The 71,123-nt window shown below is 47.2% G+C and overlaps 4 protein-coding genes, 1 non-coding gene and 1 pseudogene across 7 annotated transcripts; 3 read left to right on the top strand and 3 right to left on the bottom strand.

Moving 5' to 3' along the window:
- The first annotated feature begins 19,168 nt into the window (after positions 1-19,168).
- On the top strand, positions 19,169-22,412 carry LOC147983200 (zinc finger BED domain-containing protein RICESLEEPER 1-like). The gene is made up of 3 exons (XM_087539458.1): positions 19,169-19,338; positions 20,021-21,751; positions 21,850-22,412. Exons 1-3 carry the CDS (start codon positions 19,329-19,331, stop codon positions 21,882-21,884), a joined length of 1,776 nt encoding a protein of 591 aa, XP_087395584.1. The 5' UTR covers positions 19,169-19,328; the 3' UTR covers positions 21,885-22,412.
- A 1,057-nt stretch (positions 22,413-23,469) lies between these two features.
- On the bottom strand, positions 23,470-24,706 carry LOC125540739 (cytosolic sulfotransferase 5-like). The gene has a single exon (XM_048704313.2). It carries the CDS (start codon positions 24,640-24,642, stop codon positions 23,605-23,607), a length of 1,038 nt encoding a protein of 345 aa, XP_048560270.2. The 5' UTR covers positions 24,643-24,706; the 3' UTR covers positions 23,470-23,604.
- A 5,984-nt stretch (positions 24,707-30,690) lies between these two features.
- TRNAT-AGU (transfer RNA threonine (anticodon AGU)) lies at positions 30,691-30,764 on the top strand. The gene has a single exon. It is a non-coding gene; the product is annotated as a tRNA-Thr (tRNA).
- A 5,056-nt stretch (positions 30,765-35,820) lies between these two features.
- LOC125535256 (acidic leucine-rich nuclear phosphoprotein 32 family B protein) lies at positions 35,821-37,974 on the top strand. The gene has a single exon (XM_048698307.2). The coding sequence runs from the start codon at positions 36,021-36,023 to the stop codon at positions 37,767-37,769; it is 1,749 nt and encodes a 582-aa protein (XP_048554264.2). The 5' UTR covers positions 35,821-36,020; the 3' UTR covers positions 37,770-37,974.
- Positions 37,975-61,839: 23,865 nt separating this feature from the next.
- Positions 61,840-63,765, bottom strand: LOC147983201 (uncharacterized). 3 transcript variants are annotated; one of them, XM_087539459.1, is made up of 2 exons: positions 63,012-63,765; positions 61,840-62,963 (listed from the first exon to the last, which is right to left on the bottom strand). In XM_087539459.1, exon 2 carries the CDS (start codon positions 62,077-62,079, stop codon positions 61,840-61,842), a length of 240 nt encoding a protein of 79 aa, XP_087395585.1. In that variant the 5' UTR covers positions 62,080-62,963; positions 63,012-63,765. The 3 variants fall into 3 exon arrangements, with proteins under 3 accessions (XP_087395585.1, XP_087395587.1, XP_087395586.1); XM_087539461.1 differs by having other exon boundaries at positions 61,840-63,119; positions 63,252-63,699; XM_087539460.1 differs by having other exon boundaries at positions 61,840-62,972; positions 63,012-63,696.
- LOC125534786 (PR5-like receptor kinase) lies at positions 62,131-63,789 on the bottom strand (annotated as a pseudogene).
- Positions 63,790-71,123: the final 7,334 nt, after the last annotated feature.

A 71,123-nucleotide genomic window follows, 5' to 3' on the forward strand; every position in this document is an offset into this window, starting at 1 on the left:
TTACCAATATGTGTGTTGTTTGACCAATGAGGTCTCGAGAAAAGAATTATTGTATGGGTTTCAAATAAGGGAGATACACATGGACAATGGTGAAATCCCTGAATTAAGTAAACTAGATAATACCCCGCGCGTTGCCGCGGGAACTGTTAGTCTGATCCACATGATAATAGGATAAATCAAATAACTTTGTTTGCATTGTAAATAGGTGATCTTAAGATGAAAAACAGTCAATGGGCACAATACTTGCAGTATAATTATAAACATTGCCAAATGTGACTACTTTATAAGTTTGTTACTAAATATTGTGTGATATGGCATATGAAATCTCATATGACTTTTAATGTATAGAAACACGGATTCTGAAATGGAAATATTATGAAAAGTTATGTATTAGTTATTGTGTAGTATGTGTGACTCTTGTTGTAAATCAATATCCATAATCGCATACTAAGGATTTGAAAAAAGAATGAAAACTAAACACAAATATTGGCCAGTGTATTATCTTCCTATACTTGATAGAGTAATGGAGCTCCAGTCTTTATTAATAAGAACAAAATTAATCATGATCAGCGGAGCAAAAGAGTACTGTATCCATTTCTCTCTTTTTCTGGCCAAAGCAAGTACAGATTACTTTGTCGCAAAGTGCATGAATATAAAGAGCATGAATTTATAAAATATATAAGTACTGAGATCCAAATTTATTGCCTTGCTCCCAGAATTTGTTTGCAACAAAAGGAAATTATGCATGGAAATTTATGAACTACACTAAACAAATGAAAAAAATTACAGTTTTTGTGGTTTATGATCTTAAACATGATGAATTCTCGTTTTCAGACCTCGGACAGTAGGATTATTCTAATTGCCTTTCATTTCAGGGAATGAAAACTGAACAGAAATAGCATGGAGTTGGGAAATCAGTAGTCCATCTGTAAAGTAGTAATCTAGAACGTCTTATATTACTTTACAGAAGTAGTACCATACAAAAATTACAGGATTTCAGCTGATTTCAACTCTAGCTTTTAACTTCCCATCTATCATGTATCATTGTCCTTACGATCCGTCAATGGTAGATCAGAAGAAGTTAATCCCTACAATACAGTGGGTAACTGTTCCGCAAATGAGCAATGTCTATCCATTTGTGGCAACAAAAGTATTTACATAAAATAAGATCGTGTGGTTAGAAAGCACATTAAATGTAGCTGGAGATAGTATCTACAATGAAGCAAGTAGTGAACCTCCCAAGTCCCAACATTCAAGTCTGGTGCCACATGTTCTTCATATAAATAATGGAAATAATCTGTCGTCAGTACAGAGGTCCGATTAGATGGAGGCTACCATAGAAGGCGTCACATCCAGCATCAAGAACTACATGAACATATTTTCTACTCTCTTGAATAAACTTCACGGATACTGTCGCAGAAGCATGAAGGCCTATATAGAAAAGATGTACACACATTTATTTATGACCCACAAAAAAGGTGGAGAAGAGCATAGCCAGCTAATTAAGAAGTATACATAATATAGTCTTATCAACTTAAAATCAATGAATGCAAATAGCTTACACCTAGAAGATAACCACTTTGTCAGTTCAACATATGTAAACTGCAGAACACCTGTGCAAAAAAAAATAGTAGGGATTACTTCATTTAGATTTAGTACGAAGATACCGAAGCAGAGGAAGATAGATAGATCTACCATCCAGCTATGCTTAGTGAACGGAGATGAGTGGCAATTGCAAAAAAATAATATAAGAAGGGGTTGAAACTTACACCAAATACATACCAGAAATAACACGTACATGCTACTGATTTTTTTGCTGATTTATGTTAAGATATATCTACCTTCCTCGAAAAGGCGCCAAAAGGATTTATGATATCCTCGTACATTTTTGGGTACTTTGTGCCTTTGCTTCAACATCTGAAAAACCACTCTGAATATCTAGGCACAACATAACAAAGGTCAAATTCTAGATAATATCAAGTAAAGTCCATCGTAAGGATTTATATTAAACCTTCTATCGTCATCTAGAAACAATCTTTCCATACAATTGAACATTATCAGCTATTATTCTTTCCAATTCTACAGAAGCATATCAGCTAGCATATCATACATCTCATTACTTAATCTGATCAGGCCCTGGGATGCACAATAATGACAATACATGGTCAGCTATGATAAATTATCAGATTGCACAAAGCAAAGATACATCACGAGATAAAATAAACATAAGGTGTACAACTTGAAGAAAACCAAGAAAAATGACCATCTGTACCTCCTCGGTTTGACGTGGTCATGTATGAAAACAGTCTCTAACTGCAGATGGCCTTGAGCATGGAACATTGATTTGGTCTGAGGATGCATGTCTTAGATCAGTATCCCGTGGCCTATAGCAGAAACAGAGAAGTGGGGAAACACTCATGGTCACCAGCATCCACGCGGATCTTGGGCGGAGCATCCATCCTGATAAAAACACGAAGCAGCCTCACATACCAAATGAGGAATAATTTGTTGTTGGATGATTATTACCAAATGAATCCAGCATATACACCAATCACCGAGTCAACAGACAGAAATAAGATGCAAGCTTCACTTGCGTAATATTGATCCCACGAAGGAATAAAAACAAAAAACTCTAATCGTGCTTCAGGATCCAGGCTCCTCCCACCGTCCACACGAGAGATGGCGAGTTCTTCGTGCAGAGTTGCGCCCGCGTGCTCAGGATCCGTAGTCCACACGACAGCGCGCTTCAGGATCCACAGTCCGCACGGCAGCCGGCCACACGGCAACTCCGCCGAAGGGGTAGATCGTCCGCAAGCACTAACCCGTCGGCAAGGCGCTTGGGGCGGCAGAAGGATGTGAGGCCGGAGGCGCGGTTCGCTGCGAGGCAGTCGGCGGTGAGAGAGAGAGCAGGACGTGCAGAGATAACGATGGGGGGATTGCTTAAACGTGGTCTCACGCAAGAAACAGAGGGTCTTTTCGGTTCAGGAGTAACCATGGCATATGGAGCGTTTATACTTCATCAGTTTTTGATGGAGCGGAAGAGAAAGCGACCGGCTTCGATGTCCAGGGATGGGTTCTGTAGTACAGAAGAAATATTTAATCACACAACTGAGGTGGCATGTGGGGCATATGTGGTGACGTGGATAGCTTGCATGTTAAGATAAATAGATAGTGGGGATAAACTTCTTATGTGTATATAGGATAGGATGAGTTAGTGGGTTGTTCCTATTTAGTATTGATGATGTGGCATGGTGATGATGTGGATAGTGTGCATGCTGAGAGAATAGGTAGAAGTGGAGAGCAACTTCTTAAGAATGTTAGATTCATTATGAGAGTTAGTGCTCTGTTATGTGCAATCTAAATAATCTTAATTTGTTCTTTCATTTCCTCGTGAGATTACTTATAATGTCTGCATGATGCAGTTCCGTGCCCTTCATCCACCATTGTCCTGGTTTCAGCGGCAAGCAACTTATTGCTATTACATGATTATTTATTTTACTCATCGGTGCAACTGGAGTTTTAGATGGCACAATAAAAAAATCTACAAAAACCTTATTTTGCGGTCAGTCTTACAGTTTTCCTTCTTTTCATTCTAGCTTTCGCATATACTCCATTTACTAACATGGGGAGAGAATTTTTCCGCAAAAAAAAAAAGCATGGAGAGGGAATTGAAAGAAACTGCCCGATGCTTGATCTCCGTAATGATGCATCCATAGGAGTTGTTCGTGTCTCTATTAATGCCTGCTGTCACTTGTTTGGAATATGATGCAACTATGAAGTCCTGGAGTAGCAAGTCCTCTGCCAATGAAAAGGCTCTCGACATTCTATTGCTTCCAATGCTGCGGCGTTTGTGACTCCCGGCACCACCATCGATGAGCTCACTAGGTAGCGACCGCCTGCATATCACGGCATACTGCTGCCGCCGCACCTCCCAACTCTGATCTGGCAACACTAGCATCCACATGTATCTTCGCAAAACCGGGTGGTGGGGCTCCTTCACCCACAGGGTAGCGGAAGAGAGCGTGTGAGGATGAAAATGATACTAGTGTTTTTTTTTTCAAGTGAACTAGTAAATGTGTATGTGCAACGCACGTCTCCATTAGGATAAAAATTATTATTTTTTAATATGTAATAATACTAAAAATAGTGGAGTTTTCATCAAAATAGGATACAATTCAACAAATGTTTTTTTATTGATCATTAAACGCAATTGTAAAGACCTCTATTTCAACCAGTGGTGGGTCCACCAATGAGTATAATTTTTCAAATATGTTTATTTTGATGTTACTATAGCTGTAATTTATTTAATTAGTTGGTTTACACAAAAATAAAAAGGAAAGTATATTGTTATGTCATTGCCAGTGCCATGGGTTGGCTGCATCGCCCTATCCTTATGACATGGATGGTCGAGTTCGCACCATCTGGAGAAGACTGATCGAGTTCGCACAATGTAATTTTACAATGAAATAGAATAATTTGGTCCGTCATATATAAGAATCAAATTACCTATGTAACATGGAAGTTAGCTAGATACCTATCACGTCATGTTAAAGAAATTTGCAGCAGAAAGGTGCAGCTGAATAAGCAGTTGAAGGACATGTACATATTTCCCTTCATATTTTTTACATGGACATTGCCCCTTGGGCCAATTCATGAATTCAACACTCCTTTTCTTTTTTGCCGCCCACACCGCTACCGGCCGCTGCTGCCTCCGATGTTCCTGGCTGCCAGCTCCTCTACTTCTTCCAGACCTGCTGCTCCCGATAGCTCCTCCCGTGCTCATCCCAATTGCCCCTTGCACTACCCTAGGCCACTGCCTGCATTGCTTCTACTGCCGTCTGCAGCCTCCCAGGTCGCCGTTGATGTTTGGTGTTGGTGATGTTGATGACGGTCGGCATCTTGTGGCAGTTGAGACATACCCGACATGCTATAGATACTGGTTTTGTTCACTTTGTCATCGGCGCCTGAGCCTGAAGCTTGAAGCAACAGAACCTGAACTTTGCTGAATCTATAGCATGTAGCAATGTGATGTATATCATCATTGCTTGCTTGATGTTCCAATTAGCTGATGCATTGCTTGTAGTTGCTCCAATTAGTTGTAGCAATAATGATGATATACATGAGTAGATAATCAGGTTTGCACAAGAATAACTCTGTTTGCACCTGCAACATTGGTAACTCTGTTTGCACAAGAATACATGCAAAATGTAAAAGCAACAGTTGACAATAGTTACTTCAATACCAGAGCTTGATGAACAGAGACACCACACTGCAGGATCACCACTATCTTAGCAAGAACTTACGCATACTTTACTGAAACACAAATGCCACTTGAAGACAAAAGGTTAGATATTCCGGTGAAGCCAAACTAAAGAGAACTAAAATGACATCTTCATTATGTAGAAGACACTCTTAGTGTTACTTTAATGCTGAAGTAATTGGATATTGCCCAGTCTAGCAAAGAGACCTACTCCCTCTCTCTCAGTTTACAAGGCGTGCGCGTACCCCTAGGTCGTCAATTTGACCAACCTAATAGAAGTCATATATTACAAAAAACATATCATTATAAACTCCAGATGTTCTAATTTCAAACGGTATAATTTTTGTGTTATATAGTTTATAGTAGGGTGATAAAATTGGCAACCTACGCATACGCGCATGACTTGCAAACTGAAATGAAGGGGGTACCTTTTATCTATTGCTGAAGTAATTATTCACTAATGGCCGGTGTCCATGAGGATACGGGAATGGCATAGGCAAGAATTGGTGATATATAATTACCTGAATTTCGAGTGTTCGTTAGGTTCTGAAATGGTGTCCGTATCCCATTATGCTGAGAGGATGCCATAAGCAGCTGTGAATCAACACTGGACAGGAAACATCAACTTTCAAAGACATTGATAAGCGATGGTAAGATTCTTCCAAATTCATTGGCCTGCATGATTCTCGTCCTATTTGTTAAGAGAACAATCAAAACCCAAAGAACAAGACATCAAAAATGCAGTTTACATCTAGACATGGAATAATAGTGGGTATGTTTGGTTTGAGCCCCATGCAGCATTGCCAAAATTTGGCATGGCCAAACCAAGGGCATGACCCAGATATTGGAAAGTCTCCGTTGTTTGGTTTGTAGCCATGTCACCTACCTTTTTCTGGCAAAAACATAAGTTTCCATTTTGGTTGAAGCCAAAAGACTTCAGAACATTTGGCAACATATATTTGGTATGTGTGTGGTTTGGTACTGAAATTCAGAGTTTAAGTGATCAGTCAACAAAAGATACTCCCTCCATTCCCTTATACAAGGAAACAAATTCAGATTACAGGTACTAAGGTAAAATTTAATGACTGCTTTGAAAGCCAATTTTTCTTTTCATTAACCGGATTCATTAATACATCTGCATACATACAAGGAAGGAATGGAAAGGAAGTAGCACAGTATCATTATGACTACATGCATGCAAGTATTAAACCCAATCTCTGTCTATAAGCTCCATGTGCTAATTCGATATATGTTACTGGAGTATAACATGCAATGGAACTTATAATAGTATCGTTGCAAGCCATACTAACTGAATTTTCAGTCGACATAGTTTTTACATATATTATTCAAGGTAATAACATCAGACTTAATATACAGCATGCATCAGCTTTGTTGCCTCGTCAGTCTAATACATGTACTGTCAACAAGATGGATGGATGCAATTTCAAGCTCTAATCAACAAAAATGACAGATGATCAATTGTGTTCAAAGTTTAGGAACTAAGAGCATCTCCAGCCGCGCCCCCAACAGGCCTCCCCAGGCCACTTTTTCGGCGCCGGCGCGGAAAAAACGCCCCAATCACGCCCCCACGACGCCGAAAATCGCCGGTTCAGCCCTTTTTCCGCCCGGCGGTCACAGGCCGAACCCGGCACACTGGGGAGCAGTTGGGGGCTCCGGCGCAAGGGAAAAGCGTGGCTGGCCCACACCGTCAGGGGAAAAGTCAAGGTTTTCTTCCCCGACTCGCCTCCCACCCCCGCGCCCTCGGCCACCAGTAGCTATATCCCGGCGCCGCCCGCCGCCCTACACCGCTAGATAGCCATTCCCCGCCGGAAAAATAGCAGCGCTTCGCCGCGGCAGCCCCTCCAACAGCAGCTGGGCGTTTCCGGCCGCCGTTTCCGGCCGCGGAGGCGCGGTTTAGCGGCGGGTACACGCCCACCGAGCGCAAGGTGCTCGGTGATTTGCTTGCCTCGGCGATGGACTCGGATGACGAGGAAGCGCTCGCCGCGCTGCTGGACGAGGAAGCCGAGGCCGACGTCCAGGAAGAAGAGCATCTCATGGTGCTCGCCGCCCTCGCCCAGCTGCTGGCGAGCAATGAAAAGCCACGGTGAGGTGGCTCGGCGCCTGGGCGGGTGAAAGCAAAGAACCGGTATCATCTCGAAGGCTACTGCATGCTCTACTCTGACTACTTCGCCGATGCTCCACTTCACGGCGAGAAAACATTTCGGCGCCGTTATCGGATGAGCCGAAAGCTCTTCCTCAGGATTGTGAATTCCATCCGAGAGTTTGACAACTACTTCAAATGCAAGATGGATTGCACCGACGCTCTTGGATTCACCTCCATCCAGAAGTGCACGACAACGATGATGATGCTTGCATATGGAGCTCCCGGTGATTCACTCGACGACTATGGGTGCATGGCCGAGTCCACCAGCATAGAGTGTTTCTACAAGTTCTGTCGGGCAGTGGTGGCAGTGTTTGGACCACAATACTTGAGAACACCCAATGCGGAAGACACTGCTCGGATCCTAGCACAGAATGCAGCAAGAGGATTTCCTGGGATGCTTGGAAGCATCGACTGCATGCATTGGAAATGGAAGAATTGCCCATTTGCTTGGCAGGAGATGTACAAAGGCGCCAAAGGCGGTTGCAGTGTGGTGCTTGAGGCGGTGGCCACACAGGACCTCTGGATTTGGCACTCCTTCTTTGGTATGCCAGGAACTCACAATGACATCAACGTGCTGCAGTGCTCTCCTGTCTTTGCCAAGCTTGTTGAAGGTCATTCTCCTCCGGTGAACTTCGAGATCAATGGGCGGCACTACAACAAGGGGTACTATCTAGATGATGGCATCTATCCGAGATGGTCGACATTTGTGAAGACGATCTCAAACTCTGTGCCAGGAGGCAAGAACGCCTAGTTTGCGAAGGTTCAGGAGGCTTGCGGGAAGGATGTCGAGCGGGCATTTGGTGTGCTCCAATCTCTATTTGCTGTTGTCCGGTACCCCGCTCAGACCTGTTCGAAAGATCAAATGTGGAAGATTATGACTTGCTGTGTCATCTTGCACAACATGATCATCGAGAGCGAGCAAGAAGACCCAGTGTTTGACACTGAACCATACTACAGGCAGGGTCCTCTAGCCGAAGTTGATCACCAGCTACCGGCAACCTGGACTGCCTATCTCAGTATGCGTCAGGAGATCCGAGACCCACAGGTGCATCATCAACTGCAGCAAGATCTGATAGAGCATCTATGGAGGCTGAAGGGCGACGCCGGGCGCGACGTGTGATGAAATATGAGTTTTTATTTGTTGAACTATATAATTTGTATTGAACTATTTGTTGTTGTACTATTTTGTTGAAGTATTTGATATTTTTGTGATGAAATATGTGATAAAAAAATTTATGTGCATAACTGAACGCCGAACAACGGCGAACCATGCCGAATATGGGCCTATTGTCGCCCATATGTGCCCTTTATTCGCCGAAATGGGGCTGAAAAGTGGGCCAATTTCGGCGGCTGGGGGCGACGACTGGGCGCAAAACCGTTCGGCCCCCCAAGGGGCAATTTTTATGCATCCTGGGGGGCCGAACGGCTGGAGATGCTCTAAGGATCCAACAAGTTCAAAATCCTATGCTTCACCGAATCAACATGCATGTGTCCTCAAAACACAAAGAATCAATTATTTGGTAAGTTATAATTCAGATCTAGCTAACAGCGGGATAAATCATGCCAATATTTTGTAAGACCAGGTTTGGTGGCGATCCAAACTTACCCAAAATGCTCAACCTTTGGCCGGCGATCCAAACGTATCCAAACAACCGAGCTCCCGCAGCTAAGTTGCCGCAGCCCCATAGACTGGCGTCGGCGCCGTGCACCGCCTCTCGCAGAATACCATGGCCTCTGGAGGGCCACCATTGAGGCTGCCGGGCCCCTGCCTTCCTCCTCGGCTATTAGCAACAACTGACTGTTAGCATGCGGTCATCAAGTTAGCAAAGACTGTTGGAATAAGCCACGGCGTGTGTGGTCGGGCTCGTCGGGCGCGTCGGATGCGCGCGGGACGGGCGGGACACACTGGTGCCGTCGGGCTCGCCGGGTTCGTCGGGCGCGTCGGTGGCGCGCGGGACGGACGGGACGTGCGGGACGCAGCAACGTGGCGTATGTGTGTAGCGTGTGTACTCAGTCTGGCACGTAGAGCAGGCCGTTGGCGAGTGTGTTGGCCAAGTTTGCTACTCCTACATGCATGGCTGAGTTAGTTAGCTAGGTGAGCTCTTCTAGAAGTGGATGAGTACGTGCGGTTAGTGGCCGGTTGTGAGGCCGGGTCCTGCGTAGGTGCAAAGATTAGTGGCCGGTGTGGCCGATGAGTTGTGCGCGTGCATCTACTACTTAAGTGTTGTGCTTGTGCCTGTAGCCGTGAGGCAGTTGGAGCTCTGAATAGTAACGGGGCCGTGAAGCCGGGTGAAACTCCAGTGTACTGCGTGCTCCTCCTTCTTCAACCTCCATCCATCTGTGTGAGAGAGCGGTTCCAACAATTGGTATACAGAGCCAGATTCGAGGGGCGGCCGTGGCTCGCGGCGGCGTCCGCGGTGCCCGCGGTGCGCGGCGGACATGAAGGTCTTGGCAACGGCGCGCGGCGAGCGCGTGGCGTCGGCATCGCGCGGCGAGTCCACGGCGGTGTGGCGTGATGCCGGGCGTGCGGCGAGCGCGTGGCGTCGGCAACGCGCGGCGAGTCCACGGCGGTGTGGCGTGATGCCGTGCGCGCGACGAGCTGCGGCGGTCGCGGAGACGAGGAGGTCGCGGAGGACCTGCGTGGTGTCGCAGAGGCCGCGGCGGCTCGGCGCGACGACCGTGGAGGCGCTGCGCTACGGTTGACGGCGCAGCGGTGTAGGGCAATAAGCGCGGCGGCGAGCCGGGCGCGACCGGTGCGTGTTATGGGTGCGCACCGGACGCGTCGGGCGCGTCGGGACCGCGGGAGTGGACCGTGTCGAGGCGCTGGATCTGGTTGCGCAGATCGCGTACGTGCGCGGCGGGAGCGCGGGCCGGGAGCGCGGGGACGTGGGGACTGCGCGCGAAGGGCACGGCGGCATGGTGGTAGGCTTGGCAGCGACATCAGGGCGGTGGCGGCTACAACATCGACGACGACGGACTACTCTAGGTCGTGGCTTAGGGGGTGTGTGTTGGAATAAGCCACGGCGTGTGTGGTCGGGCTCGTCGGGCGCGTCGGATGCGCGCGGGACGGGCGGGACACACTGGTGCCGTCGGGCTCGCCGGGTTCGTCGGGCGCGTCGGTGGCGCGCGGGACGGACGGGACGTGCGGGACGCAGCAACGTGGCGTATGTGTGTAGCGTGTGTACTCAGTCTGGCACGTAGAGCAGGCCGTTGGCGAGTGTGTTGGCCAAGTTTGCTACTCCTACATGCATGGCTGAGTTAGTTAGCTAGGTGAGCTCTTCTAGAAGTGGATGAGTACGTTCGGTTAGTGGCCGGTTGTGAGGCCGGGTCCTACGTAGGTGCATAGATTAGTGGCCGGTGTGGCCGATGAGTTGTGCGCGTGCATCTACTACTTAAGTGTTGTGCTTGTGCCTGTAGCCGTGAGGCAGTTGGAGCTCTGAATAGTAACGGGGTCGTGAAGCCGGGTGAAACTCCAGTGTACTGCGTGCTCCTCCTTCTTCAACCTCCATCCATCTGTGTGAGAGAGCGGTTCCAACAATTGGTATACAGAGCCAGATTCGAGGGGCGGCCGTGGCGCGCGGCGGCGTCCGCGATGCCCGCGGTGCGCGGCGGACATGAAGGTCTTGGCAACGGCGCGCAGCGAGCGCGTCGCGTCGGCATCGCGCGGCGAGTCCACGGCGGTGTGGCGTGATGCCGGGCGTGCGGCGAGCGCGTGGCGTCGGCAACGCGCGGCGAGTCCACGGCGGTGTGGCGTGATGCCGGGCGTGCGGCGAGCGCGTGGCGTCGGCAACGCGCGGCGAGTCCACGGCGGTGTGGCGTGATGCCGTGCGCGCGACGAGCTGCGGCGGTCGCGGAGACGAGGAGGTCGCGGAGGACCTGCGTGGTGTCGCAGAGGCCGCGGCGGCTCGGCGCGACGACCGTGGAGGCGCTGCGCTGCGGTTGACGGCGCAGCGGTGTAGGGCAATAAGCGCGGCGGCGAGCCGGGCGCGACCGGTGCGTGTTATGGGTGCGCACCGGACGCGTCGGGCGCGTCGGGACCGCGGGAGTGGACCATGTCGAGGCGCTGGATCTGGTTGCGCAGATCGCGTACGTGCGCGGCAGGAGCGCGGGCCGGGAGCGCGGGGACGTGGGGACTGCGCGCGAAGGGCACGGCGGCACGGTGGCAGGCTTGGCAGCGACATCAGGGCGGTGGCGGCTACAACATCGACGACGACGGACTACTCTAGGTCGTGGCTTAGGGGGTGTGTGTTGGAATAAGCCACGGCGTGTGTGGTCGGGCTCGTCGGGCGCGTCGGATGCGCGCGGGACGGGCGGGACACACTGGTGCCGTCGGGCTCGCCGGGTTCGTCGGGCGCGTCGGTGGCGCGCGGGACGGACGGGACGTGCGGGACGCAGCAACGTGGCGTATGTGTGTAGCGTGTGTACTCAGTCTGGCACGTAGAGCAGGCCGTTGGCGAGTGTGTTGGCCAAGTTTGCTACTCCTACATGCATGGCTGAGTTAGTTAGCTAGGTGAGCTCTTCTAGAAGTGGATGAGTACGTTCGGTTAGTGGCCGGTTGTGAGGCCGGGTCCTGCGTAGGTGCATAGATTAGTGGCCGGTGTGGCCGATGAGTTGTGCGCGTGCATCTACTACTTAAGTGTTGTGCTTGTGCCTGTAACCGTGAGGCAGTTGGAGCTCTGAATAGTAACGGGGCTGTGAAGCCGGGTGAAACTCCAGTGTACTGCGTGCTCCTCCTTCTTCAACCTCCATCCATCCGTGTGAGAGAGCGATTCCAACAATTGGTATACAGAGCCAGATTCGAGGGGCGGCCGTGGCGCGCGGCGGCGTCCGCGGTGCCCGCGGTGCGCGGCGGACATGAAGGTCTTGGCAACGGCGTGCGGCGAGCGCGTGGCGTCGGCATCGCGCGGCGAGTCCACGGCGGTGTGGCGTGATGCCGGGCACGCGGCGAGCGCGTGGCGTCGGCAACGCGCGGTGAGTCCACGGCGGTGTGGCGTGATGCCGTGCGCGCGACGAGCTGCGGCGGTCGCGGAGACGAGGAGGTCGCGGAGGACCTACATGGTGTCGCAGAGGCCGCGCGGCTCGGCGCGACGACCGTGGAGGCGCTGCGCTGCGGTTGACGGGGCAGCGGTGCAGGGCAATAAGCGCGGCGGCGAGCCGGGCGCGACCGGTGCGTGTTATGGGTGCGCACCGGACGCGTCGGGCGCGTCGGGACCGCGGGAGTGGACCGTGTCGAGGCGCTGGATCTGGTTGCGCAGATCGCGTACGTGCGCGGCGGGAGCGCGGGCCGGGAGCGCGGGGACGTGGGGACTGCGCGCGAAGGGCACGGCGGCACGGTGGTAGGCTTGGCAGCGACATCAGGGCGGTGGCGGCTACAACATCGACGACGACGGACTACTCTAGGTCGTGGCTTAGGGGGTGTGTGTTGGAATAAGCCACGGCGTGTGTGGTCGGGCTCGTCGGGCGCGTCGGATGCGCGCGGGACGGGCGGGACACACTGGTGCCGTCGGGCTCGCCGGGTTCGTCGGGCGCGTCGGTGGCGCGCGGGACGGACGGGACGTGCGGGACGCAGCAACGTGGCGTATGTGTGTAGCGTGTGTACTCAGTCTGGCACGTAGAGCAGGCCGTTGGCGAGTGTGTTGGCCAAGTTTGCTACTCCTACATGCATGGCTGAGTTAGTTAGCTAGGTGAGCTCTTCTAGAAGTGGATGAGTACGTTCGGTTAGTGGCCGGTTGTGAGGCCGGGTCCTACGTAGGTGCATAGATTAGTGGCCGGTGTGGCCGATGAGTTGTGCGCGTGCATCTACTACTTAAGTGTTGTGCTTGTGCCTGTAGCCGTGAGGCAGTTGGAGCTCTGAATAGTAACGGGGTCGTGAAGCCGGGTGAAACTCCAGTGTACTGCGTGCTCCTCCTTCTTCAACCTCCATCCATCTGTGTGAGAGAGCGGTTCCAACAATTGGTATACAGAGCCAGATTCGAGGGGCGGCCGTGGCGCGCGGCGGCGTCCGCGATGCCCGCGGTGCGCGGCGGACATGAAGGTCTTGGCAACGGCGCGCGGCGAGCGCGTGGCGTCGGCATCGCACGGCGAGTCCACGGCGGTGTGGCGTGATGCCGGGCGTGCGGCGAGCGCGTGGCGTCGGCAACGCGCGGCGAGTCCACGGCGGTGTGGCGTGATGCCGGGCGTGCGGCGAGCGCGTGGCGTCGGCAACGCGCGGCGAGTCCACGGCGGTGTGGCGTGATGCCGTGCGCGCGACGAGCTGCGGCGGTCGCGGAGACGAGGAGGTCGCGGAGGACCTGCGTGGTGTCGCAGAGGCCGCGGCGGCTCGGCGCGACGACCGTGGAGGCGCTGCGCTGCGGTTGACGGCGCAGCGGTGTAGGGCAATAAGCGCGGCGGCGAGCCGGGCGCGACCGGTGCGTGTTATGGGTGCGCACCGGACGCGTCGGGCGCGTCGGGACCGCGGGAGTGGACCATGTCGAGGCGCTGGATCTGGTTGCGCAGATCGCGTACGTGCGCGGCGGGAGCGCGGGCCGGGAGCGCGGGGACGTGGGGACTGCGCGCGAAGGGCACGGCGGCACGGTGGCAGGCTTGGCAGCGACATCAGGGCGGTGGCGGCTACAACATCGACGACGACGGACTACTCTAGGTCGTGGCTTAGGGGGTGTGTGTTGGAATAAGCCACGGCGTGTGTGGTCGGGCTCGTCGGGCGCGTCGGATGCGCGCGGGACGGGCGGGACACACTGGTGCCGTCGGGCTCGCCGGGTTCGTCGGGCGCGTCGGTGGCGCGCGGGACGGACGGGACGTGCGGGACGCAGCAACGTGGCGTATGTGTGTAGCATGTGTACTCAGTCTAGCACGTAGAGCAGGCCGTTGGCGAGTGTGTTGGCCAAGTTTGCTACTCCTACATGCATGGCTGAGTTAGTTAGCTAGGTGAGCTCTTCTAGAAGTGGATGAGTACGTTCGGTTAGTGGCCGGTTGTGAGGCCGGGTCCTGCGTAGGTGCATAGATTAGTGGCCGGTGTGGCCGATGAGTTGTGCGCGTGCATCTACTACTTAAGTGTTGTGCTTGTGCCTGTAACCGTGAGGCAGTTGGAGCTCTGAATAGTAACGGGGCTGTGAAGCCGGGTGAAACTCCAGTGTACTGCGTGCTCCTCCTTCTTCAACCTCCATCCATCCGTGTGAGAGAGCGATTCCAACAATTGGTATACAGAGCCAGATTCGAGGGGCGGCCGTGGCGCGCGGCGGCGTCCGCGGTGCCCGCGGTGCGCGGCGGACATGAAGGTCTTGGCAACGGCGTGCGGCGAGCGCGTGGCGTCGGCATCGCGCGGCGAGTCCACGGCGGTGTGGCGTGATGCCGGGCACGCGGCGAGCGCGTGGCGTCGGCAACGCGCGGTGAGTCCACGGCGGTGTGGCGTGATGCCGTGCGCGCGACGAGCTGCGGCGGTCGCGGAGACGAGGAGGTCGCGGAGGACCTACATGGTGTCGCAGAGGCCGCGCGGCTCGGCGCGACGACCGTGGAGGCGCTGCGCTGCGGTTGACGGGGCAGCGGTGCAGGGCAATAAGCGCGGCGGCGAGCCGGGCGCGACCGGTGCGTGTTATGGGTGCGCACCGGACGCGTCAGGCACGTCGGGACCGCGGGAGTGGACCGCGTCGAGGCGCTGGACCTGATTGCGCAGATCGCGTACGTGCGCGGCGGGAGCGCGGGGACGTGGGGACTGCGCGCGAAGGGCATGGCGGCACGGTGGCAGGCTTGGCAGCGACATCAGGGCGGTGGCGGCTACAACGTCGACGACGACGGACTACTCTAGGTCGTGGCTTAGGGGGTGTGTGTTGGAATAAGCCATGGCGTGTGTGGTCGGCCTCGTCGGGCGCATCGGATGCGCGCGGGACGGGCAGGACACACTGGTGCCGTCGGGCGCGTCGGTGGCGCGCGGGACGGACGGGACGTGCGGGACGCAGCAACATGGCGTATGTGTGTAGCGTGTGTACTCAGTCTGGCACGTAGAGCAGGCCGTTGACGAGTGTGCTGGCCAAGTTTGCTACTCCTACATGCATGGCTGACTTAGTTAGCTAGGTGAGCTCTTCTAGGAGTTGATGAGTACGTGCGGTTAGTGGCCGGTTGTGAGGCCAAGTCCTGCGTAGCTGCATAGATTAGTGGCCGGTGTGGCCGATGAGCTGTGCGCGTGCATCTACTACTTAAGTGATGTGCTTGTGCCTGTAGCCATGAGGCAGTTGGAGCTCTAAATAGTAACGGGGCTGTGAAGCCGGGTGAAACTCCAGTGTATTGCGTGCTCCTCCTTCTTCTATCTCCATCCATCCGTGTGAGAGAGCGGTTCCAACAAAGATACAATATCTTGGAAGAGGATTAGAGGAATATTTTACCTGAATTTTGTTGTTGCATTTGGATGCTCTGCACACTCACTAGTAGGAAAATGGCTACTAATGGCGCATCAGTTTTACCTATTAATGGCGCATCACTGGTGCGCCATTAGTATCACGCCACTAGTATTTTTTACTAATGGCGCATCACTGGTGCGCCATTAGTATCTGGTATACTAATGGCGCACCACTGGTGCGCCATTAGTATAGGCCATGGTGTGCCATTAGTATAGGCCACTGGTGCGCCATTAGTATAGGCCACGATGCGCCATTAGTATTTTTGAATTTTGAAGGCGGGAAAATAGTAGTGGCGCACCGTCTAACCCTTACTGTGCGCCATTGCTATTTTTGAATTTTGAATTTGGATCTGGATCGTGATTTTTTTGCTCATTTTTTGCTCTTTTTTGCTCGTTTTTTGGCTCTTGTACGTTCTTTTGTCGTGTTCTTTTGCCGGAGAGGAGTTCGCCGGAGAGGAGGAGGAGGAGGTCACCGGAGAGGCGCTCGCCTACATCGCCGGAGAGGAGGAGGAGGTCGCCGGAGAGGAGGAGGAGGTCGCCGGAGAGGAGTTCACCGAAGCATCGGAGAGGAGGAAGGAGAAACCATGAGGGAATGGGAGGAGAGGAGGGAGGAGGAGCTCACCGGAAAGGAGGAAGGAGAAACCGTGAGGGGAGCGGAGGGGAAGGGAGGAGGAGGTCGCCGGAGAGGAGGAGGAGGTCACCGGAGAGGAGGAGGAGGCGGTCGCCGGAGAGAAGGAGGGTAGTATGGTGGAGGAGAGAAGGGAAGATGGAGTGGAGGAGAGGAGGAGATGGAGTGGAGGAGAAGAATGAAGAGGTAAGGAGGAGAGGACCACGCCCAGCCATATATACGGCATAGTAATGACGCACCGTGGGAAGGTGCGCCATTACTAACTTTTTTTTATTTTTTTTATTTATTTTGAATCTTAAAGGCGGGAAGATATTAATGGCGCACCATGGGCAGGTGCGCCATTAGTAACTTTTTATTATTATTATTTTGACTTATTTTGAATTTTGAAGGCGGGAAGATAGTAATGGTGCACCATGGGCAAGTGCGCCATTAGTAACATTTTTTTTATTTTTTTAACTTATTTTGAATTTTGAAAGCGGGAAGATACTAATGGCGCACCATGGACAGGTATGCATTAGTAAGTTTGAATTATTATTTTTTTTGAATTTTTTTGCCTCTCCATATCTTAAAGGCCCCGTATCTTTTTTTTGTTAGGTTTTTGAGGATTTTGAAAATGTTTCCCTTGTTAAGTTAAATTCGGATGTAACTTTTCGAGTAGATGATTTTTCATATAAAAAACTTTTTCATCCGAGTTCGTACGCAAAAGTTATGCCCATTTTTACAAATTCTCGAAAGATTTTACAAAAAAGTCAAAAATTCATGTTTGTAAATTTTGCTAACAACTAGACCACATATCACATGGGAATCTTATTTTCTTTTTTTGACATTTCTATCATTTTCTTTTTTTTGAAACTGAAAAGGCGGTCCAAGGATGCATTCGGGCGAATGTTTGGGTCAAGTTACTAATGGCGCACCACATCTACGGTGCGCCATTAGTAGTTTTGAAAAAATTAAAAAAAAATTACTAATGACGCACCGTGGATATGGTACACTAATGGCGCACTAACACATGGTGCGTCATTAGTATATAGTAATGACGCACCACATGTCTAGTGCGTTATTAGTGTCAATTCTATCTATAGCCTTTTTTCTAGTAGTGACTTCTCAAGCTTTTATATGATTTTGAGAAACAAAACTATGATTTCGAAACAGAAGCATATGCTTTTGCCTCGTCGATTAATAATCAAACAAAAACTGGGATTCAGAAAATAGATACTGAGAAATAGCAAAGGAATTGTAATATATAAAAGTTTTTGTTTCCACGCTGGGAAGCAGTATAGCACAATGCTTTGATCTAGAGAATTAGGCAAGACTAATCACCGTTCTGAATCAAAGTAGCAGTGGTGTTTGGTGTTCAGTACAAGGTATATGGGGAGATGGTGACATGGATGCTGTTGTTTGATTTCCGTTAGTAGCAGATGAATAAGGGCATGTACAATGGTTATATCTTAAGAGTGCCATGTAGGATAAATGATGAGGTGGAGGAGAGAGAAATCATAAGAGAAATCTTGTCTTATCTTATTTAAGAGAAGACAAGAGATGATCTTTTAGCACAATTTGTCTCACCATATTTTTAGGAACAACTAATTATTGAAGATAAGGCTAAGAGATGACCCATTGTAGACATGTTTTTTTGTCATCTCTAATTTACATGCAAAACTTAAGATAAAACTATCTTATCAACCATTATACATGCCCTAAATGGTCAAGATAATTAGGAGAACCTGGTGGTTGCCTTGCCGGATGCCTTCTCCGCTGCTTGACACCGTGTCTCTGACGCCAGTGTGTGCACGCGCGCGTCGCCTCGTCGCCTTACGGTTCCGTTCAATGCGTGATGCATCGTGTTACTGCAACATCGTGTGCCGTGCGGCCGCTGAAACTAATCATACACACACATGCCTACAAACCAGATCAAAGATGAGGTGTTACCGCCAAGCTCCTGCGACCTGCTCGATCTAGATCACCGGCTCAATCCTACTGATGCACATGGAGCTTATAGACAGAGATTGGGTACGGAGGAGAACGACCATGGAGGCCGATGTGGGAGGCGCAAGAAGGTGATGCGCCCTGGTGGTACTGCCGTCGAAATCAAGGGTGCGTACGGTCTTGGAGCGGAGGAGAGGAAGCCGGGGCTATGCAGATGGATGAGGGCATCAACTCCCGCGGTGAAGGGCGCGTCGGCTCCCGCGGCGAAGGGAGGAGCGGCAGGGGACGGCGGCTCCCCGCGACGAGGAGAAACGGCGGGGGGAGCGGCTCTCTCCCGCGGCGAAGGGAGGAATAGCGGGGGGCGGTGGCTCCCTCCAGCGGTGAGAGGAGGAACGGCGCGGCGGGGGGGGGGGGGGAGTTGGGGCGAGAGGTCGTGCGGTCGTGTTGTGGCGTCCGTTGGGGCGAAAGTCGTGTTTGTAACGTTTTTTTTAACGGTGGTGAGGGTTAGCGATCGATGGGTTAGTGGGCTTAATGCGTGGCTTGCAGCGTTAAATATCAGAGGATTAAGAACCATTAGATTTTAATGATGGATGAATATGATTGTTTGGATTTGCTCCTCTTTTTTTTATAGGGGTATATAGATAGATAGATGAAAAATGGTAGTGGTGGCCAATGGACCATAGTGGCCTCAAAGTATTGGGCTGCCGGCCTATGTGCAAACAGAACCCACCCCATGACCCGACGAAAACCTCCAGGCCTTGGCGGGACTAGGAGGGGGGAAAACCGCGGGAAAGCCCGGCTCCTGTTCCCTCCAATTATTTGTTGGGGTCCCGTTTATTCCGCCGCAGAGGCAAGGGCCCCAACTCCGCTCGGCCATCCCGTCCGATCGATCCCTCTCCAGCGCGCGCGTGGCACAACCCCAATCAATCCCGGCTGCGGCGGCACCACCGAAGACGAGAGGATGGTGAATGGTGAGTCCCTTTTGAGACTATTCGAGGCGACGGATCCGTAATCTCGTGTTTCCTCTCTGGATTTTTTTTAACTTTTCCCCTTTCCATTGATTACACATGGAAATTACTTGGTCACCTACTGCGCCCAGGGAAAGGGGAAAAGGAGGAGTCAAGGGCGATTCATTTCGTTACTAGCATTAATCTGACAGTCAAATATTACGACGTTTGTTTGTACGAATATTGATGATTAGTCCACAAATATTGTTGAAATGTTGATTAATCTCCACAAATGTTATTCAATAGCGTTCTTTGCTTGGTTGTACAATGGTGCTTTACATATACGGCACGGCTGACATGTTGATTAGTCCACTACGTCTGTTTGATTATCCTCCTGTATGAAAAAGTTGAGCGGTTAATCTCGTGCATGCAATTTTCTTCAAGCGGACTGGACAATGTTTGGTTCGTGATAGATCCTTGCTCAAGTTGCCTCATGTCCAGCCACTGTGCCTTTTAAGTTTACCTCTCAGCTGAAACCTGAAACTCAGTTAACCCTCTTATTGTACTGTATATGGAAAACAAAAGGCATGTTCATTTAACCTCTCCTGGCAGGGTTATTTTTAGTGTAATACTTACCTCAACTTGTTTCATACTGAGATACTAATATTTCTTATAAAAAGAAATACTAATATTTTGTTATGCCTAGGTGTGGAACATGCAGCTGGCAATGCCAGCAATGAACAAGATGAGAGCACTCACAGTACCCCTATTCCTCTGCTCTTGGGCGCAAAGCCAAAGAAAAGACTCACTTCCAAGTGCAGCCCTGGGATTCAGACTCAGAAGAGGCAAAAGAATCTGGAGGATATTCAGAATGGGTCTCATGAGGAACCTGTTGCACCCGAGCAGAAGAATCTAGCTTTGCCAGTTCTTTCAACTGATCAGCATAAGAAGAATGAAGGGACCGATCAGAACATTTCTCGTGAAGAACTCGTCAGGACATTTGCCATGCACGGACACGCAACAAGGATGGTGGAACAAGGTGACTTTTGGAAGCTTGTTGCTGACCTGAATCCTGCGGTCAACATTCCATCCCGCTTCGACCTGAAGAATGAGACCTTTAACTTGTTTGATCAAGAAAAGGCCAAGCTGAGGGAGAAGTTAACAGCTTTACCATGCCGCGTTTGCCTGAGTGCATATGTGTGGCACCTCAGTCCACTGCAGGCATTCCTGTGCTTGACTGTTCACTATGTCGATGACGAATGGGAGAAGCAGAGAAAGATCATCAAATTTAGCCCCGTGGACCCCTCTTGCAGTGCAGAAGAACTAAGTCATACCATATTGCGAGCTATTGGAGAATGGGGTCTTGATGACAAGGTTTTCAGCATCATACTGGATGACGCATTCACTGATGATTCAGTGGCTTCAAATGTCAAAACCGGTCTTCAGAAAAGGAACAGAGTTGCTGCAAACCGGAGCTTGTTTGTGGCACGTTACGCAACTCATTTACTTGATGAGGTTATTCAGGTGGGGCTGAACGAACTTGACACAATCATGGAGAACACCAGCAAGTGTTCCAGGATGCATCCGACCCCTTCACTAGCACATTATCCCAAGCGCAGATATGCATCAGCAGATGACTGGAAAAAAGCACAGAAAATTTGTAAATACTTGCAAGACTTCAATAGATACAAGGACTTGGTCCACAAATTGCCTAGCCCAGATAAAGTGTTTGATAAGGTGTGGAATGTGAAGGAAAAGGTGCTTCGCAATACTGACATTGATAGGTTCAAGACACTCGCCGAAGTCTTCTTACGTGACAAGGAGGAGGAGGGAATTTCCGTTATGCGGCGGAATATGGAAAAGAAGTTCAAGAAATGCTGGAAACTCTGTTTCTTGCATTTTTGTATGCCTATGGTCATGGATCCTAAATACCGTCTGGAACACATCAAGTCACGCATACAAGCCTTCACTGTGCAAAGTGCCTATACCGTGGACGGCGACATAGATGATTTTATTTGCGAGGTGCATGACACACTGCTTAACCTCTATGGTGAATATTCAAACCAGGCCCAAGAACCTGACTGCACTTCCTGGTCTAAAATTAGGATGGGAAAGTTCATAGGTAGAGATATTCTGCATGAGTTATATCTATGTACTGAATATCCGTATCGTCAGCGACCACTCACTGAACTTGAAGATTACTTGCAAGAGGCACAACTGCTTCCAGAAGGTGACTCCTCTGTGCTCCAATGGTGGAAGGAACATAGCCTGACCTATCCTTCAATCGGTCGGATGGCACACGATATATTGGCACTGCCACGCCGTACTGACTGCAAGGCTGCAGCAACAAGAACTGCGAGGCTAGTAATGTCTGAGTCCGGTAATAAAAACCGGGTTGAGAGTCTTGTCTGTATTCAGGACTGGCTCGCACCTGCTGGTAGTGCCTTGCTCTTTTCTTCTCTCTCTTGATTTTATCTCATTATTATCTGATCAGTCTTTAATATAGCTGAAATCCTCGTGTCTTACTCTTTATAGGAACTACAAGTGTGGGGTCAAATCTTCAAAATTGAAAACTTTACCATTCCTGGCTGAATCCAAGATTCCAGTGAGCCGCTTTCTTAATGTGCCCCTGTAATTGATGCGACCAAACAATGGCTCTACGATGCAGGATTCAAAGATGGAAAACTGCGAGGCACTTCGGATGGTGTTAACACAATTTCTGGATACTAGTTAAGTTACCGGTGGAGCAGTACTGAATCTTATGTGTGTGGTGAGTAGAGGACCTCTAGTTTCAGATACATAGTCCTTACGCGCACCCTCTATGCTAAAGTGCTTATATTCGATAATTAGTCCTATATTCGGATGTCTTAATGTACGCAGTAATGTTCACTTGCTACATGCATGTTGTGTTAGAGTGAGAAGGTGGTAGTCCTATACTCTGCTCAAGTTCTTTCTGGTGCTTGTTTGTCTGACTGACTCGTGCAGCCATGCTGCACCAGTTTGATGTATCGGTAAAGGAAGTTCAGACTATCTGAGTTTTCTTGTGGCGTTGGATTGGCCAATCCCGCGGGTGGAAACGATATGTAACAATGATCCGGAGTTGCTGTTTTCTCTCCTTGTTCCTCCATCAGAGACGGCCCGTATATATGGTCGTTCTCATGACCATGTGGAGAGTTTAGTATGTGCTTAATGATATCACACATGACAAGACACCGCCCCCAACAGAAGCATCACTCCAATTCCTTCATGGATACATCACTTCTTTGCTTTGTATCCAACATCACCCTCATGCGGCTCAAAAAAACGAAAAAAACATCACCCTCATGGCGGAGAAGGGGAAAATGGTGGTGTATGATGGTCTCCTGGTGACACATCTCATCAAAGCGCATACTCCCTCCGTCCGTGAATAAGTGAACATCTAGCTTTGGTCTCAAGTCAAAGTTTTAAAACTTTGACCAACTTTATCAGGAAAAGTAGCAGCATTTATGGCACTAAAGTAGTATCACTAGATTCGTTTTGAAGTGTACTCCCTCCGTCCGTGAATAAGTGAACATCTAGCTTTGGTCTCAAGTCAAAGTTTTAAAACTTTGACCAACTTTATCAGGAAAAGTAGCAGCATTTATGGCACTAAAGTAGTATCACTAGATTCGTTTTGAAGTGTACTCCCTCCGTCCGTGAATAAGTGAATATCTAGCTTTGGTCTCAAGTCAAAGTTTTAAAACTTTGACCAACTTTATCAGGAAAAGTAGCAGCATTTATGGCACTAAAGTAGTATCACTAGATTCGTTTTGAAATGTACTTTCGTAATATACCAATTATATGTCATATATGTTACTACTATTTTCTATAAAGTTGGTCAAAATTTTAAAATTTTGACTTAGAACAAAACGTAGAAGTACACTTATTCGTGGACGGAGGGAGTAAGCAAGAGTTGCACTAGACTCCTCCACCTCCTGATGGCAGTCATGTGCCTCCTCCTCTATGAAGAACCGGACATAATAATAGGATTATATGTGGCACATCACTTCATCTCACTGTAAACTTGATATCCCAGGAGCACATCACTTCATCTCACTGTCAACCTGCTATCACTTCATCAATTCACCCTGGTTTCAGATACCACTAAAAGCACAGCTGAATTCATATCCCAGCCTGTGATGAGGCCATATATGCTGGACTGTTTTATTCTTATTCCCATAATTAAACCACAATATAATCAACATAGGGCTCTCCCCGACAAGAAGAAGCAGAGTGGAAAGTAAAGCACAACAGATAACAAATGACACTTGCTCAAAACACAAGCCCAGACCCCTGGAGCTTGTCCTGGACCATGCGGTCGAGCTTCTCCCCCATCTCGCGGCTCATGTGGTTCGCCCAGTCCCCTACCTCGCCCTTCCTGTAGAACACGGAGTTATCAACGTGAACTTTATTCCCGTGACTCACGCCGCCGACCTGGTTCACCTCTAGGCCGGTGAGCTTCTCGAAGCTGCACATCCTCGCCACCTCCTCTGCGACGCCCGAGCCCTCCTCCTCCTCGGTCAGCGGGATACCGAGGAACGTCGCGAGCCTCCTCACGACCCGCGCCGGGTCTGACTTGATCTCCTCATACTTGAGGAAGAGCACGGTGTCCGGCCGCACCATGCTTTCCTCCCAGTACTCGAGGCAGTGGTCCCAGAAGGGGCCGTAGGGCGAGAACCCCTCGCAGAACATGCCGAAGGCGTCATCCATCAACAGGCCGGCGCCCCCACCCCGCGCCACCTTGTTCTCGAAGTGCAGCCTGGAGACGAGCGTGTCCTTGGGGTCCCGGCACAGGTACACCACCCGGCAGCGGAGCGACCGCGTCTCTGGCCGGAGCAGTGACATGGGCAGGTGTGTGGCGAGGAGCCTCGGGGACGGGAGCGCGCCGATGTCAACGTGGCCGCCAGCAGCGCCAGGGATCTCGATGAACGGCACGAGGTGCTGCGGGTGGCGGGTGAGGAGCGGGTGGTCGGCGGCGCCGAGGCCGTGGCGGGACCGGTTGGAGACGGCGAAGGCGAGGGCCTTGAGCCAGGTGGTGCCACACTTGGGCTGCGTGGCGAGGACGACATCGCCGGCGCGCGGCGCGAAGTCCCGGCTGGCGCGCAGGACCCCCTCCAGGATCCCCGGCTTGAACCAGTAGCCCTTGTAATGGATGAGCGGCTGCGGCCACCCCTCCCTTGACGGGAGCGAGGATATGAAGTCCTTGAGGCTCTCTTCGGATATGGCGTCTTCCGGTGAGCTCTCGGTGGCGGTGGCGCTCTCTGGTGAACTCATCGGTGGAGGTGGAGCTGGTGCTGCCGGTTGGGCCATGGCTGGTGTGGGAGGGGAGGCGAAGCTAGCTAGCTTGGCTATGAATGGATCGTGAAGAAGCCGGTTGGTGCGATGACAACGTCGATCGAGCCGTTATATTTTATGGCAGGAGCAGGATCTCGTGGCGCCCAAAAACTAATTACAATTTTAAACTAATCACTTTAATTCTGACGCATGCATGCACGGGTCCAACGACTCGCACTAGTCAGATCGTGCACTCCAAAGTGACATGTCCCTTGAAATCATTGGATCAAAAATAAAGCTAATGTATCCCAACCAAAATATAGTATATCCAAGTACATCTACTGGTTACATAGCATAATTGGACTGAACACTAGGAGGATGCAACAAACCAGGACAAAGGTTTCAAGAATATATTACAAGGGATGAATTATATCATTCTACGGCCATGCAAATGGAATGACACATCTGATCTTCATCAATCTTATTGCATCTCAAAGAACGGAGGACGAACAAAGTTCTCTCAGAAAAACAATGCGGAGTGATTCGCATGTTGTTGTTATCTGTGCCTCGGTCGCATTCCATAAAGTCCTAGAGGCTTGCCATCAATGTTGTAGTGCAGAACACGCCCATAAAGCTCGATCGGCAACTCGCACTCATTGTTGTGGTGACAAAAGCATCTACAAAATGATATCATCAGAACCGCTAGATGCCGCAAGCATATTGTCCATCTCCACTAGTGATGTCTGAAGATAACATAGGGTTGGACAGCGCAACCATGAGAATGTCTCAGCAACGGTGTTGAATACTATTGTGTTGCTGAAAACATTATAGTGGTGCACCAACCCCCAATGGTGCCTGCCACAGTGGGACACATGTGCATATTAGAAGAGCCGGTGAGTGCATCTAGTGAATGTTCCACTGGCGATTATCCGCCGTGAAAAAGAATGTGATCTAGCTGTACCTTCCATTACAGCTAATTTGTTACGACTTCACTGTAGTCGTAAGCCGAGCCTTAGTGGCATCGGCCTGTTGAGTAAAAATTAACATTGGAAGTATAACCATTATCTTCCATTCTCCATACTGAGTAGAGTACCGGGCATTCTTAAGATGGAGGATGTTGGTAGAAGCTACTATGCTAGTTCTGAACAATCAGCCATGCATGGTTTGATTCAAGAAGCAATGGGAGGGGAGCACACTGTCACGTAGTCAGGTTGTTGATGTCGAAGAGTCCACCACACTCATGGGGACTATACGATGCAGGGTCGTTACACTCGTGGAAGGAGGCAATGAGGAGGCCATCCCACACATCGTGGATCATGGGGTTGTGTTTGTCAGGATCGGGGTCAGGATACCAAAGGACGGGCTGGCGCAAGAGCTTGTGATGGGCACCACAATTGCAAAGGACAAATAGATGGCGGTTATAGACTTGGTCATGATGCTTTATTAGGTCGATGACTGGGAGTATGGGTTGGCAGCGGTGTTGTTCAAGTAGGAACTATATGGGTTGAGGTGGCTGGGCCTAGCTATGCAGTTAGCTGACTATACATCATTCTGGGAAAATGTACATACGTTAGTAGAGTGAGCTGCGAGAGGGAAGCTCAAGGAAGAGTGAGTGTGCTCCTTTTTGACTGGCGGTGCAATATGGTCCAACTGAGCCCGCCACCGACGCGGCGCTAATGGGAATCCATTCGTCGTCGTCAGCCAGCCTGCTAACGTGTCTTGTCAGATGAGGACCCGCCCTGTCATAAACGTGCTTAAAACGGTCTAAGCGGCAAATAACTCAAATTGGTAGTGTTTTGCAAAAAAGTGATAGCATTTGGTTAGGTCGATGTAATGTGGTCATTTTTGGGGAGGGAAGCCTCAATTGTGATAGTTTCACGCTATTTACTCGCATTTGAGAATTGAGATGGTATTGTCCATACATAAACCTTCTAGGCTTTGCTTACATTGGGTGTAATTTTTGTGTGCTCCCTGGTATTCAACTCGTGTGCATGTAATTAGCATGAAGGTGGCCATAAGTTTTTGTCATTAGCAACAGTGCGACATTGGTATGGTTTTCTCTGATCCATGTCGGTTACACTTGCTTTAGTTGTAGTTAATATATTGATGAACTCAGAACAAACATGTTTTTCGGGGAGCACTTGAAATAAACCTAGTATTTACTTTTTGAATGGAGCCTTTTGTAGGGCATAATGGAGCCTATATACATTGTTGTAAGTGGATATGCTAATAATAGTCGGCGGTACATATGGGAGTGGATATGTCTCTCCCGCAATAAAAGGAACATCCGTCTCGCCTCTGCGCGATGCTGTACTGGGTAGGCCCATTAATTAGCTACTTCGTTTGTTTTGTTTCTTTGGTTTTTTTTCTTATTTAATTACTTTTTTTTGTATTCCCAAAAAATATGCATATTTCAAAATATTTTACTTTAATTTTTAAAAGAGTTCATCGCATATTTTAAAAAAAAGTCATATTGTGTAGAAATAATGTCCGTGCAACGTCTAAAAAAGGTTGATAACATTCAAAAAGAAATGCTCATGACATTTTGAAAAATGTTCATGTGTTTCAACAAAATGTTTGTAACATTTTTGAAAAAATTATTTACACAACGTAAAAAATGTTTGCGTAATTTAAAATAAATGTATGATTTAAAAACTGTTCAAACATTTCAAAAAAAAATTCACATAATTTAAGAGAAGTATCGTACGATTCAAAAAGGGTAGTATGTGCCATTTTCAAAAAACAAATACTCATTTCAACAATATGTTGTTGAGTTTTTAAGAAATGTTTGTACAATGTAAAAAATGTTCACGTAGATTTAAAACTATGTTTTGTACCATTCAAAAAATTTACATGATTATTTCAGAATTTTTAACATCCATTTGAAAAAAATATGTATGTTAATAAATGTTCATCATGTATTTGAGTAATGTTTAATTCGTAAGTAAAAAAATTACGCATGTATACAAAAAAATGTACACCATGCATTGTAAAAAGTCGACATGTACTTGAAAATAAGAGCATAAAATAAAAATGGAAATGGAAACCAACGTGAAGAAAACTGATAAAAAGACTCAGAAAAACTGAACCGAAACGAAATACTTGAAAGATTCTAAAACCCGTCTATAGAACCTTTCCAAAACTGGTTAGATGGGTTGGTCCAATAACATGTGCGCCTATGATACGAAATCACTAGTTGAGGAGTACTTGTTGCAAAGATCACTCCAACTCCCCAGGTTGCGACAAGTGGCGCACATGCAGCGTGTCATTTGTCGCAACCTGAGAGTTTTCCATTTTTTTCGTAGATCTGTTTATTTAAAACGTTTTATCTCTCAAACCGTACGTCCAAATCTCGAACCGCTTTCACTGTTGGGTTCCTCGCGTCGAGATCTTCAAAACTAGATCCCATGTTGATAGGTTTTGATGAACTTTTTTTTCACAAAAAAAAATAGACAAAAAAACCAAACCGGGAGCACAGGTTTTTCCCCTTTCTGAAAGAGACACACCCGTGCCTCTCATGAAATCACAATCGTGCCTCTCGCGGAAGCAAAACCGTGACTCTCACGGAAGGAAAAAAAAAGAAGAGAAAACACATTTTTTCGTTTCCGAGGAGGCACGGCCGTGACTCTCGCGAAAGCAAAATCGTTATTCTCGCGAAAGGAAAAAAAAAGAAAACACATTTTTTTTCGTTTCCGAGAGACATGACCGTGACTCTCGCTAAAGCACAACTGCGCCTCTCGTGGAAGCAAAACCATGACTCTCGTGAAAAAAAAAACAGAAAACACCGGGAGGCACGGCCGTGACTCTCGTTAAAGCACAACCGTGCCTCTCGCGGAAGCAAAACTGTGACTCTCGTGAAAGAAAAAAAAACAGAAAATGCATTTTTTTCGTTCCGAGAGGCACGCCCGTGACTCTCGTGAAAGCACACTCGCGCCTCTCGCGGAAACAAAATCGTGACTCTCGCGAAAGAAAAAACATAAAATACGTCTTTTTCGTTTTCGAGAGGCACGGCCGTGACTTGCGAAAACCTCAGTTTTTTTGTGCAAAAACAGTTTTATTTTGAAAAAAAATTGATCGTAAAGTTAAGGAAGGCCGGTGGAAAGACAAATCGTCGAAAAAAATAAAAAAAACCATTTAAAAAGCTGAAAACGCGTGCGAAAAAAAACAAAATCCGGAGGGAGCGCCCAAAGCATGACACATGATGAATTGTTGAGAGCGCGCCAAATGGCACTGCGAGGCTCCCGAAAGAGCGATCCTTAACTAGTTGCTCTCACTATGATAGGTCTCGCAAAAGACCAGAAATAGCCCTGACAAATATGTTTCGATGGAATCGCTCACACGAGCCATTAACCGTTACCAAATGTGGGAGCAATTTTTTTAAGGTTCCTGGAGCTTCTCGACAGGTTTTGGGAAGCTTTCGCATCTTTCTTTTATATAATTTCATAAGCTTCTCGACAGGTTTTGGGAACCTTTCGCATCTTTTTATATATAATTTCATAATCTTAGTGGATTTTTTTCGATTATTATTTTGAATCCATGAACTTTTATGGAATTCTGCAAACATTTTTGAAAAAACGTTATTTATGTTTTTCTAATTCTGAATATTTCTAAATTTTTTAATCCCAATAAAAAATTAAAAAGCTCGACCATGTCCTGAATGTTGGGTACTTTTTAGAATTTGTGCTTATTTTTTCATTTTTTAAAATAGGTCACGAACTATTTCCTTGATTTGTTTTTAAAAAAGTTAATTATTGAAGAATGTACTAATTTTCTTATTTTTTTTTATGATATATTTTTGTTGCTGATTTTTTTTCAAATTCACAGTAATATTTATTGAAAATTTATAAAAGCTAAGACCATATTTTAAATTCTAAAAGTTTGTTAATTCACATTTTAAAAAAAATTGTGAATAATGTTTAGGTTAAATTAAAACCGGTCATAATAAACAAAATCAAGACAAAAAAATATTAGAAAACACTTAAAGAGAGATAAAAAATGGAAAAGAAATACATGTGGGCACTTCCGCTAGTCGCTCGCATTGTTTTTTAGTGATGTCGGTTGCCCGTGCATGCCTCCTTTCACTTTGGTGGACTAGGGCCATCGTTGGGCAGTGTAATGAAACTAGTCACGCTATCGCTTACAGCGATATATATAGCACATCCCATAATGATAAAACACAAAAGGAGGGTAAGTTTATTTTCACAAAAAAAGGAAGGCAAGTGTTATCTTAAAACGATAGCGTGGGTCTAGCAGCCCAAAGTCGTTTTGAATAGCTACGGTCACTGGGCCATTTGATTCGTGCACACAAGAATCACTGGGCCCATCTATATCAAACCGGGCTTGCTTTTCCACTTGGGCGTGCTTGTATGCTCTCGGGCCCTCATGTTGGAGGGGCACGTCTAGATCTCGCTTACTGCGAGACCAAAGAACACCTCGCCTCAAGCGTCTACAAAATGGGCCAAGCCCAGCGCGACGTTGCCTTAATCATCTGCATGTGTACGCACGTAAGCAGGTACGTACTACTCTCTTTTTCTGTTATCTTGCACACCATGATCATTGAAAAACAAGAGAGATGACCTGGAGAACATGTTTCCTCTACAATGCTGCCATGGTGGAGTCGTAACGTCACTCAAACAAGATCCAAGCATTCCTTCAAGCACACCGAAGGATCGAGAACCGAGAAGCTCACAACCAACTCCAAGAAGATCTTGTTGACCACCATTGGCTACTTCATAACGACACTTGATTCTTCTGCTTTTATAATGTTTTTATTTGGATTCACATTTCAGTTGGATAGTATTTCTGTATGCATATGAATGGTTAAGTTTGAGAACATTAAATTTGATATGCATAAAGGTGTGGATAAATTGGCAAACCATTGAGAAAGGGCTGATAGAAAAGGTTTAATTCCCCTAAAAATAATAGGGAATTAAAGGATGGGGAATCAAATTATGGGAGAGTATTTGAGACAAAAAGAAATGGGCTTGAACAATGAACTGTTCTATAAATCGGTTGAAGAATGAACTGTTCTATAAATCAAATGCAAGCTCAAGTAGGACGCCAAGATTTTCTCTAACCAAACATGCTTTCATAGCTCAGTTGGTTAGAGCACCCGTTTAGTAAGCGGGAGGTCTTGAGTTCAACTCTCAATGAAAGCATTTTATTTTTTTATATATATATATTTTGGCTTAAGCTCGGCAGTGTATGTCTCTGTTGTATTCTTTTGTTTCTCTCTGTTCTTTGACTTTGGAATTAACCAATGTGAATTCATCAAAGTTCCACAGTGTATGTCTTGTCATGCCGCGCACTTGGGTCTGGCACTGTATTGAAGGAGGACACTTTTTCTGCAAAATAAAGTAGTAGCAGTAGGTTTGATGCCGGGAGAATTTACCGCATTTGCACTTGAAATGCAGCCTACTAGTTGTGCATTTTCATTGGTCTTTATTATGTGATCACGGTCTGCAAATGCGCTTTGGGCGCTGTTTCTCGGATGCAACCTCGGTACTATTTTCTGATGACAGGAAATCAAGCGGAAGAGCAGAGGCCCAAGACCGACGAGAAAAACCCGCGACGATCGAATGAATGTTTGATTGAACTTGCCAATTCGTTTGCTTTGCCTAGCTTGAAACGAACGCTTCCGGAATGCTCAATTATTATCGCGCCATAGCTTCCGCTGCTAGTCTTATATACTCTTATAATTGATTTGGTTGATCATGCACACCGACAATATCACAGCGCGGTTGGATTGGAGACTTGAACTACTACCTACTCCCTCCGTTTCTAAATACTTGTCTTTCTAGGCATTTCAACAAGTGACTACATACGGAGCAAAATGACCGACAATATCACAGCGCGGTTGGATTGGAGACTTGAACTACTACCTACTCCCTCCGTTCCTAAATACTTGTCTTTCTAGGCATTTCAACAAGTGACTGCATACGGAGCAAAATGACCGACAATATCACAGCGCGGTTGGATTGGAGACTTGAACTACTACCTATGAATGAATGAATGAATCCCTATGCATGATTCAGTGAGAGACGCAGATATGCATGATTGAGGCAACTTTTTCTGACACCGTCCTGTTCATCTCACGTACAGTGAGGGGTGCCACCATGCACGTTCCTAGTATCTATAGCCTCCAACTTTATGGCTTCTCAAACTTTATAGCATCTAGAGGAGGGACGCAAGAAATCAAAACGTGACGTGAGTCTCATTTGCATGGCATGGCACATGGCACCCAAACTTTTTGATTCGCTGCGTTCATGGCGCCACATCGTTTTCACCTTACTACACAGCAGAGTCGCCACTGTTCGCTGCGAAAATGAAACTGTGCGAGCGCGGGATCCCATCCATGTCTGGCTGTTCTTCAAAGCCATGGCTCCCACTGTTCGTTGGGTTGGGCGTTGCCGGTTGCTTGGGCTCAAGCTGGGGCATGGTAGATTGGTAGGTGCTGTTTCTCTTCCAAGCCAAGCTCAACAGCTCTGCGCGAGTGACCGGCGGCCGAAACGCTGAAATTTACCGACCTAACTATTTCTTGATCACTCGGATCTGATCTGAGGAGACGAGAAATGACCGTGTTTTATTCTCCGTATCAATTCACCCCGAGGAGTTAAATTAGGGATCCCAACTTGGGCGAGTTCGTTGTGGATGAGCCCATCAAGTCCAGCGCTGGTAGGTTGGTGGGTGAGGGTGATAGTACTAAGATTGTTCGTCGTTCAAGAAAGCTGATAATGTGAATGATTAGATTTGAGAGATAATCTCTATACCACTGTAAGGGGAACGGCTTTGGAACCAAGCTCATGCTCAAGTACCGCATACTACTTGCGGCGAGTGCATATGATGGCTGAGCTCTAGGGAGCTCGTAATTGTCATTTTTTCCGACATAAATACGTTTTCTTGACCTCAAAATTCTGAAAAAGAAATTATGTAGTATATAAGCATATACAGTTCCCTCCGGTTTATGATATAAGATGTTCTAGCTTTTTTACGAATCGGATGCATATAGACACGTTTTACTATGCTTGTTCACTGATTTCAGTTCGTATAGAGTTCAAATTAAAATATTCAAAACATCTTGTAACAAAGAAATATTTGGCCTTGGTCTAGTAGATAAATTATCTTAAAATGCCAAAAAGGAGAGGTCCAAACTTCATACCAGTGACGGCAGCTGCACCGCGCCGACAGGGAAGTGCTTGATTGTTTCCTTCCTCGTGGCCAGCCCGAGCTTCGTCGGGGGCGTCCTCGGACGGCGGCAAGACGAGAAGGAGCAGGAGGGGAGTCGTGGCGGTGGCAGCGGCTAGGGATCGCGACGCGAGCAGCTCAGGGCATCTCCAACGCTAACCTGCAAACCGGACAATACATCCATCCGCAGATTGGGGATTAGTCCACGGACAATGATGAAAGAGCCGAGCATCTAATCATGCCCGCATATATTTCCACAAACCTCAAATTAGTTTTAGAGAAACAGCTTTTTGCCCAACGCTATAGTTTTCGGCCAAATGCAAATAAATATAAGGCTAATTAGGACACGGTAATAGTACTACTAAGCACTAGCTTCCGCCAAACGTGAGCTAGCTTCCGCCATCATGCAATCAAAATTACTACCTGTCCACCAAATGTTGTGACTAGCTTTAGAAGTTTCCCCCAAAGTAGCTTGCTAGATTTACTAGTTTTCGACAAACGCTAATCACCTTTTTTCATTAGCACCGGCCTTCCGCCATCCGGACAGAGAGAAGACGTATGCGGCTTTTGATTCGTCATGTAGTTGTCTGATGTCCCGTAAAAATTCCTTTGCTTAGTTCCGACTTGGATGGCAAACAGCGTCCAGACAGCTTGGCCCGAACCATTGCGGGAGGTTTGAGGTTTTGCTTTGCGGATGCCTTAGCATCTCCAGCCGCGCTCCAACAAAGCGTTCAGGCGACTTTTCAATCGCCGACGTTGAATAATTGATCCAGTTACGCCCCTAAGGACCCATTTTTTGTCGGCTCGGGCCAAAATTGGCGCCGGTGGATCCAACCCGAACCCGGCGCTGGGGGACGCTCTAGGGCGCCGGGCGAATCGTTTTTGGCGCGAAACAGCTGCGGGCCCTCCTTGTCAGCGACTCGTCTCTCTTCTCGCCGCTTCGTTGTCCTCACCGCCTCGTTTCCCGCGGCGAATTAATGCCAAAGCTGCCGCACGCTGCCGCGTCGGTCAGCCTCCTTCATTGATGCCTCACAGGCGGCGCAGTGAAGACCGGACGACGCGCTTCCCCTCGCCCGCCATGCGTACACGCGGCAGCCACTCGTACGCGCGGCGCCACCGCCTGTATAAGCCGACCCCCAGCGCGCCGGTGACACGCATAGAGTCTCCACCGCCGACGCACCATTTCTCCCCCTTTCCTCCCTCTCCTCTCGCCGTCTCTAGCTCAAAGCATGGTTGAGCGCTTCCCAGACGACGGCGCGGCGGTGAACGGCTTCGGCCGCCGCCACCTTCACGAGGATGAAGCTCGGCTCCTCTTCAAGACCGAGTACCCGGTCCCGCCGGACATGCGGGTGCCCGGATCATGGAGGATCAGCGCCGGCGGAGTCCCGATGCCACCACCGCCCATCGAGGCGGCGCGGCGTGCGAAGATCGCGAGTATCCGCGCCTCTCTGCCGCGATTTGCGCTGGTGCGTCTTCAAAAGACGATTTTTAGCGTTTTTTTGAGGGACCAATGGCCGGAGATGCTCTAAATGCACGTCCATCATTATTGAAGGAGAGGTGCATGCATGCATGCATGCATGGCAGCGAACAGAGGCCGCGGCAGCGTCGAGTACGTACCACTCCTTCAATCATGAGATTTAGGTCGGTCACATCGTTTTCACTGCCGGTACGTACTCACTGCGGTGATAATAATTGATCAAAAGCAAGTTTGACAAGACGCCGCCGTGCTGCCCTAGCACGGCTGTCTAACCGCTTTTGGATAGCGCTGCTCTTAGGGCAGGGCGGCTTTGACAACGGCGACGAGGACAAAGGGGAGCATAATCATTCATCATGGCCGCCCTAGCTAATTCCTGCTTACTAGCTTCTTGTAACGCTCCTTGTGCTTGTACTGGAAGGTGGTTGCAGAGTGGAAAAAAGGGAATAATTGTTCCGCAAAGTCCTGGCGGAACTAGGACACAATTTAGGACAATTTGTATTGTTTCCTTTTTCTTAGAAAAAAAAAGGAGGTTAAACCCTTGTCTTTGCATCATTGTGATGCACAAAGTCGAGGATAATTTGTATATGAAAACGGAGAAAAATGTTAGAGTTTTGGTCGTCCTTCGAAGGGCGGCACCTGCGAAGCCCTAGGCATCGTCGCCGCCACCGCCCTCATCTTCCCTCTCTCACCTCGCCGCCAAAGGAGGGTACTTGGTCAATGGTTGTGGCTGGGCTTCTTTGTGTCCCATAGCGTGGTGGTGGCCTTGATCGGTGCGGCTCTCGACCTCGTAGAGGCGGCCCTGGAGTGGCGGCGCCCCTCACAGCCTTAGTAGTCACCGGCATCCTCCTCCCCTTCCCCTTCCCCTTCCCCTCCCTCTTTTGGGACTAGCAACAGAGGCAGTTGGGCTCTTGGCCCGTTGGTCGACGTATGCATTTGGGCATGGATGATGTGGTTGCAACGGCGGATCCTTCGTCCACCCTCCCTCCCTCCCTCTGCCGATGATGAGAATCCCAAAATGGCCGGGTGCAAAGAGGGCGAGGTCCTAAACTCACTTCCGGCGTTTCTCCAGTGCGATTGGCAGGCCTTGGGCTCACCCAACACCAGGATCCGGATAACAAGAAGGCGCGAGGTGGTAGGGAGGTTGCCGACAATGGTGGCTTCAACAACAAGTATGCACATTCTCCTTATGAAGCCCCTTGATCTCGCCTTCGATTTGAATGACCTCTTTTTTTCCTCATATAAATCAATTGGTTGGGCATTGACAATTTATTATCAGATAATTAATAATATATGCATGCAGAAATAGGGTTATCCTCCTTGAAAAACACAATTAATCCTTTTAAAAGACAATTAATATGTTTTTGTCCATGGGTTTGCATTGAACTGTTTGCGCCGTGTTTCAAGTGGTGTACTTCGGCAATATGATCACACCAGAGGGATGGGTTTACCGACCTCGTAAGGACGCCCTTGACGAAATGCGCTCGTACTGCAGCGCGTAGGTGGACGTACTTCCGCATGCAGAGCTCGCTGACCAACCATGTCAGCGTCAGCGAGCCTCCGCTCCGGTCCGAGCCTCCGCTTTATTAGCTGCAAACCACGGAGCATCCGAGGCGCAATGGCGTCGCGTCGGTAGCCAGCGAGCCAGCCAGCGAGCCAGCTAGGAGACGACAAAGCCCACCGCACTGCGGCGTCCACCCACCCACGCGCGCGAGCGAGGCGAGGGCGGTGGAGATCGAGGAGGAAGAAGACGACAATGGCGCGGATCGACGGCGGCAGCGCGCTGGCGTTCTGCGTGCTCCACGACCTGCTGGGCGCGGCGGCGTTCCTCGCGGCCCACCCGCTGCACGCCGCCTACGCGCTCTTCTTCCACCGCGGCCTGCTCGCGCTCGCCGCCTTCTTCTGCCCGCTGCTGCTCTCCACGGCGCTCCTCCTCGTCGTGCTCCTCACCGCCGCCCCGTACGCCGCGCCGGGGTGGGCCGGGGCGCGGTGCCTCGGGAGCACCTGCGGCGTCGCCGTCGCCGCGCTCTGCGCCGGGCTAAGGCCCGACGGCGGGCTCGGGCTGCTCGGCCAGCTCTGCTCCTTCGTGCTCGGCCCGGCCGGCGTCGGCGAGGTCGTGTTCGTGGGCGAGGTGCGTGACGCTGGTGGTGCTTCTTGCTTTCTTCTGGAACAGGGGAGGGAGAGCTTCTTGCCTGCCGCCCGGGAGGAGTTCGCCGTTGAGCTGCCGTTGCAGAGTCTTCGTGGAGAAGAGATCTGCTTCCTGAGCAATGGGGAATTCTATGAACAAGATACCTTCAGCTTCATGGATGAAATTCAGGAGAAAAATGTAGTGTCTGAGGATCTGAAGAAGGCTCCCGAATCTTTGTCTTCTTCTTCGGAGCATTGCTTTCCAGTTCCAGGTGAGATATTCATGCCAGAGATGGAAGAGCAGGAGAAATCCATCAGCAAAGGACAGAGTGTAAACTTGCCAGAGAGAAAGGGATTCAGTAGTGACACGGTTGAGGAGAAGAGGTTGGAGTGTGACCCTGTTCCTCTGTCAGCAATGGAGACGAAGACACCTGAGCGGGTCGGCAAGCCACATTCTTCGATTTCTCAGCGAATAAGGCAATGGGAATCTGGGAATGTGAAGGGAGTTCTTGGTGAAATCGAGGATAATCCGGTGGAAATCTGTTTCGAGAAGGAATCGTTCAAGGTCGTGGAGGAAGCCGTGCCATTGGAGACTGAATCTTGCGACCAAAAACAGAGTGAAGAAGACCAGCTTGCTCAAGAAGAATCTGACCGGAAGCAATTACCAGAGGAGGAGCTTGTAGATGTCAAGGAAGAATTGGTGCCGTCGAAGGTGGAAGAAGAATGCATCAAAGACCAGCAAGAACAGAGGAGCAAGGGCGTGGAGGTCGAAGAAGATGCGCAGCCTGACGGACAAGACCACCAAGAAGATGTGCAGCAGCCCGCGTCAGAGCCGCAGGAAGAGCAGGAGCAGGAGGACGCGGACGGCGGGGAGGGTCCCCTGAGGTCGACGTCCATTGCGCGGCGGGTGCACACCCGGACTTCGTCGGAGAACCTCGCCGGCGGCGCCTGCGAGGGGTCGCCGTCCAAGGGGAAGGAGTGGAAGCGGACGCTGGCGTGCAAGCTGTACGAGGAGCGGATCCAGCTCAAGGTCTGCCGCGACGGCGCCGTGGCCGGGGCGTGCGCGGACGACATGGACATGCTCTGGGAGGCGTACGAGACCGGGGGCGGCAGCAGCAGCGCCGTCGCCGTCGCCGTCGCCGGCGACACCAAGCTCCGAGGCGGCGGCAGCAGCAAGGCGAAAGAAGAATCCGTCGACGAGGAGGAGGAGACGGAAGACGAGGACGAAGGGCCGGTGCGGCAGCTGTGCTGCCTGCAGGCGCTCAAGTTCTCGACGAGGAAGATGAACCTCGGGGGCGGCAAGCCGAGCCTGTCCAAGATCTCCAGGGTGCTCAAGCGGATGACCGCGCTGTCCAGGGTCGGGTCGCGGCGTAAGTGATGATGATCGGCAGTGGCCGTCGGTGCATGGACGGTGTTCATGGATCTAGAGCCATGGTGACAAGTGTATCAGTGTGTTCAGTTTGTGTATACGTATATGATGGTGAAAATATATATGGGCCTGTTTCGTTTGTGCACTCAGCTCAGCCTGCCAAAATGTCGGCCATGCCAAATAATTTGCGTGTTACTGTATTTGGTTCGCTTCATATTACTTGTCGCTGATTTAGTATAAAGTCTTATTTCCCCTTTCATGCTCCTCCGCATGTAATCCTCGGAGCATCTCAAGTTGCAATGATTCAACGGCAGCAAAAGAGGGCATGGCAGAGAAAAAGAGGGCATCAGGGACTAAAGATCTGTTCCTCCTCCCTAGCTTTAGTTAGGCCGGAAATCCAAGGCTTTCTTTCAAGGATCAACAGGGAGGCCATCTCCCGACAGCCTCCAAGAGAGTGGTAAGGGCATCTCTAACAGTATGGTTAATAGTATAGCCAACTGCTAGCTATATGATGTTGCAGTGTCATTTACATCCATCACTTATATAATATAATGTTAGCTATAATGTTGATACCTTTTTCTATGTCTTTCTCTTGCACATATGCAAAAATACCATGTAGGCGGACTATAAGCCTACTATTATATTTTCTCTAACCCGTCTTCAAAACATAACTCTCCGACTTGTGAGATCAACACTACACCTGTGTAATCCTTGCTGGACACCTACGTAACCTTGCAACAAATCCTCTTGCCTCGCCCGGAATTTCATCATGATGGGGCCATCCTCTCCCCTATCCCCAATCACAGCATTACACGTCATCATTTATGTAAACTCCTCTAATCTTTCATAGGTGTAGCATTGCTCCCCTTAGCGTCATTTTCTGCGGTGGAAGTACCGTTTTGGATATGTGGCCTCTAGACTGGAGCACCTGGGTTGTCGTGATATGGCTGGTCAGGAGAGTTGCCGGTGGCGGGATGGGGGTGTTGTTCGGTGATGCATCTAAGGCTGGTCGTTGGGCGGTGGTCAATTCAAGCACACTTGACATGCATGCAGTATCAAACTTGTCAAGTTAGCCATACTCTCGGGACCGTTCCTCTCTTATATATGTCTCCGCTCTCTGGTGTCGATGAAATCATCGAACATGCTTATAGTGGTCTTGACCGATATGGCAGAATGGTGATCGTTCATGATGTTGCGACCAAGTTGAAGTCATCGGTCCGTGAGGGCACATGCTAGTTGGTGATAGCTAGGGGCGATTTTACCGTACATGCACCCTCGATACCTCCGCGGACGTGCACTACAGCGAGCTCTCGAAGTGAGCAAAATCGTTGAAACAGTCGGAAACGAAGAACTGTGCTGAAAAATAATGAAAGACTCCTTAATCCCGGAGTGTGTTTTCTTACTCGCATCAACCAACGACTATAGGCCCATTTCTCAATTTCTTTCTCGGGTCAAATCATAAGCCAGAATGATCAATCATATTCACTATAGGTGCACCTCTTCATTTGTACGGGTGTATTTGGTAGGGTGCATGAGGGCAAAAAATTTCTACTCAACCCATTTTTGGATGTTTGGTACCCTGCACGGGGCCTCCTCAGCATGCATGAGCTCAACCAAATACCCTTGTAGCATACACGAAGAGAGAATATACCAACATCCGTTCGCTTGTCAGTATACATGACCGAAGTGTTTTAAAAAAATATTCACAAATTCAAGAATTGTTTGAATTTTCAAAAAATACTTTAAATAAAAAAACAATTTCTCAAAAAAGTTCAGAATTTTTAAAAAATTTCATTTTTTTTCCTGAATTTCAAAAATATTAATATTTTAAAATTTTATATAAATTTGAAAAAAATGTTCAGAATATCAAATTTTGTATACATTTACAAAATTGCTTAGAAATTTGTTTAAAAAATTCAAAAATTTCAAAAAATGATTAGATTTTCAAATTTTATTTAAAATATTCAAAAACTGTTCAGATTATTCGAAATTTGTTTATATTTTAAAAAAAATGTTAAAAATTCCAAAATTGGTTCAAAATTTTCATAAAATGTTAAAAAAATTATTCACCATTCAAATAATTTATTCGGATTTCAAATTGTTCAGCATGTCTAAACAGATTTAGGCTGCCAAATAAAGTCTCAGCACATACACTGCTATCAAAGATAGCAAGTGCATGTACTCTAGATGTCTACACTCAAAATGTATCAAAGAAGAACAACCATGCTAGATTGAGAATGTTACCAAACACACCCTACAAGACCGCGTGCCGAGCACCCACTGGCAACAAGGAAGAATATTCATGGAGGGGCGGATCCAGTTAGGCTACGACAAGGGCCACCAGCGCCACCGGACAACTGGATGAGTTGTTCTTCGTTTCTCTTTCTCTGTAATTTACCAGGTATTTTTAGAATTGAACGCTAATTATGTTAGTTATATATTTTTGAAATTGTCAAGGGAAAGGCTCTCCCCTAAATAAGCCCTGTTATAATTAGAATTGTCCTGCAACGCCAAGCTATACCACCTCTACTGCCACGTCAAGTCACACCAGAGCAGGACCCAATAGATGCTTTCTTCTCATGCACCGGCCGAGCTCTCTCCCTGCCGCCGCGTACAGATTGCATGCAGCTCGAGTTTGAGAACGCCATGCTGAAGGTGCTCTCAACTCTGCTGATTTTCGACGACAATGTCGCCCTGGGACAGCGCAAGCATGCCTGCAAGTCGCCGGACGAAGATGGCCACTGAAGGAAATATGCCCTAGAGGCAATGATAAAGTTATTATTTATTTCCTTATATCATGATAAATGTTTATTATTCATGCTAGAATTGTATTAACCGGAAACATTATACATGTGTGAATACATAGACAAACAGAGTGTCACTAGTATGCCTCTACTTGACTAGCTCGTTGATCAAAAATGGTTATGTTTCCTAACCATAGACATGAGTTGTCATTTGATTAACGGGATCACATCATTAGGAGAATGATGTGATTGACTTGACCCATTCCGTTAGCATAGCACTTGATCGTTTAGTTTGTTGCTATTGTTTTCTTCATAATTTATACATGTTCCTATGACTATGCGATTATACAACTCCCGTTTACCGGAGGAACACTTTGTGTGCTACCAAATGTCACAACGTAACTGAGTGATTATAAAGGTGCTCTACAGGTGTCTCCGAAGGTACTTGTTGGTTTGGCGTATTTCGATATTAGGATTTGTCACTCCGATTGTCGGAGAGGTATCTCTGGGCCTCTTGGTAATGCACATCACTTAAGCCTTGCAAGCATTGCAACTAATGAGTTAGTTGCGGGATGATGTATTACGGAACGAGTAAAGAGACTTGCCGGTAAGGAGATTGAACTAGGTATTGAGATACCAACGATCAAATCTCGGGCAAGTAACATACCGATGACAAAGGGAACAACGTATGTTGTTATGCGGTCTGACCGATAAAGATCTTCGTAGAATATGTGGGAGCCAATATGAGCATCCAGGTTCCGCTATTGGTTATTGACCGGAGACGTGTCTCGGTCATGTCTACATTGTTCTCAAACCCGTAGGGTCCGCACGCTTAAGGTTTCGATGACAGTTATATTATGAGTTTATGAGTTTTGATGTGCCGAAAGAGTTCGGAGTCCCGGATGAGATCGGGGACATGACGAGGAGTCTCGAAATGGCCGAGACGTAAAGGTCGATATATTGGACGACTATATTCGGACATCGGAAAGGTTTCGAGTGATTCGGGTATTTTTCGGAGTAACGGAGAGTTACGAGAATTCGCCGGGGAGTATATGGGCCTTATTGGGCCATACGGGAATAGAGGAGAGAGGCCAAAAGGAAGGAGGCGCGCGCCCCCCCTCTGGTCCGAATTGGACAAGGGGTGCAGCCCACTTTTCCTTATTCCTCTCCCCCTCTTTCCTTCTCTCCTACTCCAACAAGGAAAGGAGGAGTCCTACTCCTGGTAGGAGTAGGACTCCCCCCTTGGCGCGCCCTCCTCCTAGGCCGGCCACCTCTCCCCTTGCTCCTTTATATACAGGGGCAGGGGGGCACCTCTAGACACACAAGTTGATCAAGTTGATCGTCACTTAGCCGTGTGCGGTGCCCCCCTCCACCATAGTCCAACTCGATAATATTTTAGCGGTGCTTAGGCGAAGCCCTATGTTGGTAGAACATCAACATCGTCACCACGCCGTCGTGCTGACGAAACTCTCCCTCAACACTCGGCTGGATCGGAGTTCGAGGGACGTCATCGGGCTGAATGTGTGCTGAACTCGGAGGTGTCGTACGTTCGATACTTGATCGGTAGGATCGTGAAGACGTACGACTACATCAACCGCGTTGTGCTAACGCTTCCTCTTACGGTCTACGAGGGTACGTGTACAACACTCTCCCCTCTCGTTGCTATGCATCACCGTGATCTTGCGTGTGCGTAGAATTTTTTTTGAAATTTCTACGTTCCCCAACAGTGGCATCTGAGCCTGGTTTTATGCGTTGATGTTATATGCACGAGTAGAACACAAGTGAGTTGTGGGCGATATAAGTCATACTGCTTACCAGCATGTCATACTTTGGTTCGGCGGTATTGTTGGATGAAGCGGCCCGGACCGACATTACGCGTACGCTTACGCGAGACTGGTTCTACCGACGTGCTTTGCACACAGGTGGCTGGCGGGTGTCCGTTTCTCCAACTTTAGTTGAACCGATTGTGGCTATGCCCGGTCCTTGCGAAGGTTAAAACAGCACCAACTTGACAAACTATCATTGTGGTTTTGATGCGTAGGTAAGAACGGTTCTTGCTAAGCCCATAGCAGCCACGTAAAACTTGCAACAACAAAGTAGAGGACGTCTAACTTGTTTTTGCAGGGCATGTTGTGATGTGATATGGTCAAGACATGATGGTAAATTTTATTGTATGAGATGATCATGTTTTTTAACTGAGTTATCGGCAACTGGCAGGAGCCATATGGTTGTCGCTTTATTGTATGCAATGCAATCGCACTGTAATGCTTTACTTTATCACTAAGCGGTAGCGATAGTTGTAGAAGCATAAGATTGGCAAAACGACAACGATGTTGATGGAGATCAAGGTGTCGCGCCGGTGACGATGGTGATCATGGAGGTGCTTCGGAGATGGAGATCACAAGCACAAGATGATGATGGCCATATCATATCACTTATATTGATTGCATGTGATGTTTATCTTTTATGCATCCTATATTGCTTTGATTGACGGTAGCATTATAAGATGATCCCTCACTGAATTGTCAAAGTATAAGTGTTCTCCCTGAGTATGCACCGTTGCGAAAGTTCTTCGTGCTGAGACACCACGTGATGATCAGGTGTGATAGGCTCTACGTTCAAATACAACGGGTGCAAAACAGTTGCACACGCGGAATACTCAGGTTAAACTTGACGAGCCTAGCATATAACAGATATGGCCTTGGAACACAGAGACCGAAAGGTCGAGCGTGAATCATATAGTAGATATGATCAACATAGTGATGTTCACCATTAAAACTACTCCATCTCACGTGATGATCGGACATGGTTTAGTTGATTTGGATCACATGATCACTTAGAGGAATAGAGGGATGTCTATCTAAGTGGGAGTTCTTAAGTAATATGATTAACTGAACTTTAATTTATCATGAACTTAGTCCTGGTAGTATTAGCATATCTATGTTGTAGATCAATTGCTCGCGATATTGCTCCCTGTTTAATTTTTTATATATTCCTAGAGAAAACTATGTTGAAAAATGTTAGTAGCAATGATGCGGATTGGATCCATGATCTGAGAATTAACCTCATTGCTGCACAGAAGAATTATGTCCTTGATGCACCGCTAGGTGACAGACCTATTGCAGGAGCAGATGCAGACGTTATGAACGTTTGGCTAGATCAATATGATGACTACTTGATAGTTTAGTGCACCATGCTTAACGGCTTAGGATCGGGACTTCAAAGACGTTTTGAACGTCATGGACCATATGAGATGTTCTAGGAGTTGAAGTTAGATATTTCAAGCAAATACCCGGGTTGAGAGATATGAAGTCTCCAACAAGTTCTATAGCTAAAAGATGGAGGAGAATAGCTCAAGCAGTGAGCATATGCTCAGATTGTCTGGGTACTACAATCGCTTGAATCAAGTGAGAGTTAATCTGTAACACCCCGGATGTAACTTTCCCTATTTGTACTCCAACTCTTGCCGTTTCCGGCGTTAAGTTATTTTATTTTCTCGGGTTCGGGTCTTTGTCTTCGTGTGTTGTTATCGTTGTCATGCATCTCATATCATGTCATCATGTGCATTGCATTTGCATACGTGTTCATCTCATGCATTCGGCCATTTTCCCCATTGTCCGTTTTGCATTCTGGCGCTTCGTTCTCCTCCGGTGGTCATTTCTAGCTTTCTTTCGTGTGTGGGGACTAAACATTTCCGGATTGGACCGAGACTTGCCAAGCGGCCTTGGTTTACTACCGGTAGACCGCCTGTCAAGTTTCCTACCATTTGGACTTCGTTTGATACTCCAACGGTTAACCGAGGGACCGAAAAGGCCTCGTGTGTGTTGCAGCCCAACACCCCTCCAATTTGGCCCAAAACCCACCAAACTCAGCTCCATCATCTAGAGCGTTCGATCACGATCGCGTGGCCGAAAACCGCACCTCATTTGGACTCTCCTAGCTCCTCCTATGCCTATAAATAGGTCCCCCTCGAAATATCCCGGATCCCCTCTCCCCGAAACCCTAATTCTCAGATCCGCGCCGGCCGGACACGTCCGCCCCGGCCGGACGCATCCGCCGCCGCCCCCTCGCCCAATCGCCACCTGCCACGTGGGCGTGCGCCCACATCGCCGCGCGGGCCCACCGCAGCCCATCGCCGGCCCTTCCGAGGCCCGAGCCGGGCCGAGCCGTAGCGCCCCGCTCCTCAGTTCCCCGCCGCCCTCGTCCTCGGCGCCGGCGCGCACCGCCGCCGCCGCGCCATTGCCGGCCATCGCCGCCCGGCCGCCGTCGCCTCGACCGCCGCCGCCGCCAAGACGCCGCCCCATCTCGCCGGCCGCCGCCCTCGCCGCGGAGCGCCGCCCCACGCCCGCCCCGGTCTCCGGCGAGCCTCCCCGCGGTCCCGAGCTCCTCCTCCGGCAAGCACGTCGGCCGGATCCACCGTCTCCGGCGAGCTACAGTGTTCCCTGGCGATCCTCGAAGAACGTGCCCGGCCAGATCCAGATCTGGGATATTTGCGTCTCGGTTGACTTTTTGCCCTAACCCTAATCCATGTGCTCATGTTCGTAGCCCCGTAATTTTGCATCCGTAACTCCGATTCATGCATATAGCATATCAAAATGTTCATCTCAGAGAGTACATCATTTCATTCCATTGCATCATTTTCCTTAAGAGTTCATCTTGATGCCCGAAATGCTGTTAGAAGAGGGCTACTTGAGTTAATTGTCAGATCTGCTACTTCATCTTAGACTTTTGTCATGTTTGCCATGATTATTGTGTGCATGATATGCCCGTGAATTCTACATATGTTTTGTTAAGGGTTTTGTCATCTTTCCAGAGGTGCAACCCATGTATTTTTAGGATGTGTGTGGTGACTTGTGCAAGCTTGCAAAGTGAGGCACCCGGTAAATCTGTTTTCAGGGACTTAGTAGTTTCACTAAGTCCTGGGATTGTTTAGTTCATGATGCCATATGTTCATGTTGTTTCCCAGTGATCCGTGCCTCTTTTGAGGATGATCAGTAAAGGAGTTTTGTTAATATTGTAGTTATCTATCCATATATGTCTTTGTTTGCATATATGGAGCACCCTAGTTTGAGTCAATCGAGCTCTACTTTTGCTTCGTTGCGAATCTGGGCAGATCGTCAACTTGTTTGCGATTTTGCCGATGTTATTGTAGTTGATCCGTGCATGCTATGCCATTGTTCTTGCCATGTCTAGCTTGAATTTTGTGCCTTATTAAGGGATGTATGCTTGTATTGCCATGACTTGCACCGTGGTGAGTGCATCGAGCTCGTAAACATGCCTTCGTGAGTTATGTTTCAGCATGTCCCAGTTTTCACTAAGTCTGAAAACTGATTATGTTTTTGCTATGTTCGTGTGCTTGTTAGTATATTTTGTGATCACTTTTGGCTCAAGGTCACTAAGGGACTTTTGTTAATCTTGTTGAGTAGCTCCATGCCATGTCTTTCTTTGTCATGTTCAGGTCCTGTAGTATGTTGTTTTGTTGCTCCGAAGAGGGCTATATGATCTGAAATTCCAGACAAGTGTTAATTTCACTAAGTCTGAGATCTGTTTTACCATTTGCGTTTTTGCCATGCTTGTTTGAACCTCCTAATGGATGAATTGGCCGTAGCTCAGTGCTAGACTTTTGTTAAGCATCTTGAATGCTTCCCTACCATGTATTTTGATGCCATGTTTGAATGCTGTAGCATGTTCATCTCATTGCATTTAGATGCCTACTTGCTGTAAATCGCAGACCGGTGTCATATTTGAATCGCTTGCCATTTCCAAACCGTAACTCCGTTTTCGGTGATCTTTATATCGTTTTCAAGCGATTTCATCTCATATTTCGAGTGGCACACTTGGTTTTCCAAGTTGAGGCCAGGTTCATGCATTCCCTGTCATATCTTGCATTTTGCATCCCGCATCGCATCCCGCATAGTATATCATCATTGCATCATATTGCTTGATCCTTGCACGTGGTTGATTGTATCCTTGTTGCTTGTTTGTCTTGTTTGGGTAGAGCCGGGAGACGAGTTCGCTAACGAGGAGCTCGTTGAGTTTGCTTTCGAGGATCCAGTCAACTCTGACAACTGTGCAGGCAAGATGATCATACCCTCGAAATCACTACTATCTTTCCTATGCTAGTTTGCTCGCTCTTTTGCTATGCCATTGCTACGATGCCTACAACTTGCTTGCAAGCCTCCCAAATTGCCATGTCAAACCTCTAACCCACCATGTCCTAGCAAACCGTTGATTGGCTATGTTACCGCTTTGCTCAGCCCCTCTTATAGCGTTGCTAGTTGCAGGTGAAGATTGGAGGCCGTTCCTTGTTGGAACATTTATTTACTTGTTGGGATATCATTATATTATCTTGTTATCTTAGTGCATCTATATACTTGATAAAGGATGGAAGGCTTGGCCTCTCGCCTAGTGTTTTATTCCACTCTTCCCGCCCTAGTTTCCCTCATATCGGTGTTATGTTCCCGGATTTTGCGTTCCTTACGCGATTGGGTTATAATGGGAACCCCTTGATAGTTCGCCTTGATTAAAGCTTTTCCAGCAATGCCCAACCTTGGTCTTACCATTTTCCACCTAGCCTCTTTTTCCCTCGGGTTTCCGGAGCCCGCGGGTCATCTTATTTTAAACCCCCCCGGGCCAGTGCTCCTCTGAGTGTTGGTCCAAACTAGAGTCCTGTGCAGCGCCCCCTCGGGGAAACTCGAGGTTTGGTTTTAGTTGTATGGAGCGCTCATCTGAGTGTGCCCTGAGAAAGAGATATGTGCAGCTCCTATCGGGATTTGTCGGCACATTCAGGCGGTGTTGCTGGTCTTGTTTTAACCTGTCGAAGTGTCTTGAATTACCGAGATACCGAGTCTGATCGGAACGTCTTGGAAGGAGGTCTATTCCTTCGTTGACCGTGAGAGCTTGTCATGGGCTAAGTTGGGACTCCCCTGCAGGGATTGAACTTTCGGAAGCCGTGCCCGCGGTTATGGGCAGATGGGAATTTGTTAATGTCCGGTTGTAGATAACTTGAACCTTAACTTAATTAAAATGAATCAACTGAGTGTGTTACCGTGATGGCCTTTTCTCAGCGGAGTCCGGGAAGTGGACACGGTGTTGGAGTAATGTTTGCGCAGGTTGCTCTCTAGTTTCTCGCGCGTGCTTTGCCTCCTCTTCTCGCTCTCTTTTGCGAATAAGTTAGCCACCATACTTGCTAGTCGCTTGCTCCAACTCCATATATTTACCTTGCCATACCTATAAGCTTAAATAGTCTTGATCGCGAGGGTGCGAGATTGCTGAGTCCCTGTGGCTCACAGATTACTATTACACCAGATGCAGGGCCTGATGATTCCGCTCCAGGAGACGCGTATGAGCTCAAGTGGGAGTTCGACGAAGACTCTCAACGTTACTATGTTTCCTTTCCCGATGATCAGTAGTGGTGCCCAGTTGGGGGTGATTGGGACCGTGTCGCATGTTGGGTTCTCTTTTATTTTGGCACCGTAGTCAGGCCATGAGTGTTGGGTTGATGTAATGTTATTTATGTACTTGATTGACGTGGCGAGTGTAAGCCAACTATGTTATCTCCCCTTTATGATTTATATTACATGGGATGTTGTGAAGACTGCCTAACTTGCGACATATGCCTTCAATGCGATTATGTCTCTAAGTCATGCCTCGACACGTGGGAGCTATAGTCGCATCGAGGGTGTTACATAATCTTACAGATAAGATAGTGATTGACAGAGTTCTCTAGTCACCATCACCAAGTTACTAGAACTTTGTGATGAACTATAGTGTGCAAGGGATGACGAAAACGATTCCCGAGCTCTTCGTGATGTTGAAATCGACGAAGGTAGAAATCAAGAAAGAGTATCAAGTGTTGATGATTGACAAGAACACTAGTTTCAAGAAAAGGGCAAAGGGAAAGAAAGGGAACTTCAAGTAGAATGACAAGCAAGTTGTCACTCCCGTGAAGAAGCCCAAAGCTGGACCAAAGCCTGAAACTGAGTGCTTCTACTGCAAAGGAAATAATCACTGGAAGCGGAAATTCCCTGAATATTTGGTGGATAAGAAAGATGGCAAAGTGAACAAAGGGTATATTTGATATATAGGTTATTGATCTGTGCCTTACTAGTGCTTATAGTAGCCCCTGAGTATTTGATACTTGTTCGGTTGCTAAAATTAGCAACTCGAAATAGGAGTTACAGAATGAACAGAGACTAGTTAAGGGTGAAGTGACGATGTGTGTTGGAATTGGTCCCAAGATTGATATGATCATCATCGCACACTCCCTATACTTTCAGGATTAGTGTTATTTGGTGTTTACGTTGAGCATAAATATGATTTGATCATGTTTATTGCAATATGGTTATTCATTTAAGTTAGAGAAATTGTTGTTCTGTTTACATGAATAGAACCTTCAATGTTCATACACACCAACAAAAATGGTTTGTTGGATCTCGATCGTAGTGATACACATATTCATAATATTGAAGCCAAAAAGATGCAAAGTTAATGATGATAGTGCAAATTATTTGTGGCACTACCGTTTAGGTCATATTGGTGTAAAGCGCATGAAGAAAATCCATGCTGATGGGCTTTTGGAATCACTTGATTATGAATCAGTTGATGGTTGCGAACCATCCCTCATGGGCAAGATGACTAAGACTCCGTTCTCCGGAACAATGGAGCGAGCAACTGACTTATTGGAAATAATACATACTGATGTATGCGGTCCGATGAGTGTTAAGGCTCACGACAAGTATCGTTATTTTCTGACCTTCATAGATGATTTGAGCAGATATGAGTATATCTAATTAATGAAACACAAGTCTGAAACATTTGAAAAGTTTAAAGAATTTCAGAGTGAAGTGGAGAATCATCGTAACAAAAATAAAAGTTTCTACGATATGATCGCAGAAGAAAAATATTTGAGTTGCGAGTTTGGCCTTCAGTTAAAACAACGTGAAATAGTTTCACTACTCACGCCACCTGGAACACCACAGTGTAATGGTGTGTCCGAACGTTATAACCGTACTTTATTAGATATCGTGCGATCTATGATGTCTCTTACTAATTTACCACTATCGTTTTGGGGTTATGCATTAGAGACAGCTGCATTCACATTAAATAGGGTACCATCTAAATCCGTTGAGACGACACAGTATGAACTATGGTTTGGCAAGAAACAAAAGTTTTCATTTCTTAAAGTTTGGAGTTGCGATGCTTATGTGAAAAAGTTTTCATCTTGATAAGCTCAAACCCAAGTCGGAGAAGTGCGTCTTCATAGGATACCCAAAGGAGACAGCTGGTTACACCTTCTATCACAGATCCGAAGGCAAGACTTTTGTTGCTAAATTCGGAGTCTTTCTAGAGAAGGAGTTTCTCTCGAAAGAAGTGAGTGGAAGGAAAGTAGAACTTGATGAGGTAACTGTACCTGCTCCCTTATTGGAAAGTAGTTCATCACAGAAATCTGTTCCTGTGACTACTACACCAATTAGTGAGGAAGCTAATGATGATGATCATGTAACTTCAGATCAAGTTACTACCGAACCTCGTAGGTAAACCAGAGTGAGATCCGCACTAGAGTGGTACGGTAATACTGTTTTGGAGGTCATGTTACTTGACCATGACGAACCTACGAACTATGAGGAAGCGATGATGAGCCCAGATTCCGCGAAATGGCTTGAGGCCATGAAATCTGAGATGAGATCCATGTATAAGAACAAAGTATGGATTTTGATTGATTTGCCCAAAGATCGGCGAGCCATTGACATTAAATGGATCTTCAAGAGGAAGACGGACGCTGATAGTAGTGTTACTATCTACAAAGCTAGAATTGTCGCAAAAAGGTTTTCGACAAGTTCAAGGTGTTGACCACGATGAGAATTTCTCACTCGTATCTATGCTTAAGTCTGTCCGAATCATGTTAGCTATTGCCGCATTTTATGAAATCTGGCAAATGGATAAACAAAACTGCATTCCTTAATCGGATTTATTAAAGAAGAGTTGTATATGATGCAAACATAAGGTTTTGTCGATCCTAAAGGTACTAACAAAATATGCAAGCTCCAGCGATCAATCTATGGACTGGTGCAAGCATCTCGGAGTTGGAATATACGCTTTGATAAGTTGATCAAAGCATATAGTTTTATACAGACTTGCAGTGAAGCCTGTATTTACAAGAAAGTGAGTGGGAGAACTACAGCATTTCTGATAAGTATATGTATGACATATTGTTGATCGGAGATGATGTAGAATTATTCTGCAAAGCATAAAGGAATGTTTGAAAGGAGTTTTTTCAAAGAAAGACCTTGGTGAAGCTGCTTACATATTGAGCATCAAGATCTATAGAGATAGATCAAGACGCTTGATAAGTTTTTCAATGAGTACATACCTTGACAAGATTTTGAAGCAGTTCAAAATGGAACAGTCAAAGAAGGAGTTCTTCCTGTGTTACAAGGTGTGAAGTTGAGTAAGACTCAAAACCCGACCACGGCAGAAGATAGAGAGAGAATGAAAGTCATTCCCTATGCCTCAGCCATAGGTTCTAGAAAGTATGTCATGCTATGTACCAGACCTATTGTATACCCTGCCCTGAGTTTGGCAAAGGAGTACAATAGTGATCTAGGAGTAGATCACTGGACATTGGTCAAAATTATCCTTAGTGGAATAAGGATATGTTTCTCGATTATGGAAGTGACAAAAGGTTCGTCGTAAAGGGTTACGTTGATGCAAATTTTGACACTGATCCAGATGACTCTAAATCTCAATCTGGATACATATTGAAAGTGGGAGCAATTAGCTAGAGTAGCTCCGTGCAGAGCATTGTTGACATAGAAATTTGCAAAATACGTACGGATCTGAATATGGCAGACCCATTGACTAAACTTTTCTCACAAGCAAAACATGATCACACCTTAGTACTCTTTGGGTGTTAATCACATAGCGATGTGAACTAGATTATTGACTCTAGTAAACCCTTTGGGTGTTGGTCACATGTCGATGTGAACTATGGGTGTTAATCACATGGTGATGTGAACTATTGGTATTAAATCACATGGTGATGTGAACTAGATTATTGACTCTAGTGCAAGTGGGAGACTGAAGGAAATATGCCCTAGAGGCAATGATAAAGTTATTATTTATTTCCTTATATCATGATAAATGTTTATTATTCATGCTAGAATTGTATTAACCGGAAACATAATACATGTGTGAATACATAGACAAACAGAGTGTCACTAGTATGCCTCTACTTGACTAGCTCGTTGATCAAAAATGGTTATGTTTCCTAACCATAGACATGAGTGGTCATTTGATTAACGGGATCACATCATTAGGAGAATGATGTGATTGACTTGACCCATTCCGTTAGCATAGCACTTGATCGTTTAGTTTGTTGCTATTGCTTTCTTCATAACTTATACATGTTCCTATGACTATGAGATTATGCAACTCCCGTTTACCGGAGGAACACTTTGTGTGCTACCAAACTTCACAACGTAACTGGGTGATTATAAAGGTGCTCTACAGGTGTCTCCGAAGGTACTTGTTGGGTTGGCGTATTTCGAGATTAGGATTTGTCACTCCGACTGTCGGAGAGGTATCTCTGGGCCCTCTCGATAATGCACATCACTTAAGCCTTGCAAGTATCGCAACTAATGAGTTAGTTGCGGGATGATGTATTACGAAACGAGTAAAGAGACTTGCCGGTAACGAGATTGAAGTAGGTATTGAGATACTGACGATCAAATCTCGGGCAAGTAACATACCGATGACAAAGGGAACAACGTATGTTGTTATGTGGTCTGACCGATAAAGATCTTCGTAGAATATGTGGGAGCCAATATGAGCATCCAGGTTCCGCTATTGGTTATTGACCGGAGACGTGTCTCGGTCATGTCTACATTGTTCTCGAACCCGTAGGGTCCGCACGCTTAAGATTTCTATGACAGTTATATTATGAGTTTATGAGTTTTGATGTACCGAAGAAGTTCGGAGTCCCGGATGAGATCGGGGACATGACGAGGAGTCTCAAAATGGTCGAGACGTAAAGATTGATATATTGGACGACTATATTCGGACATCGGAAAGGTTCCGAGTGATTCAGGTATTTTTCGGAGTACCATAGAGTTACGGGAATTCGTCGAGGAGTATATGGGCCTTATTGGGCCATACGGGAATAGAGGAGAGAGGCCAAAAGGAAGGAGGCGCGCGCCCCCTCTGGTCTGAATTGGACAAGGGGTGCAGCCCACTTTTCCTTGTTCCTCTCCCCTCTTTTCTTCTCTCCTACTCCAACAAGGGAAGGAGGAGTCCTACTGAGTAGGACTCCCCCCATGGCGCGCCCTCCTCCTAGGTCGGCCACCTCTCCCCTTGCTCCTTTATATACAGGGGCAGGGGGGCACCTCTAGACACACAAGTTGATCAAGTTGATCGTCTCTTAACCGTGTGCGGTGCCCCCCTCCACCATAGTCCAACTCGATAATACTGTAGCGGTGCTTAGGCGAAGCCCTGCGTCGGTAGAACATCAACATCGTCACCATGCCGTCGTGCTGACGAAACTCTCCCTCAACACTCGGCTGGATCGAAGTTCGAGGGACGTCACCGGGCTGAACGTGTGCTGAACTCGGAGGTGCCGTACGTTCGGTACTTGATCGGTCGGATCGTGAAGATGTACGACTACATCATCCGCGTTGTGCTAACGCTTCCGCTTACGGTCTACGAGGGTACGTGGACAACACTCTCCCCTCTCGTTGCTATGCATCACCATGATCTTGCGTGTGCGTAGGAATTTTTTTAAAATTTCTACGTTCCCCAACAGCCACGTGTCTCCAACATTGTTGCCCTGCCTCCCTCCACCACATGCATCAACCATGGAATACTAGATAACCGGGGTCACGCAGCGTGTCGGCCATCTTTAGATCTAGGGAGCTCCGGGCGCCTTCGCACCATGCTAACTCATCACCGACGCCTCCTCGCCACTCATTGTGACACTGCTGCCGCATCCGCGCACATCGCCACCGTAAAAGACCAGAGCTCGGTGTGCTGCACGATGGTGCTTTTGCATGGACGATGTGATCGTTAGTGTCATACACAAATTGGATGCACACCGTAATCTTGATAGAGATGCTCTAAAACATTTTTCACAAAGCCTTGTGTCACTTAAGAATCATCAGAAAGCTAGTCCAAACATCTTTCCCCTAGGGACCCTAAGATTTTGGCCCAGCCCATATAGCCGTGAAGAAAAAAAAATAAGTAAGAAAAAAGGGGTGCTCCTATTTGGCGACCTGCGTGCCAGGGAACAGGTGCATGCGCACCACCCCTCCCCTCCCCAGTGCGCCTTCTGGGCCGGCCCATGTGGGGCGCGAGGTGCCCCCTTTTTTTCTTGAGATTTAAAAAAATAAATAAAAATGCGATCATAGACTAAAAACAATGTTCACCAAATTCAAGAACAATTCTTGAATTCAATTTTTTTTTCACGATTTCAAAAGAATGAAATTTTTTATATTTTGATAAACAACTTTTTATGGGCTATTTTTAAATAATGATGAATTTTTTTCGTATTTGATGAAATGTTTTTGAATTCAATGAACATGTCTTGAACTTGATGAACAAAATATGCATTCGGGATTTTTTTTTTTGAAAAATAGATGAATAAATTTTGAATTCAGAGACTAAATTAGAATTTTACAATTTTTTTTTGAAATCGATGAGCAAATATCGAATTTTATGAAAATTATTTTAATTCAGTGAACAAATTTCTAAATTTGATGAACATTTTTGAAAGCCAATAAAGGAAAAAACGAAATCAATGAACATATTTTAAATTCAATGAACAAGAAAAATATTCTTGATTGGAAAGTTTCACAAAAGAAAGTGAAAAAGTAAATAAGAAAAATAGAAAATAAAAAGGGAAAATAAAAAACGAAAATAAAATAAAAATAAAGATAAAACAAAAGGAAAAAATGAAAATGGGCCGGCCCATACGAACGCCTAGGGGGCGAGGGGTTGGCGCACCAGCTCTCTCGTGGGAGACCGGCGCGTTGTATTGGATGGAAAACCCTATTTGACGCATTTTGTGTCAAATTTTCTGGGTGCCGGTTATTCAATCGAACCGATCAACCAACACAGTCCGGCCCATCTGCAGCAATAGGCGCGTTCAATAGATCCTGGTTTTGGGATGGAAGGTTACAGCAGGTGTTTTCGGTTTTGGGAACAATCAAGAAATGTTCACCGGACCGTTTTTCTGTTGAACGCGCCCATGGTTCAATAGATCCCGTTTTCCGTTTTGGGGTGGAAGGTTTTTCAGTTCCTGAACCATATTTCTAATTTTTCATCTTTCTTTTTATATTTTTTTTGTTTTTATCTTTCGCCCTCTTTTTAGTTTTATCTTTACTTCTTTTTTTTCCTTTTTCTTTTTCAACCATTGTTCACAATTTTTAAAATGTTCCCATGTTCTGCATTTTATTCATTTGAAAAATGTTCCTGTTTGAAATTTTGTTCAGAAATTCAAAAAAGTTCAGAATTTCAAGTGTTGTTCGCTTCTTTTCCAAAAAATAGATAATTCATTTTAATTTATAATTTAATATTCAAAAATGTCCTACTTTGAATTTTGTGCACAAATTCAAGTATTGTTCGTATTTTATTTTTTGTTCACAAATTCAGAAAATTTCTGGCACTTATAAGAAATGTTCTACTTTCAAATTTTTATTCTCTAATTCAAAAACAGTTCATAATTTGAGATAATGTTTTGTTCGCAATTTCAGATAATGTGCGCGTTTTTATATTTTGTTCGCAATTTCAGATAATGTTTCTGTTTCCCAAATTCCTTCGCATGTTTATATTTATTTGGAATTTAAAAAAAATTCCAGCTTCCAATTTATTTCTTCATGTTTTCAGATTTGGTTCATAAATTCAAAAAATGTTTGAGGAATTTGAAAAAATGTTTATATATTTTATTTTTTCTTCACAAATTCATAAAGAATTCGTGAATTTCAAATAATGTGTCCGCTTTCCAAATTTGTTTGCATCATCAAACATTTCATGCTTTCAAAATTTGACCCCGAATTCAAAAAAATGTTTTGGGGAATTCAGAAAGTGTTCCCATCTTGAATTTTATTTTTGTAATTTCAAAAAATGTTCAAGCTTTCAAGTTTTAGTTCCTGTTTTTGGAAAACTATTTCCATTTTCATGAAATTCTTTGTAATTCCGAAAAATGTATTCATTTTCATTTTGTTCATTTTTTGAAAAATGTTTACGATTACCAAAAATGGCTTGAGTTTTATATTTTTGCTATGAAATATGAAAATTTTTGCGTTTAAAAAAATATTATTTTTTTTCAAAAGAAAACACGTTTAAAATTTCAAAAATGTTTTAATTCTGTTTCAGCTTATGTTCATTTAAAGCGGACAGCCATGTTATGTACGAAATCCAAGGAATTTTGGTGGCTATTCACATTGCTCACTTGCAAGAGGTCCTCGGTTTGACCCCTCACACTGATTTTTTTGTCAACTGTCCTTTAAGTTTTGCCGATACTATATATTTATTAAAGCATGGTGCTGAAATTTTAACACAAGAAGTTGTTAGTCGCAGCGGTTAGCACACCGCGGCTACCACTATGAAGTTGCAGATGGGCCGGCCCAGGTTAACCGCCCGCCCCTGTGCGAAACGCCGGCACTTTGCCGCAACGAGCGACATATAGAAGGTCCTGTATAGGATCCCTCGAGAAAAGTCCTGCCCAATTTACTATGGGCCCACCCTAACGAATTTGGCTGGGTCCGCAAAGTTGCACCTTCTCTAATTGTCGTAGAGAGATCCGAGCCGCATAGACCATGGCAGAGGCCCCCTTAAGCGTCGGGACCCAGGCACCCATGCGGCATCACAGGATCAGAAATGTACAAGCGTTTCATTAGCTTGCTTTCTCCGCCGCCGTTGCAGGCGCAAGGGAATTTTTGGTCCCCTCGTCTCTGGCTGCCATCTTGGTGCTGAGAGGTGGGGACCTTGCATCTTTAAAAGTTCTACGTTTTTCTATATCATCGAGTGATCATCGTATTTTTGTGAGAATAATACCCTTTTTTTGGTGGTGTCATGAGATCAGAGAGTTTCAGCAGGTGTTTTCGGTTCTGGGAACAATCAAGAAATGTTCACTGAACCGTTTTTCTGTTGAATGCACCCATCGTTCAATAGATCCCGGTTTTCGGTTTTGGTGTGGAAGGTCTTTCAGTTCCTGAACCATTTTTCTAACTTTTCGTCTTTATTTTTATATTTTTTCTGTTTTTTTTCTTTCACCCTCTTTTTAGCTTTCTCTTTACTTCTTTTTTCTTTTTCTTTTTCAATTATTGTTCACAATTTTTAAAATGTTCCCATTTTCTGTATTTTATTCATTTAGAGAAATGTTCCTATTTGAAATTTTGTTCAGAAATTCAAAAAAGTTCAGAATTTCAAGTGCTGTTCGCTTCTTTTATAAAAAAAATAGATAATTCATTTAAATATAGAATTTAATATTATAAAATGCTCCTACTTTGAATTTTGTGCATAAATTCAAGTATTGTTCGTATTTTATGTTTTGTTCACAAATTCAGAAAATGTTCTGGTACTTATAAGAAATGTTCTACTTTCAAATTTTTATTCTCAAATTCAAAAACAGTTCATAATTTGAAATTTTGTTTGTAATTTCAAAAGAGTGCGCATTTTTATGTTTTATTCGCAAATTCAGATAATGTTTCCGCTTCCCAAATTCCTTTGCACATTTATATTTATTTGGTATTTCAAAACAAAATCGAGCTTCCAATTGATTTCTTCATGTATACAGATTTGGTTCGCGAATTCAAAAAATGTTTATATATTTTAATTTTTTTTTCACAAATTGGTAAAGAATTCTGAATTTCAAATAATGTGTCCGCTTTCCAAATTTGTTTGCATCATCAAAATGTTCATGCTTTTCAAAATTTGACCCCGAATTCAAAAAAATGTTCTGGGGAATTCAGAAACTGTTTCCATCTTGAATTTTATTTTTGTAATTTCAAAAAATGTTCACGGTTTCAATTTCTTGTTCCTGTTTTGGAAAACTATTTCCATTTTCATGAAATTCTTTGTAATTCCGAAAAATTTTGTCATTTTCATTTTGTTCATTTTTTGAAACATGTTTGTGATTACCAAAAATGGTTTGAGTTTTATATTTTTGCTATGAAATATGAAAATTTTTGCTTTTCAAAAAATATTAATTTTTTCAAAAAGAAAAACACGTTTAAAATTTCAAAAATGTTTTAATTCTGTTTCAGCTTATGTTCATTTAAAGCAGACAGCCATCTTATGTACGAAATCCAAGGAATTTTGGTGGCTATTGACATCGCTCACTTGCAAGAGGTCCTCGGTTTGACCCCTCACACTGATGTTTTTGTCAACTGTCGTTTAAGTTTTGCCGATACTGTATATTTATTAAAGCATGGCGCTGAAATTTTAACACGAGAAGTTGTTAGTCGCAGTGGCTAGCACACCGCGGCTACCACTATGAAGTCGCAGATGGGCCAGCCCAGGTTAACCGCCCCTGTGCGAAATGCCGGCACTTTGCCGCAACGAGCGACATATAGAAGGTCCTGTATATGATCCCCCAAGAAAAGTTGTGCCCAATTTAGTATGGGCCCACCCTAACAATTTTGGCTGGGTCCGCAAAGCTGCTCCTTCTCTAATTGTCGTAGCGAGATCCGAGCTGCATAGACCATGGCAGAGGCCGCCCTAAGTGTCGGGACCCAGGCACCCAGGCGGCATCACAGGATCAGAAACGTACAAGCGTTTCATTAGCTTGCTGCCGCCGCTGCTGTTGCAGGCGCAAGGGAATTTTTGGTCCCCTCACCTCCGGCTGCCATCTTGGCGCTGAGAGGTGGGGGACCTTGCATCTTTAAAAGTTCTACATTTTTCTACATCGTCGAGTGATCATCGTATTTTATGAGAATAAATTTACTCGTTTTTTTGGCAGTGTCATGAGATCGGAGGGTTTTCTGTCCTCGCAGATCCAAATCGGATCCGATGAGTTTATGGTGTGGTGTCAAACTTTCTTTATTGGTTTGATTCTTTGTGAAGTTGAAATACGATGGTGGAGTTTGTTGGATTATGGATGGGCTTAGGTCCATATAAGACAATAATTCCTGGTTAATCTTTAAGGCCCATTATTGTGTACGACAAGTGGTGGGAAGTGTGAGAAGTTTAGTACTATACTGGTACAGGAAGAAGAGTGATACCTTTTTATAAGGGCTGCTCCACCACTTGCTATTGTGAGCTTGGGAATAGGACATGTATATACGCGCTCCTCCTCCTCCTCCGCCGCCCGCCTCATCACGACGCGCGCGCCGCGGGTTGCGGGAATGAGCCGAGACGAAGCTTATTTTTGCCGGCCAAAAATGGTTAATTAATCTCAAATTAATTAATGAGTCACCTATGGAAGTGCCACTATCCGAGACATTGGACCGTGGGCTATCCGCGAACTCGATCGTGGGCCTGAGCCCAGGTCCATTTACCCGACGACCTATATAAGAAGGTGATGGCCAGTGGAGTGAAACCTAACTCAGTTCACTCACTCCCTGTCACACAACCCTAGCCGTCATCTACTGTTCCTCTCACCGTGCTGCTTCCGATGATCCCATCCCGACGACCACATGCACGGTTGGTCGGGAGAGCAGGTGCCTCCGGAACCCTGTCGTTCGAGATCCTGCCCGGGAGAACGGCAATAAGGATTTTGGAGAGCGTCTACTGCCCCCGATCCGCCCCCGTTTCCGTTTGCCTCTGCTTCCATTACTTCCCCTGCATTGACTCCATGGCTGACGATGAAGCTGCCAAGAAGAAGGCCTCGGTCAATGCCGAGGCTGCCGCTGCTGCCGCCATGTTGGCCTGGCCAACCGGAGGGTATGACTCGTTCATCCCCTATTTGCTCGTACATGTGCTGGCCGTATATATGTTTTTCATAGATGTTTCGGTTCTTTGTACTGTATGAGCTCACATGCTTAGGTTTCGGTATGAAATGCATACCGTATTTGCCATGCTTATCATTTACTCGTGTATTAGATTAGTTGAAAAAGTGCTAGTATTTCCAACAAAGATATTATGATCCGACGTCCTACACTTGTAGGGGATCATCCCCAGACCAAGTACGTTCATCAATCAAGGGTTTCCATTTTTTTGGATGGACGACTCAACGCGCTTTCAAAAACTATTATTGGTAATGTTTGTGCGGGTGAAAGAGTGACAACATCGTTGCTTCAGTCCAATTGTAGTCTCTTTACCGAGGTTTGTGGAGTATTTCTTCTAGCAGAGATTGATACAACGAAGATGATGTTTGCAACAGATTTTATTGTAATTCTTAGTCATAGGAGTTAATTTGTATTTTCTTGAATCTTAGATCCAAGTACCTGTAATTGTTACGAACACGAATAAATTACAAGTATTTTTCAAGAAAAAATTACAGGTATTTCTAAAAAACAAAAGCTGCCCGAGGAGATCGTCATAGTTTACGCCTACGGCGCGTTCCATATCAGCAACCCGACCACCCGCCCCATCGAGGTCGTACCGGGTGCTGTGCTGGGAGTGGAAGGGATTACCCAGCGACGCCGTGGAGGCCATGTACTACGTGCACACCGTGGGATCTGGCGAGCTCAGGTGCGTCGGTGAGCTCCCTGAGCAATGGGCGTTAGAGGATCTCCAGCCGTTGGCCTCCCCAGGAGGCATATTTTTCGCCTCCTGGGGGGCTGCCGGCGAAAATTTTGGCCTGGGAGGCCAAAATTACCCACTCGTTGTGCCCCCCACTAGCTCGACGGCGAGGCGAGGAAGACGAAACGATGATCCTGCCGCAGTCCTCGCCATCTCACGCGACTCGCCGTGCCCCGTCGCTCGCCCGCCTTGATGAGCACCGGCAGCAGCAGAGCAGCGCGCGCGGCAGCACCAACTCGGGCCAGCAGCTTGCGCTTGGGGATGGACTTGCACGCGAACTCGCCGCCGTCCTCCTTGGCCACGCACAGGCAAGCGCGGGAGCGCACACACCATGGTCCTGCAGGAGGCGGGCATGGCGCTGTCCGGCCGGACGAGCTCGATCGTGCGGCCCAAGTGGAGCAGGGCGGCCACCCAGGCGAGATGGCCAGCCATCGATCGACGCACTCCTGGTGGAAGGCGCGGTTGTAGCTGGGGAGGACACGCACGGCGCGGCCCAGCTCCATGGCGTCGAGGCAGATGGGGCAGAGCGCCTCCTCCTCCTCGTCGACTGCGGCCTCCGCCAGCCCGTTATTGTCGTCGCCGTCGCCACTGATCTGGCCGCAACACCGGCCGACCGGGAGGGCGAAGGGGAGGATAAGTGGGGCCTTGAAGGGCGTCGGGAATGGGGCTGGAGCGGCTTCGCGAGCTCTCCGTTTGGCGGGGCGGCGCGGTGACGGCACTAAGCCCGCGCCGTTGAGCAGCAGCGCCCCCGGCAGAGACATGTCGTCGTCAAAGCACACGGTGAAAGGGGCCGCGTCGACGGCCGCCTTGGCCGGCTGGAGCGGGGGCGCCGAGGCGAGCCGGCCCGAGGCCGGCGCGGAGGCGGGATGGCCGGCCGGCCACCCGGAGCAGGCGCGGGAGAGCTCGGCGAGGAGAAATGAGGAGAAGGTGGGGCGCTGCGAGGATCGAGAGGGGAGCAGGGAGGCGTGGGGTAGGTGGAAGGAGAGGAGAGAGAGGGAAACGGTGGCTGACTGCGGGCCAGTGCATGCCAAAAAGTAGTGCCGGCGCCCCCAGCTCGCCCCCTGCGCGTTGGGTTTCTCATGCCAGCGCCGGCCGTAACTTTCCTCAAATCCGGCGAAAAATGTGGTCTTGGGCGCATGGCTGGAGCGATTTTTACCACCGGCGCAAAAAAGTGGTCCTGGGAGAGCTGTTGGGGAGCCTAGTGGAGATGCCCTTACGTGACCTCACCCATCCGCATGTCCTGCTGCACGGCCATTTTCACTGGCGGCAACTGCAACAACATGCTAGTTTTTGACACGGTGTAGGAGTCCTTCCGGCGTGTCGCGACCCCTGTCGAAGGCTAGGAGCCTTGGAGCATTTTGGAACATGCTATTAGTTTCAGCTAGAATAAATAGAAACAGATCTGCATTATATAGAGAAACTAAACAAACAAAGGAAGAAGACGAGTCCGTCTGCACTGTAGAACAAGTAGGTTTACAATGCTGAAATATTATGCAGGTAAATCAACTAAAGATAAAGGGCTTCAGATTGTACTAATTATAGAAGATACAGCAGGCATGTCTTTTTCTTTCGATCATTTTCTACACATATTCTTACTGCTGTCTCATAATCTTATCACTGTCTCGTAATCTTACTGCCGTCTTGTTGAGTTTCTAATTTCACCTTGGACCTGATACACCTGAGGCTACTGGTGGAGCTGAGCAGCTCACATTTCCAGCTATACAGAAATTTCTTGCATTTGTTGCAACAAAGTAGTGATCTATGTTGCTCTCTGCATCCATGGTACCTTCCAAGACTTTGATTACCTCAGACATTTTAGGCCTTTTTTTGCAGTTCATCTGCAAGCACCACATCGCGAGCTTCATCATCTGAATCACATCTTGCTCATGTGCTTGCATGTCGTTGCTGTTCTTGTCAATCAAATCTACCAAGTGATCGTTCTTCACCTTTTATTTCAATAGGGTAATAAGATGGATGCTCTCTTCAGACCGGGAAGTGTCGAGATTCTTTCTTACACCAACGATTTCCATGACCACAATGCCGAAGCTATAAACATCAGCCTTCTCTGTGATTTGTGATGTTAGCCATTCGGGGGCTAAATATCCAGGTGTGCCTCTCATTCTAGTAACCACTTGGCTCATATCCCTGTTAATGAGTTTACATAGCCCAAAATCAGAAAGTTTAGCATTGAAGTTGCCATCTAAGAGGATATTTTGTGGTTTGACATCCAAATGAGCAATTTTCTTCATGCACTCCTCATGAAGATAAGAGAGACCCTTTGCTATGTTAGTGATAATTTTGCATCGTACCCTCCATTCCAAGGAAGGAGCAATATTGTCATCTTGATAATAGATCCACCTGTCCAAGGATCCTTTGGGCATATACTCATAAACCAAGAGCCTATGGGATTTCTCTGCACAGAAACCAAACATCCTCACTAGATTGATATGATGAATGCTGCCGATTTTCTGAACCTCTGCCAGGAATTCTCTCTTTCCCTGACCAGCTCGATCCAAACGTTTTACTGCAATCCTTTCCTCACCGAGTTGTCCCTTGAAAACAGACCCAAATCCTCCTTCCCCGAGCTTGTCTTTGAATTTCCTAGTTGCTACTTCTAACTGTTGAAACGTGAACCTCATTGGTGTTCCTTGTAGCTTACTGAACTCTGCCTCCTCTTCCTCCATCTCATGGCGTCGTCGTGTTCTTCTTCGGTGTACGGTGAAAAGGATGAGTGAGACATTAGACAGTTAAAATGAAACAACTGCAGTGTGTACTTTTCTGGCTAGGGGTCCTGTGCTTGATGGCACAACATCGGCTGAGTCGGCAGGACTTGGTGGTTTTGTTGAAAGAGGAGGACTTGGAGGTGAAGACGGTAGATTAATCGGCGGGCAGAAGACTACCTGGTAGTTGACTCCTGTGGGACACCTGAATGCAGTTTCTGAGGGAGCAATACTGGAGTGGCTTAATGCCTCCGGGCACATCCGTACAAAGAAGGCCGAGTATTTGTTGGGGACACAGGTGTTCCTGGTGCAGCAGTATGAAGCATTCTGCTCGTCTTGGAACACTGCGCATGCGCTGTTGCAGCCTCCTGGCGCCTTGAGCTCGTCCGGACACTCTGACGTGATGTTGGCCGCGCAGCGCGGTCCCTTGCTGCACGCAGGTCTTCCCTTGACTGGTACGGGAAGGAACTCCATGGGCACGTTGAAGCCGTAGATGAGGGAGATGTCAAAGAAACTGTTGCCAGGAAACTGGTCGAGCGTGAAATCGGCATAGGTGATCGGCGGCTTACCACCGCTCTTGCAGGCGAGCAAGCCACCACAGTCTCCTGTCTCGCACGACCCATTGCATGTACCGTCGAATGAGCAGCCTGTTCGCGCCCAGACGCGCCCTCCGGTGGTGAAAGCGGGCACATTGAGGGTCCATGTCTTCCCTGTGTCCAGCCGCATGCCGCCGCCCACCGGCAAAGCAGCTGGCCACACGGTGTAGGAGCATCGGTTGGTGATGCTCAATATCACGGAGTCGGTGGGGACGACTGGTAGGAGGAGCAGGATGCTGAGGAGGAGAGGCAGGTGGTGGAGGAGAGTCACAAAGGTGCCTGTACTTGCCATTTGTTTTGTGCGCACTAGTAGAAAACAGGGCTTTGGTCTAGGCCGGGCCAGCACATTAGTCCCGGTTCAGTCCAGAACCGGGACCCATGGGGCCATTGGCCCCGGTTAATGAGGCCAGGGAGGTGGCCGGGCCTCGTGGGGCATTGGTCCCGGTTCGTCATGCCCCTTTGGTTCCGGTTGGTGGGACGAACCGGGACCAACGGGCCTCGCTCCTGGCCCACCACCATTGGTCCCGGTTGGTGGCTTGAACCGGGACCACATGCTTCCCTTTAGTCCCGGTTCATGCCATGAACCAGGACCAATGAGGTGCCTATATATACCCCTCGCCCGCGAGCAGAGCACCCCAGTGCTCTGTTTTTCTCTGGCCGGCGAGGTGAGGGCTTTGTGGTGCTCTAGCTCACCTCCTATGCACATGAGGTGTTCGATGAAATGCCCGAGCCACACTAGTTAAGCTTTCTCCTCTCGAAGCTCGACCTCAAAGCTCCATTTTCCTCGAGATTTGTCTAGGTTTAGCGGCCCGTCACGTCCCACTCCCGTCTTCACCGCCGTCGATCGCCCGCACCGATCTCGCCGCCGGCACCACCGTGGTGAGCCTCTTGTTCTTATCTTCTTTCTGAAAGAAAAAATTCTTACTTTAGCTAGATAGATACTTGTCTAATTTTCTTACTTTTATTATTGCTTGTTATTATATAGTGCGATGGTTTTGGTATCCGCCCCCGTCGGCCCTCGTCCTGGCTATGATCCGGATGTGGTATATATTATCTTTTTATAACTATTTGGTTCATTTATTGTTTATGACAATTATGCCGACCAACGTGACATAGATTTTATTTATCTAGGAGGTAGTTGAACCGGAAATTCCAACCGACCCTATTGTCGAGAGGTTAAATTTAGTTGAAGAAGAAAACAATTACTTGAAGGAAAAAATAAAAAAAATTGAGGAGGAGAAGATGATATTGGAGTTGCATGTTGCATATGTCGTCGATGATCACAAGATCAAGATGGATGCAATGCGGTTGAAGATGAGAAAGATTAGAAAATATGCCATTCATACCGAGGCTTGGTATCATTATGCCGTTGGATCAATTGTTACCTTGGTTACGATTATGATCGCATTTGTTTTCGCATTGAAATGTTTTACATAGTTTCAATGTATGATTTAATTAATTAGATGCTCTGGAGAGCTATATGTTGTTAGATGAGAACTATGTATGTACTTTGGTTTTAATGTGATGATGAACTTCTATTAATTTGGTCACTTAATTATCTACTCATGATGTTATACAATGGTTTTTGACACACTTAATTATATATAATGCACGTAGATGAACCGGCAATGGATGTACGGTGACAGACACACCTTCGAGTACATTAAGGGCGTGCATGATTTTCTCGAAGTGGCTGAGGCAAACAAGCAGAATGGTTTTATGTGTTGTCCATGCCCTAAATGTGGGAATACGAAGTCTTACTCTGACCGGAAAATCCTTCACACCCACCTGCTTTACAATGGTTTCATGCCACACTATAATGTTTGAACGAGGCACAGAGAAATAGGGGTTATGATGGAAGACGGTGAAGAAGAAGAGGACGATGACAACTATGTGCCCCCTGAATACGGTGATGCTGCAATGGGGGAAGCTGCTGAAGATCAAGAGGAATCAGACGATGTGCCCAATGATGCTGCAACGGGGGAAGCTGCTGAAGATCATGAGGATCCAGACGATGTGCCCGATGATGATAATCTCCGCCGGGTCATTGTCGATGCAAGGACGCAATGCGAAAGTCAAAAGGAAAAGCTGAAGTTCGATCGCATGTTAGAGGATCACAAAAAAGGGCTGTACCCCAATTGCGAAGATGGCAACACAAAGCTCGGTACCGTACTGGAATTGCTGCAGTGGAAGGCAGAGAATGCTGTGCCTGGCAAAGGATTTGAGAAGCTACTGAAAATATTGAAGAAGAAGCTTCCAAAGGATAACGAATTGCCCGACAGTACATACGCAACAAAGAAGGTCGTATGCCCTCTAGGATTGGAGGTGCAGAAGATACATGCATGCCCTAATGACTGCATCCTCTACCGCGGTGCGTACAAGGATCTGAACGCATACCCGGTATGCGGTGCATTGCGGTATAAGATCAGACGAGATGACCCTGGTGATGTTGACGGCGAGCCCCCCAGGAAGAGGGTTTCTGCGAAGGTGATGTGGTATGCTCCTATAATACCACGGTTGAAACATCCGTTCAGAAACGAAGAGCATGCCTAGTTGATGCGATGGCACAGTGAGGACCGTAAGAAAAACGGGAAGTTGAGAGCACCTGTTGATGGGTCGCATTGGAGAAAAATCGAGAGAAAGTACTGGCCTGAGTTTGCAAGTGACCCAAGGAACGTATGGTTTAGTTTAAGCGCAGATGGCATTAATCCTTTCGGGGAGCAGAGCAGCAATCACAACACCTGGCCTGTTACTCTATGTATGTATAACCTTCCTCCTTGGATGTGCATGAAGCGGAAGTTCATTATGATGCCAATTCTCATCCAAGGCCCTAAGCAACCCGACAACGACATTGATGTGTTCCTAAGGCCATTAGTTGAAGAACTTTTACAGCTGTGGAATGGAAACGGTGTACGTACATGGGATGAGCACAAACAGGAGGGATTTAACCTGCACGCGTTGCTGTTTGTAACCATCAACGATTGGCCCGCTCTCAGTAACCTTTCAGGACAGACAAACAAGGGATACCACGCATGCACGCACTGTTTAGAAGAAACTAAAAGTATATACCTCGACAAATGCAGGAAGAATGTGTACCTGGGCCATCGTCGATTTCTTCCGACCAACCATCAATGTCGAAAGAAAGGCAAGCATTTCAAAGGCGAGGCAGGTCACCGGAAGAAGCCCGACATGCGTACCGGTGATCACGTACTTGCTATGGTCAATGATTTACACGTAATCTTTGGAAAGGGTCCCGGCAGACTAGCTGTTCCGAATGACGCTGAGGGACACACACCCATGTGGAAGAAGAAATCTATATTTTGGGACCTACCCTACTGGAAAGACCTAGAGGTCCGCTCTTCAATCGACATGATGCATGTGACGAAGAACCTTTGCGTGAACCTGCTAGGCTTCTTGGGCATGTGTGGGAAGACAAAAGATACACCTGAGGCACGGGAGGACCTACAACATTTGCACGAAAAAGACGACATGCCTCCGAAGCAGTATAAAGGTCCTGCCAGCTACGCTCTTACGAAAGAAGAGAAATAAATCTTCTTTGAATGCCTGCTCAGTATGAAGGTCACGACTGGCTTCTCGTCGAATATAAAGGGAATAATAAATATGCCAGAAAAAAAGTTCCAGAACATAAAGTCTCATGACTGCCACGTGATTATGATGCAATTGCTTTCGGTTGCATTGAGGGGGCTTCTACCGGAAAACGTCCGATTAGCCATTGTGAAGCTATGTGCATTCCTCAATGCAATCTCTCAGAAGGTGATCGATCTAGAAATCGTACCAAGGCTAAGGAGTGATGTGGTGCAATGTCTTGTCAGTTTCGAGCTGGTGTTCCCACCATCCTTCTTCAATATCATGACGCATGTCCTAGTTCAAAGTCAATGAAATTGTCATTCTGAGGCCCGTATTTCTACACAATATGTCCCCCTTTGAGAGGTTCATGGGAGTCCTAAAAAATTATGTCCGTAACCGCGCTAGGCCAGAAGGAAGCATCTCCATGGGCAAAAAATAAAAGAAAATAAATAATGCAAAAAACAAAACAAAAAAACTGGAAAAAAACTATTTTTATACTAAAGTTAATCGCAAACTTGTGATTCACACAAATATCAAGAAATTCAAATTTTAAATATTCAAATTTGAAAACTAATGGCACTAAAAGAAAGTTTATAATTTTTCTAAATCTAATGGCACTAACAGAAAGTTTATAATTTTGCTAACCTAAAAGCAAAAAAGAATTAAAAATTAAAGCAAAAAAAAATAATGCAAAAAACAAAACAAAAAAACTGAAAAAAATAAAAAAACTGCCGCCTATTGGGCCACCACGGCCTGAATACGACTAGAAACCCAACCTGGGCCAAGATTCAGGCCCGCAGAAGGCCCAATAGGCCCACAAGCAAAGCAGTGTCAGATTAGGCCCATAGGCCTGCAGTTCAGAGGAGTTCGAGAGGGAGGAGGCAGCGGAGCTTATAAACAGGTATTGGGCGCTCTCAACTAGCGAGGTGGGACTAAACTCCCACCACCACGCTGTTGTGCAAGGTCACTGGCCCCGGTTGGTGGCACGAACCGGGACCAATGCCCACCTTTGGTCCCGGTTCGTGGCACCAACCAGTACCAATGCCCACCTTTAGTCCCGGTTGGTGCAACTAACCGGGACCAAAGGCCTTTGCTTCCTGCCCTTTGGGCTGCTGAAAAGCGGCCTTTGGTCCCGGTTGGTGGCACCAACCGGGACTAAAGGAGGCATTGGTCCCGGTTGGTGCCACGAACCGGGACCAATGCTCTTGGTATATAATCAGGACTTGTGAAAATTTCAGTTTCTAATCGACCATTTGCCCCCGACGATGCCGAGCTCATCGACGCCGTTAGGCTGCCCCGACGCCGTTAGGCTGCCCCGACGCCGTCCGCCGCGCCTGCCGTTGCCCCCGACCGCGCTGTCGCCGTCGCCCGTGCCTCGCCGTCGCCGATGTCGTCCCCGATCCCGCGTTCCCATGCCCTCTCCCCCGAGTGCGCCTTCACCGTCGCCGTCCCCAAGCCTTCCTCGTCGCTGACGCCACCTCGCTGTGAGAGCCGCCCCGTTCCCCTGCTCCTTCCCCTGTACTGGCCACCGCCGCCGCCGCGCGCTGCCACCGCGCCACCGCCCCTGCCCTGCGCGGCCGCCGCGCGCCGCCCCTGCCCTGCGCGGCCGCTCCGACTGCTCCGGTGCGTCGTAGTCCTTCTTCTCCGCCTTGTAAGCAAGGAAAGAAGACAGCCGCAACCGCTCCGTTTGCTCTGTCGGCGTCTAGCAGTACAGCCAGAGGCGGGAGGCAATACAGATTCAGTCCTTCTCTGAAGACTCCAGAGAAGTTACCATACGAGAGGACCCCGAAGGAGAACACCAAGATCGCGCGAGCCGAAGTGAGGAACTTCTTTGAAGGGGTGAAAGCAAAGAAACATCCACCTCCAGAGGAGAAGGTAGATCCGGTGAAAGCGAAGCGCACTCTGGCTGCCCTGAAAAAACCAGTAAAGTCTCCACCGAAAGGCAACTATGAGCGCATTATTAAAAAGTCATTTGTCGAAGCGGAGCGGTCGGGAAGTACTGTCAGTGATCAAAGGTTAAAAGAACGACGAGCTGGGAAAAAAATTGCCCAGCTCGGCGAACAAGCGAACCAATCGTGCCCCCCGCTCAAGGTGCCTACTAATGATCCGAGGATGGTGCCCGGTTATAGCAATCTTGAAGATTACCTGCCTGACGATGTACATTATGAGTTCTTAGAGGTGGAGGAACACAAATACGAGTACGGGAAGCCTCTCGTCAAAGATGAAAGATCTCTAACAACGATGATGCGAAGATTCCATGATTGGTACATGAAAACCTGCAGAGAGTCTGGGGGGAGGAATACTTTGACGCTGAGAGTTAGAGAGTAGCATGACCTCGTTGGAATTGAACTGTTGAATGTTCCATTTGAGGAGTTCTTCCAGTTTTTCAATCAAAAGGCCCTCGATAAAGCAACGGTCACTTGCTACTGTCTGTAAGTAGTACTACTTCTGTCATTAAGTCTCTCTATATAGGTCAGCTCTTTCATTGCATGTATTTATAATTATCCTCACTATATTATGCAGATTGAAGATCGCCGAATTGAAGAAAAGACAAATTGGTGATATTGGGTTCATTAACACAAATCTCATAGATGCAACAGAGGTTAAATATCGTGCCGAAGATACCGAGGCCAACTTGCTATGATCGTTGGTAATAAATGAAAACAAAGATATAATACTCTTTCCTTACAACTTCAAGTGAGTGTTACTGTCTTGTGCATATTCGGCTTCCCTTATTAGTCCAGGTTATAGTAATGTAATTGATGAGTTATGCATGCGTGCACAGGTTCCACTATATTCTCCTAGAGATTAAGCTTAAGCAGGGACTAGTAACCGTCTTAGACTCGAGACGAAAAGATCCCCAGGACTATGCGGACATGACTCAAATGCTCGAGAAGTAAGTTAAACCGATCATTATCCACCATATCAGCAACTTTGTTCATTTCCTGATATCAAGTAATTGTTTTCTTTGTCTGGCAGGGTTTGGAGAAAAATCACCAAAAAAGCTCCGGGACTACCGAAGAAGCTGCAATTTAGACACCCGAAAGTAAGTACTATAGTAACATGTTCCGCGCATCTCCTAGTGATTCAAGCGCTAGTTTCATCAATACCATTTGACATGCTTGCTTATCAGTTTGATTTACCTCTATTTCTTGTAAAGTGGTTGTGGCAGGAACAAGGGAATGATTTCTGTGGATACTACGTTTGCGAGTCCATCCGCCACACGATCTGTGAACGGGGGTACTCTGACGAACAATATGAAGTGCGTAAGCAATAATATTCACAATTTTATTTTATTACCATCATTTGTGTTGAGTTTCATTTATTCATATATATGTATTGACCCCCTTCTTCAAATTAGATCTTTTGGATGCGGGATGAACTCCTAGCACCAGATCGTATGCGAGCAATTTAAGAGGAATTGGCGGCATTCTTCCTTGACCACGTGACCGCTGAAGACGAAGAATACTATGTGGATCCTGTGTTCGTATATAATTGGAAGATTATATTGTAAGAGATAATTATTGTATATATGTAGCCGGTAGTGTCAGATAGATATACGAGAACTTGTTGTTCGACAAATCTCTCGGAGAAGGAGAGGTGGTCGATATCACTTCTCTCAGTATGCATATATGTTCTTGACGATCTTCTGTTTCCTTTGTTTGCTTACTAGCTAACTAGCGTGTCTAGTCCTCTCTATACGTATATAGTACGTAGCGTTGACCAAGCACGGACATAAGAGAGGACACTTCTTTTTATTAATTAGCTAGCTAACACAATATATGAAACACCTAAATTAACCTCCCAAAATCCCCAACCCCCCCTTAAAAAAAAAACAAAAACCTCAGCCCCTGAAATGTTGACGCGTGGATGCCTATTGGTCCCGGTTGGTGCCATCAACCGGGACCAAAGACCCTCCTGCCTGGGCTCGGCGCACCGGCCATGTGGAGGCCCATCTGTCCCGGTTTCTGTTTGAACCGGGACTAAAGGGCCAGGACATTAGTAACGACCCTTTAGTCCCGATTCAAAAATTAGGAC

Source organism: Triticum urartu, chromosome 2A (assembly GCF_056163025.1).
Source record: "Triticum urartu cultivar PI428250 chromosome 2A, HENAU_Tu73, whole genome shotgun sequence".
NCBI classification, from domain to species: Eukaryota; Viridiplantae; Streptophyta; class Magnoliopsida; order Poales; family Poaceae; genus Triticum; species Triticum urartu.

Excerpts from the sequence above, each read along its gene's own strand:
- LOC147983200 (XM_087539458.1), top strand. Across the intron at positions 21,752-21,849 it reads GGACTGGCTCGCACCTGCTG|GAACTACAAGTGTGGGGTCA; the intron begins GTAGTGCCTTGC and ends TACTCTTTATAG.
- LOC125535256 (XM_048698307.2), top strand. The coding sequence starts at position 36,021 with ATGGCGCGGATCGACGGCGGCAGCGCGCTGGCGTTCTGCGTGCTCCAC.
- LOC125540739 (XM_048704313.2), bottom strand. The coding sequence starts at position 24,642 with ATGGCCCAACCGGCAGCACCAGCTCCACCTCCACCGATGAGTTCACCA.
- LOC147983201 (XM_087539459.1), bottom strand. The coding sequence starts at position 62,079 with ATGCAAGCACATGAGCAAGATGTGATTCAGATGATGAAGCTCGCGATG.